The 60,948-nt window shown below is 45.4% G+C and overlaps 2 protein-coding genes and 1 long non-coding RNA gene across 3 annotated transcripts in view; 1 reads left to right on the top strand and 2 right to left on the bottom strand.

Annotated features, from left to right (window-relative positions):
- Nucleotides 1–551: 551 nt before the first annotated feature.
- tmem256 (transmembrane protein 256) lies at nt 552–12,033 on the bottom strand. The gene is made up of 4 exons (XM_043683572.2): nt 11,915–12,033; nt 8,613–8,650; nt 2,781–2,861; nt 552–1,851 (listed from the first exon to the last, which is right to left on the bottom strand). The coding sequence occupies exons 1-4, from the start codon at nt 11,991–11,993 to the stop codon at nt 1,708–1,710; spliced, it is 342 nt and encodes a 113-aa protein (XP_043539507.1). The 5' UTR covers nt 11,994–12,033; the 3' UTR covers nt 552–1,707.
- Nucleotides 12,034–12,685: 652 nt separating this feature from the next.
- On the top strand, nt 12,686–38,621 carry LOC148136909 (uncharacterized). The gene is made up of 3 exons (XR_015754366.1): nt 12,686–12,766; nt 18,707–20,096; nt 35,654–38,621. It is a non-coding gene; the product is annotated as an uncharacterized LOC148136909 (long non-coding RNA).
- Nucleotides 38,622–40,276: 1,655 nt separating this feature from the next.
- LOC122544398 (uncharacterized) overlaps nt 40,277–60,948 on the bottom strand; it is a 150,101-nt gene continuing 129,429 nt past the window's right edge. Inside the window, exons 48-53 of the mRNA XM_087983038.1 lie at nt 57,416–57,615; nt 52,265–52,403; nt 45,774–45,884; nt 44,061–44,168; nt 41,424–41,514; nt 40,277–40,603 (exon numbers count right to left, since the gene is read on the bottom strand). Coding sequence (XP_087839164.1) covers nt 40,465–40,603; nt 41,424–41,514; nt 44,061–44,168; nt 45,774–45,884; nt 52,265–52,403; nt 57,416–57,615 — 788 coding nt within the window. The 3' untranslated portion in view covers nt 40,277–40,464. The remainder of the gene's footprint in view (nt 40,604–41,423; nt 41,515–44,060; nt 44,169–45,773; nt 45,885–52,264; nt 52,404–57,415; nt 57,616–60,948) is intronic.

Below are 60,948 nucleotides of genomic sequence, written 5' to 3'. Positions count from 1 at the left end.
AGTACAGGCGAAAGTGCTACTTTACCTGGGACAGGGAAGGTGCTGTGGAGTGGACCCCCGAACCTGAAATGTTAGCTGCTTTCTCTGCCAGTCCGACCAGGTTTTTCCAGCAAATGTTTATTTTTGGAATCTATTTGGAGATAGTGGGGAAAAAAGTGATCCTGACAGAACTCCCCTATCCACCCAGCCCCCAACCTTTTTCCAATAGTTGAGAACATTGTACATCCAGGTAAAGAGGTAGTGTTAATTTAGCATTTCATCTGAAAGACAGCATTTGATAGGGCAGGGCTCAACAATACTGTACTGGGAATTTCATGAAAGATGTGTTAAAGTGCAGACTATTCAGCCCCTTGAGGCTGCTTCATATTCTACCCATCCCCCAACATTCTTCAACTTCCAGAAGCCAGCTCTGCCTTAAATACTCATTGGAGATGTCTTCACTAAAGTGGAAACATGAACCAAAGACTTGACCCTTATATTTACTCTCCACTCCAAGACAGCCCTCATTTTGAAATTAAGATTTTATCTTGTTTCAAAAAACAAGTGACAAATACAAAGCAATAAGTTTATTTTACAACAACTTTTATACAAAAGTCTGTTTCAATTAAAAGTCAGTGAATTCATGTATATCACTAAACTTAGCACTGCATTACATTTTCATAGTGTCACAATTATATAAATTCTATAAATCCACTGCACCTGCTAAAGTGTCTTCTCAGACAGATCAGTACAAGCAAAGTTGATTCTGAATTTGAAAGTCAAATCAAGGTAGCAGGGGGTCTAGTAATATATTCTCCCCACTCAAAAGGGTATCAAGTCTAAAATGGGCCCATAGACAGGATCTCAATCAGTAGCAACAGGTCACAATCTCTGTCCCATCATTAGATGTTACATTCCCACCAACAACTGAATTTGATAAATATTCCAGAAGAGGATACATGTACCAGTGCCTTCAATGATTCAGCCCAATGCAGAACAGTGCCATTGTGATGCCCAACTCACTGGCACAAGGAGGTTGTGGTTTAGAGAAGTCAGATCCCAACCTCAAACAGTAACCTGAAGGAAGATAGCTGACTTCAGACAAGCACTCCCGCTACAGCCACATGAAAAACATGGCCCAACAGGAACAGCTGAACCTGTTAGGTCACTATCTCTGAATAAATTAGTAATTTGTTGGTACAAGACAGTTTACTGAAAGGAGACATATTGCTAATGGAATTTGTCTTGTACTAATCAGGACCAACTCAAGAATGCCACATTGCAAACAATCAGCCCCCTGCTTCTTCCCCAGAAAAGGAATTAGTGATCCTTTGAGATTTGGCATTCTTGTCTTTGTCTTTCATCAGGACAAATTTGAGAACATCTGTCCTTTCAGCAATACTTAATCTAATTGCATCATAGTTAAGATTCTGCTGCATGGCCAAGTTAATAAGCACACAGCAGACTTCACAGACAAGATGGAATGGGCACAAGCTGAACTGGAGGCAAGAACAGTTTAGCACAGCAAGTGATCAAATAGCCCTAGCAGGTTGGAACACTGGCTTCAGACCATTGGTATGAGTAGAGGTTGCTCACGGGTGCCTTATATGGAGGGTTTCCAAATACTACTGAATTTAAGAGGGCCCACTCCAATATGCACTCAAGCCATGTGTCAAATTCCACCTGGACTGCTCAGTGTGCGCTTCCTTGCCAGGCTTCCTGCCAGTCTCAGAGTGCCATGGCTGCCCAGCCCACTATCAGAATGGTTCCTCCAAAAGGTGCAGCTTTGGTGAACACTGGGTCTCCAGTCACTGCTTGATAGTAGAAGGCACCGCAGAACATCACCATGCCAGATGTCAGCAACGAGCCAGCCTACAATCCAACAATATTCAGTCAGCAGAATGAAACACCACCTATGTAGGCTCAATAACTAAGTTTTTCTTTGATTAGAAAGAAATACAAATCAGTGTTAAAATCTGCCAATGGGATTTAGATGCAATGGGCATTTATTGCCCATCTCTAATAGGCCTCAGATTCTAGGTGAGAAGCTACCTTCTGAACTACTGCAGTCACTGGTGTAGGAATACCCACAGTGCCATCATGGAGGAAGTTCCAGGATTTTGATCCAGTGACACTGAAGGAACAACAGTCAGGATGGTGAGTAGCTTGGAGGGGATCTCCAGTACTGTTCCCATTATCTGTCCTTCCAAATGCTAACATTTGTAGGTTTGGAAGGTACAATAAAAAGATACTTAAAGGTAAGTTTCTGCAGCATATCTGTAGATGGATCCTGCTGTGACTGAGCAGTGGGGGGTGGGGAGAGAAAGAATGCTTGTGGCTGTGATGCCTATCAAGCAATCTGCTAAGTCTTGAATGGGCAAACATCTAGAGTGTCAGCTACACACATCTGGAGTTGGGTTAAGCCATATGAACTCTGAAGGTATTCAGTTTAAACTCTGGTAATCACCTTCTTGCCATCTAACTCTTGATGAGAAAGAGGCCAGAGTGAGAACAAGCCAGACTCTGACACTAATGCACAGATTGCTATAAGGGATGTGTATAAAGGGACAATCACTACAGATGAATGCCAATGCAAGCCAGCTATCCAGGGAGGGCAAATAAGTCCAAATGCATCCCACTCAAACAATGGAAAGTTCTGAATACTAATGGGAGAGGTAGTTCATTAGGTTGTGCAGATATTGTAGGTGACTTAGCTACACAATTAGGGTACAAGGAACACTGGTAGAGCCAGTGATAGGGGAATAAAACTAGAAGGAAAGAAAACAAACAAAGTCTCATACCAGCAGAGGTTTCCTGCAGAGGGGAACTCCCAGGAGTGCCAGGCTGTGGAGGAAGTGGTACTTGTTTGCAGTTTCAAACAGCTGTAGAACAAGAATAAAGTTAGTGCTGTGGCTAAAACACTGCTTATTCAGAAGCCAATCCATCACACTTTAGTAATTAAAGTAAAAACAACCCTCTTGAGTCAGTAGTTAATGTGACTTTTGCTAGTGCAGTTCCTGAGCTTTAAAACCTTAGCAAATTTTAGTTTGTTTTTTTCTTAGAACACTACAATCTGGAACCAACCAGAGAGCATGCTATACTAGGTATGGTATAACCTCAGCAAAACTGCTCCAGGTAGTAGCAACAAGGATTGAGTTTTATATTCAATTTGGAAGGAAAGAATGGGTCCAAGACCAAAAAAAGTAAAGCATGAAAACAGCTGGCTAAAATGAATTGGTAAATTAGATTAAAGGACAGTCATTAGAAGTGCAGTGGCAGACATTTGAGGATATTAGAGAAATGCTTTAGGTGCATTTTGAGTAACAACCTTACAGACAGACTCAACATTTATGGTCAAAAAAGATAAGAATTAAACTAAAAAGAAAAGCATTAATTGTTCAAAGACTGGTGAGCAAGTTAGAAGATTACTAATTCTTTTTAATCATTACTGTAAGGGTAAAATAAGAGAAAGCTAACCAGAATAAATTTCTACAAATATTTAAGAAAATGTTAAATGAACATTGGTCCTATAGAATAAGACTGTAGGATGAATAATGGAAAGGAAGAATTGGCAAGTGAGTGGTATTTTGCGTCAGGCTTCACCACAGAAGAAAACAGCCATATTGAATCAGGAGATGAAAGGAGGGAAGAACTCAAATCAAAGTGGTACTAAATAAATTGGAGCGTGGACTGACAAGTGCCCAGGTTCTACAGCCTATGGCTGTAAAAGAAGTTTGCAAGAGGTGGCTGATGCATTGGTTTCAATTTTTCGAGATGTGGGTACGCCAGTATTGAACTGGGATGGAAAAAGTCAGAAGTCACATGACATCAGGTCTAGTCCTACAGGCCAACTCAAATCAAACTTTCAGAGTGCAACTCCATCACTTCACCTGAAGCATTCTGAAAGTGTGATTAGAAATCAGTGCTTCAGGTGAAGTAATGAAGGAGTTGCACTCTGAAAGAGTGTGATTTGATTAGATTTCTTACAGCATGGAAACAGGCCCTTCAGGCCAACAAGTCCGCACTGACCCTCCAGAGTAACCCACCCAGTTTGGTACTCAACTAATATATGAGCAGAATTGTAATACTGAAACATTACTTTTAGAAAAATTTGAAATTATTCTGTTGGACAATAGCCTGGTGCCATGTGACTTTCAATTTTTCAAACCCCTTTGATTCATGTATGGTTGAATCAGATCAGAAGAGTGGGTGTGTAACTTTAGTACAAAGAGGGTGGCAGAGCAAGAACTGTTAGCTTATCATAAGGATTATACAGCAACATTTCATCAACTGGCACTTATGGGACCAGAAGTGTAGTTGGCTGATCAAAAGGTACACATGATCAGTGCAAAAAACACTAAGTCATAGAAACAATGTGGGGGTAGGAGAAAGTGAAGACTGCAGACACTAGAGATAAAGTCTAGACTGTGGGGCTGGAAAAGCACAGCAGGCCAGGCCAGATCAGAGGAGCAGGAGAATCGACATTTCAGGTATAAGCCCTTGATCAGGAATCCAAAATGTAGGATTTTCCTGCTCCTTGATGCTGCCTGACCTGTTGTGCTTTTCAGTACCACATTTGATAATGTGAGTATACAATTAGACTTTATTTACAGCGTAATCACAAATGCAACTTTGCCATACTAAAACTTACTGGCAAAGGGTCTTCTCACTTGCACTCAACTGTCAAACATTGTAGAGATAATAACACGGTAAGTGTCCAGTATTTCAGGTGTAGTTTCTGCTGGTTCAGAAAGTGCCAGTTAATAAAGTTTGCTGTGTTATAACAAGGCTCAAGTTCAAGGTAACCAGGTAGAGTAGGCATGGTTTAGTTAAAGGGAGGTCATGTTTAACCAATTCCAGACTGAGGAAATAAAACATCCTGTGCATACAGGCACTCATGGCTGTACAGCTTTTCAATTTCCAGAAGGCTTTTGATAACAAATCTAAAGGTTACTACAGGAAACACAAGCCTACAATGTAGGATTATAATACTGACAAGGACAGAAGATGGTCTATTCAAGTTGCTAACTAGTCAAAGTCTTTTATTGGTTGGCAAAAAGCAATGAGCAGTGGATCACAGGGTCAAGTACTTAATTTATATTGTGAGATAGTGAAGGGACATGAGGTATGGTCACCATATTTGCTTATGACCAAGATAGGTAGAAAGGTGTGCTGTGAGGAGGACAGGAAGATGCTGAAAAAAAAACAAAGTATGTGGAAATCCAAACAAATTACAGTTCTGAAATGCAGAGGGATCTGGGTGTTCAGGTAGGAAATCACAAAGGGCTATGCAAGTACAGCAAGTATTTTGGAAAGCTAACTTCTATTGAGGGGAATTGAAAGCAAAGAGGCAATGATGGAAACACATCTGGAGTACTGTGTATACTACTAGCCACCCACTGTATCCAGTCACGCTCAGAAGATTTCCCAGGACATGACTGGGTATGGAAGGTTTGAGTTATAAAGAAAGACTAGACTGGGACTATTTCCATTGGAGTGTAGAGGTTGAGAGGTGATCTGACAAGTGGGGCATAGAAGCAAGTTGATTGTTGCTTTCTCCCGAGGATGGGGGATTCCAGGACTAAGGGGCATTTTTTTTTTAAAGGGCAAGGAAAGGAGAGAGAGATTTTAAAAACTGAGGGGGCATGTTTTTTAGAAAAGCAGAGGGTGGTACACATGTAGAATGAACTGCCAGGGGAAGTGGTGAATGTGGGCACAGTTACAATGTTTACAATGCAATTGGATAGGTTTGGAGTTGAAAAGGTTTGAGGGAAATGGGCCAGGAGCAGGCAGGTGAGACTAATTTAAATTTGTAATTATGTTCGGCATGAACTGTTTGAACCGAAGGGGCTGTTTCCATGCTTTACGTATGAGCATATGCAGCAGAAGCAGTTTCAGATTTATTTGAAATGATGGCTTGTCCCAGGAGGAAACATTGGACAGATTGCTGGTATTTAGAATAGTAGTGATTTGGCTGAACCATAATTCTTGACAGGGTTGATGTGGAGAGATGGCTTGCCTTTATGGAAGAATTAGGAACCAGGGGCTATTTAAAAATCAGTCATCACCCACTTAAAACAGAGGATTTTCTCCTCCTATGGTCAGAGAGTCACAGATCTTTGGAAAAGATGGAGAAAGTGGAATCCTTGAATAGTTGTTAAAGAAGCAGTGGATAGGTTCTTGCTAATCAAGAGGACAGGAATAAAAGTCATCAGGATGACTGGGAATGCAAATTTGAGGTTAGCTGATTAGCTGTGATTTAACAGAATGGAGGAGCAGGCTCAAGGGGCTGAATGGCCTTCTCCTGTTTATGTTCTTCATGTTCGTTCACAAGCTCATACGCTTAAGGATCCAAGAACATAAATGGCTAACACCAGTGCAACGCTATTTTTAAAAACCTGATATTTTTAGAGGGCTAGAAGTGAGAAACAAAACTCATGGTAAATTTGTATTTGATCCTGTTAAATCAGACTTTGATTATCAGAATCTCTACAGTGTGGAAGCAGGTCACTTGGCTTAAGTCCACACTGACCCCCTGAAGAGCTGGGAAGGATTTTTAGAGAGGATTCAGAAAAGATTTTCCAGGACTGGAAGGCTTGAATTATAAAAAGAGGCTGGGTCTTTTTACACTGGAATGTTGAGGGGGTCTTAGAGAGATTATTAAAATACAGTAAGAATAATTTCCCTAGGGTGGGAGTGTTCAAAGCTGGGGGTATATTTAAGGAGAGGGGAGAAAGATTTTAAAAAGACATATGGGGCAATTTATTTTTATTACAGAGTAGTTAGTGTGGAATGAACTGCCAGAGAGTGGTAGATATGCATACTGTTACAATATTCAAAACATTGATAAATACATAAATAGGAAGGGTTCAAGGAATGTGGGCTGAGCACAGGCAAATAGGACTAGTTTAGTTTGGGAACATGGCCATCATGGACTAGCTGGACCAAAGGGTCTGTTTCCATGACTATGAATCTAAGTTGTTAAAATAAACCACAAGTGTCATTATGGAATCATGAAACTCTAGATGAAAAATCCTATAAAGTTCACCATTTCACTAATGCATCTAGGAATTAAATTTGCCAACCTTGCCCAATCTAGCCTCCATGCAGCTCTAGGGCAAATTCTAGATGTCCTCAGTCATGACCAGAAAGTTTTGGTCATGAAACTACCTGCAATTCATGGAGTCTCTTGCCACCCGAGTATCCAAATATGGACAATGAGAACCTGCTCCAACACAGAATAAAAGCACGTAAAGGCACTTCTTGCACAAGGAAGTCACAGGCCAGACCTTAGGCAGAACATGGAGTTATTTACCAGAATGATTCCAGGATATTGACTTTTAGTGCCAAGGTTAGATGGGGGAAGTTAGGGCTGTCTGCTTTGGAGCAATGGAATCTGCAAGGGGAGTATGCAATTTCAGGTGAACATTAGGTTTCTCTTCTCAAACTGAGTGGTGATATTAATGACTGGAGGAGCTTGCTACTGATTGTTCAAGAAACAGACTCATTTATCAAGATGCTTTAAATGTCAATGTCTCAAGGTGGAGGAGCAGCAGTTAGAAACAGATCCTGGTTTTTTTGGGGAGGGTGTCAGGAATGAGGGTTGAGAATCAGCCTGGCACAGGATGATGGATGCTGGCAACTTCAACGGACCCCCACCAACAAGATTAAAATGTATTTACATAAGGTAGGCAAAGAAAACTTGTCCCATTGGCTGATGACAAGACTAGGGGTACACATTAAAAGTTTTGAACAAGGGAGTGAGGGGAAGAACTTTTTAAAAAGGTAGCAACAATGGAACATTTAAGTTTGTGAAGGGAACTGAAATGTCAGATATAGAGATTGCTTCCCCTCAAGGGAGGCACTAGAACTAGTAGAAATAAGGGGCCTCATTCAGGAGATGAGAAGTTTCTTCAGTGTCACTGGTGTGACAGATTATATCTTACAAAGCTAGGTCATTGACTATTAAGGCCAAGCTAAGAAGATTCTGGAGTAACAAAGACAAGATGCATATAGGTAGAAGGGAATTAAGTGCCAAGATCAAAACCAGATTGGCCATCAGTTGTAGCAAATAGTGCAACAAGCTTGAGGGGCCAAATGGCATTCTGCTGGAACTTTGTCTGTGAGGATGGTGGAGGCCAAGGCGATGAACAATCTCAGAACGAGATGCCAGAGGGATAAGAGACTTTCACAGGGCTGCAGGAACTGGACTGACTAGATTGTTCCTGCATGGACTCAAAGGGCCAAATGGCCCCCTCTGCAAAGGTGCAATTGTTTTTTATTCATTCATAGTATGAGGGCATCAGTGGCTAGCAGCATTTATTATCCAACCCTAGTTGTCCAGAGGGCAGTTAAGAATCAACTACATTGCTGTGGATTTGAAGTCACATGTAGGCTGGAGATCAGCTAAGGATGGCAGTTTCCTTCCCTAAAAGACTTAGTGAACCAGATGGGTTTTTTCCCCCCCCAGACAATCCGTAATGGATTCATGGTCAGAGTCTGACTTTTTTTTATTTCAAATTCCACCATCTGCTGTGGCAACATTAGAACCCAGATCCCCAGAACATTCGGGGTTAACAGTTCAGCAATGCCACTAGGCCATCACCATCCCGATGCTCAGCTTTTTGCCTCACCTCTTTCAAATAATCATCGCGGTCACTGCGTCGAAATCCTGCAAAAGTCAACAGAAAAAGACATTAGCACGTCTCAACCTTAACTACCCCAAATAATTCTCCAGGGTTTCTGTTGTCCACTGGTATCCAGTGGCTCCTTACTGGAAAGGGTAACAGTTCCAGGGAGAAAACATGGTGGTAGCCCCTTAACCAACTGAGTGACCAGATCACCTGACTTTGTGGGAACTTGCTGTGTACATAGTGACTGTTTGCTGCATTGCAACAATGACCAGGCACTTAAGTGCCCCACTAAATGCAACATGTTGGGACAGCCAGTGATGCTATGTAAACATTTTCTTGAAAATTCACACGACATCAGGTTATAGTCCAGGTTTATTTAGAAGTGCAAACTTTGAGGACTGCTCCTTCAGCCAAGCTGATACCATGCAACAATCGCTAGACAGGGATATTCCTCCCAATCAGTCATTGAAGCCTCAACCAGGATCTCTGGTTCATGTTACACTACAGGTGACCCCACTACACTACACAAGCACACTCATATACACCCCTCAATCACCATGCATATACACACTCACATGCACATGTATTCAAGTCTATCAGGTGACTTTGCATTGTTTCTTGAACAAAATGGAATATATGTCAATCTGTAGACAGTCAATTTTTTTATAATCCATGCAACATTTTATGAATTCCTACTTTGGAAATAGAATCAGTCTGACTAGATTGGAATGTTAGACTAACCTCACCTTTAATTCGTTGCCTGAGCGGAGATGTCACTTTTTATAAAACCTGACATTCACTCAGGAATGTAACTTCAATGTAAATTCCAGAACTACTTTCAAATGGATCAAAACCTGCAACCTATTCTAAGAGATGAGACTTAATCTAAGTTTGTTGAATATATTGCAGTGTATGACACTGATATTTTGTTATAAATTCTGCGACCTATTGATCCTACTCCACCAGCTACCTGAAAGGAGTAGTGCTCCAAGAGCTTGCACTTCCAAATAAGCCTGTTGGACTATAACCTGGTGTTGAGATTTTCAAGGAACAGGAGAATCGAATCGTGAAGGGCTTATGCCCAAAACATCGATTCTCCTGTTCCCTGGATGCTGCCTGACCTGCTGCGCTTTTCCAGCAACACATTTTCAGCTGATCTCCAGCATCTGCAGTCCTCACTTTCTCCTCGTTGTGATTTTCAACCTTTGTTCAGCCCAGTCCAACACCAGCACATCCACAACATTCACTTAGATCAGCACTGGCCAAGAAACACATCCATGACCTTCAGCATTGCAACACAACTGAAATCCTTATCTGCTCACATACATACACCCACCCTGCCCACACACCAAGTTATTTTATAAACCCACAGGATCCAGGGCAAGCAGTCTAATCTGTAACATCCCAACTCAGAATAGGAGGCCCACCTTTCAGATCCTGATGGACTTGAGAATGAGGTTAAGAACAGACAGGCTTCCATTTACAAACTTTTGACTGTCAAACTGCACTGTCCCCAAGTGCTGGCTGAGCCAAATGCTCCCAGCTGTTCCAGTTTCCCTTTCAGAATTCCAGCAGCCACAGCACCTTGCATTCATATAGCCCCTTTCACATTCTTCTAAAGTGATTTAGCCAATTAAGCTAATTGTTTTAAGTCTTCTTTGCCTTACACACTGTATAAGATCATAAAATCTGGAATAAAACCCAAGTCAGGTTCAATCGATATTTTCAAAAGGGAATGGATAACTATTTAAACAAATAGACAACTATTTACCAGGCTACAATTAAAAGGCAGGGGAGCATTCATGCCTCAGAAGTCATCCAAACAGGGGGGAGGGGGGGTGCTGGTCCAATGGTAAAACACCTGGGGTTGCAGTATTTGATCCCCACCCTCCTCAAGACTAGGAAAGGCAAAACAGAATCCTAGTCAAGGCAACTCCCAACCAGCAAACCAGAGAGAGAGATGACACACTGTACTGCACACTCACCTGATGGAGTGTCACACCAAAAGCTAGTGTGCTTCCAATTAAACCTGTTGGACTATAACCAGTGTTGTGAATTTTAAACTTTGTACTGCACAGCCAACTATCCACCACGCAGCCACTCTGCAATGTCAAACCATCAGCACTGCTGCCTCACAAGGGACCCAGGTTAGACCCCCAGCCTTGAACAACTGAAGTCTGCACATTCACCCCAGTGTCTGTGCAGGCTTCCTCCCACAGTCCAAGACGTGTGCAGGTCAGGGTGAGCTGACCACACTAAATCACCCACAGCACCCAGGAACGTGTAGGTTTGGTGCATTAGTCAAGGGGGTAAAAGTGCAGAGTAATGGGTTCAGGTGGGATACTCCTCAGTCGCCATACTATAGGAAGGATGTGGAGGCACTGGAACGGGTGCAGAGGAGGTTTACCAGGATGTTGCCTGGTATGGAAGGAAGATCGTATGAGGAAAGACTGAGACACTTGGGGCTGTTTTCATTAGAGAAAAGAAGGTTTAGGGGTGACTTGATTGAGGTGTACAAGATGATTAGGGGGTTAGATAGGGTTGACAGTGTGAACCTTTTCCCGCGTATGGAGTCAGGTATTACAAGGGGGCATAGCTTTAAATTAAGGGGGGGTAGATATAGGACAGATGTTAGGGGTAGGTTCTTCACTCAGCAAGTCATAAGTTCATGGAATGCCCTGCCAGTAGCAGTGGTGGACTCTCCCTCTTTATGGGCATTTAAACAGGCATTGGATAGGCATATGGAGGATAGTGGGCTAGTGTAGATTAGGTGGGCTTGGATCGGCGCAACATCGAGGGCCAAAGGGCCTGTACTGCGCTGTATTCTTCTATGTTCTATGTTCCTCAGAGGGTCAGCATGGACTTGCTGGGCCGAATGGCCTGCTTCCACACTGTAGGGATTCTACAATTCACCTGGAAGTAGTGAGGAGCTGTAGGAGCCAGTCCAGCAAGGTGGGGTGGGGTGGGGGTGGGGGGGTTCAGGTTACCACCCCACCCCCCAAAGAGACCCTGCCAGAAGCTGTGAGGCCACCCACAGTCAAACAGCCCAGTTGGACATCACTTTGCAGACTGGCAGGCCCAAAGAGGGTGACCAGAGGCAACCCAGCTGCTGGCTGGCAGCCCGCCCAGTGGGAGTGGTTTTTGGGGGAAAAGTAAGAGAGACGTCGACGGCGGTGGGGAGTGTGAAGCCTTCCACAGTCGAACAGCGCCCTCGCTTCCGCAGCTTCGGGGGGGGGGGGGGGGAAAGGTCACCGTCCTACTCCCCACTGCGGCGGGGGAAGAGAGAGTCACCACAGACTCACCGTGCGCCCCATAAGCGCCGAGGCCCACGGCCAGAGCCCCCGACAGCCCGGCCACCCTCGTGAACACACTGACCGCCATCGTCCACCAACGGCCAACCGCCCGCCGCGCGCCGCCTGCTTTATAACCGCTCCCGCCCACCACGGCGGCTCCGACTGGCTCCCGCTGCTGCGACTGACGGGCGGGCGGACCACTCAGGATCGGGGATGGGATGGTGGGGGGGCGGGGTTATCCGCGTCATAAGGATCTCTCCAATCACTCCCCGGGGCGGCCGGATTGCACCAATAGTGAGAAGGGCATTGGTTGCGACTGACGGGCGGGCGGACCACTCAGGATCGGGGATGGTGGGGGGGGGGGCGGGGTTACCCGCGCCATCAGGATCTCTCCAATCACTCCCCGGGGCGGCCGGATTGCACCAATAGTGAGAAGGGGATTGGTTGCGACTGACGGGCGGGCGGACCACTCAGGATCGGGGATGGGATGGTGGGGGTGGGCGGGGCTACCCGCGCGATCAGGATCTCTCCAATCACTCCCCGGGGCGGCCGGATTGCACCAATAGTGAGAAGGGGATTGGTTGCGACTGACGGGCGGGCGGACCACTCAGGAACGGGGATGATGGGGGGGCGGGGTTACCCGCGCGATCAGGATCTCTCCAATCACTCCCCGGGGCGGCCGGATTGCACCAATAGTAAGAAGGGGATTGGTTGCGATTGACGGGGGGGGGGCTTCGAACCAATCTACGACGAGGGGGAAGGCGGGGCTTGCTGGACATGCGCAGAACTGCCCGAGCGGAGTGCAAAGGATCAAGGGCTTTGGTGTATGACCCTTTATGACCCTGAGGCCCTTTCAATCAGGTAACCCCTTGACCTTCATATTGCTCGTTGAAATGGATTTTTGTCCCCCTCCCCATAACAAACCTTCTTTTCGAATTCCTCAGTTAGTGTTCCATAAGGTGGTCCAATGTTAGGATCACCACAGCAACAACAATTGAATTTATATAGCAACTTCATGACAGTGAGAGGCCATCCAGGCACTTTGTGGTCAGTGCAAAATCTGACGTTGTGAGGATTTAGGGCACAACAAAATGTTTTGAGTGAAGTGGTAGGTTTTCAGGAGTGTCTTTTTAAAAGGAAATAGAGGAGTGGAGAGGTTTAGAATTGGAATCTCTTAGACTTTATAGAACAAAGAAGATAGAACATTTCAGCGCAGTACAGGGCCTTTGGCCCTCAATGTTGCACCTACCTGAAGGGGCCTGTGCCCGAAACGTCGAATCTCCTGTTCCCTGGATGCTGCCTGACCTGCTGTGCTGTTCCAGCAATAAAGTTTCAACTTTGATCTCCAGCATCTGCAGACCTTACTTTCTCCTACCTGTGGAACCAATCCACATCCAAACGGACCCCACCGCCAAGGATATATTTCCCTCCCCTCCCCTCCCCTATCAGTGTTCTGAAAAGACCACTCCCTCCTTGACTCCCTTGTCAGATTCACACCCCTCACCAACCCAACCTCCACTCCCGGCACCTTCCCCTGCAACCGCAAGAAATGCAAAACTTGCGCCCACACCTCCCCCCTTATTCCCTCCAAGGCCCCAAGGGATCCTTCCATATCCACCACAAATTCACCTGCACCTCCACACACATCATCTATTGCATCCGCTGCACCTGATGTGGTCTCCTCTATATTGGGGAGACAGGCTGTCTACTTGCGGAACGTTTCAGAGAACACCTCTGGGACACCCGGACCAACCAACCCAACCACCCCGTGGCTCAACACTTCAACTCCCCCTCCCACTCCACCAAGGACAAGCAGGTCCTTGGACTCCTCCATCGCCAGACCATAGCAACACGACAGCTGGAGGAACAGCGACTCATCTTCCGCCTAGGAACCCTCCAACCACAAGGGATGAACTCAGATTTCTCCAGTTTCTTCATTTCTCCTCCCCCCACCTTGTCTCAGTCCCAACCCTCGAACTCAGCACCACCTTCCTAACCTGCAATCTTCTTCCTGACCTCTCCGCCCCCCATCCCCACTCCGGCTTATCACCCTCACCTTAACCTCCTTCCACCTATCACATTCCCAATGCCCCTCCCCCAAGTCCCTCCTCCCTACCTTTTATCTTAGCCTGCTTGGCACACCTTCCTCATTCCTGAAGAAGGGCTCATGCCCGAAACATCAATTCTCCTGCTCCTTGGATGCTGCCTGACCTGCTGCACTTTTCCAGCAACACATTTTCAGAACCAATCTGAAGCCCATCTAACCGACACTATTCCATTTTCATCCATATATCTATTCAATGCCCATTTAAATGCCATTAAAGTTGGCAAGTCTACTACTGTTGTAGGCAGGCCATTTAACACCTCTACTATGTTTCGTCCCCTGTCTAGGTCACATCCTCAGTGCTTGGGAGCCTCCTGTGAAGCGCTTCTGTGATGTTTCCTCCGGCATTTATAGTGGTTTGTCTCTGCTGCTTCCGGTTGTCAGTTCCAGCTGTCCGCTGCAGTGGTCGGTATATTGAGTCCAGGTCTATGTGTTTGTTGATAGAATCTGTGGATGAATGCCATGCCTCTAGGAATTCCCTGGCTGTTCTCTGTTTGGCTTGTCCTATAATAGTAGTGTTGTCCCAGTCGAACTCATGTTGCTTGTCACCTGCGTGTGTGGCTACTAAGGATAGCTGGTCGTGTTGCTTCGTGGCTAGTTGGTGTTCATGGATACGGATTGTTAGCTGTCTTCCTGTTTGTCCTATGTAGTGTTTTGTGCAGTCCTTGCATGAGATTTTGTACACATCGACCCGGACCCAATATACCGACCACTGCAGCGGACAGCTGGAACTGACAACTGGAAGCGGCAGATTCACACCACTACAACTGGTGGAGGAAACATTCCAGAAGCGCTTCACAAGAGGCTCCCAAGCACTGAGGATGTCACCTAGACAGGGGACGAAATGTCTGCAACACAAATTCCCAGCTCGGCGAACAGAACCACAACAACGAGCACCCGAGCTACAAATCTTCTCACAAACTTTGAACCCCTACTACTCTCTGAGTAAACAAACTACCTCTGCCATCTGTCCTATATCTATCACCCATCAATTTAAAGCTATGTCCCCTCCTGCTAACCATGATCATCCGAGGAAAAAAGTTCTCACTGTCCACCTTATGGCCCAGGCTGCTGAGGGCATAACTGATAGCAGCGGAGTGGTTGAAATTTGGGGGTGAGCAAGAAGATAGAGTTGGAGGAGAAAAGAGCAGTGACATCGAAAGGCTGGAGGAGGTTACAGAGGCAGAAAAGGGATGTTGAGGCCAAGGAATGATTTGGAAACAGAGTTAACTATTTTAAAATCTGAGGTGTGGCCAGGACTGAAGAAGGGTTATACCTGAAATGTTGACTTTTCCACCTGCTAATGCTGCCTGGCTTGCTGTGTTCTTCCAGCCTCCTACCTCTACACGTGACTTCTGGGAGCCATCTTATAAATTGATAGATTACTAGTCTAGTGACATTACCACTATGCCACACTACTTGTTAATCGGTAAACCACTGAGCAGCACATTTTCTTTGCAAAAGTATACTTCATGCATAAAATTTGTAGAAGCATTACGAAACATTTTGACTTCCGAATTCCAGAAGTTGTAACAAAATTCAAGTTATCTCTGTGCAACATGTCCCATTCTTTGTTGTCTCAGTGTAACTGTAATATTTACATCCTATGTTAGATAGACAGCCTAAGGGAAGAATTTCACAAATTCAGAATCACCACACATGCAGTAGTGTTAAAGGAGAGATTTGGCTCAGTCCAGGGAAACCCTTGTGGCTCTATGACTCAGACCTGTAAAGCCTCTCTCCAGGTTTGTTCCAGAGATCGTAATCTTTGGAAGTCTGGAATAAAAACCTCTTACAGACAGATTAGTTTAATTTTAGTCATCCCCTTTATTCACTAATAGCATCAGTGTTACAACATGCTACTGATACCTATAAGCTAAACTAGCTAGATTCTAATAACCTAGGAGAGTAGGGTACCAGCCCTTCAAGTGCCCCAGCAGGCTACTCCAATGTACTGATACAAAGTGGCTTCCTTTATACAAAAGTTTTTAAAAATTGCATGTTCTTAAGTAGACAGATTACAGTGAAAGACAATAATTCATAAGGAAGAAAAGTTCATTGACAGTTCTGTGTACGCTTGACTAATCACTGTTACAGGCCCTAAGCCATTCATCAAGTGGGACAAACATGCCCAGCTGAGTTAGGTGCCTGCTAGCGAGATAAACTCCTCTCATAAAGAGGTACCAATCTAAGCTAATTGGAGAGTTCATATGGTAACCTTGCGCGCAGCTCACATGTCAGATACAATTGTTTTACAAAATGGCTTCTTAGCAACGAGGGCAAACTTTTGATCATAAAATGACTTCCTGACACATTATATCAGAATCTCTTTAATGTTAGGCTTAGAATAACTTTTTTTAAAGCTAGGAGCAGACTCCTGCTTTTTAAGCATTGAATCATTCAGTACCTAAGGCTGAGATCTTACCATAAGTTGCATTTAAACTGATTCATTAGTCTTTGAATAGTGCCATATCTTTTCAGGGTTGTGATTCAAATTCAAATAAGACATAAGATCTGATTAGCTAGAATTGGCAGTGGGGCAGCATAGGTAAAAACAATGACTGCAGATGCTGGAAACCAGATTCTGGATCAGTGGTGCTGGAAGAGCACAGCAGTTCAGGCAGCATCCAAGGAGCAGCGAAATCGACATTTCAGGCAAAAGCCCTTCATCAGGAATAAAGGTAGTGAGCCTGAAGCGTGGAGAGATAAGCGAGAGGAGGGTGGGGGTGGGGGGAAAGTAGCATATAGTACAATGGGTGAGTGGGGGAGGGGATGAAGGTGATAGGTCAGGGAGGAGAGGGTGGAGTGGATAGGTGGAAAAGGAGATAGACAGGTAGGACAAGTCCGGACAAGTCATGGGGCTAGTGCTGAGCTGGAAGTTTGGTACTAGGGTGAGGTGGGGGAAGGGGAAATAAGGAAGCTGTTGAAGTCCACATTGATGCCCTGGGGTTGAAGTGTTCCGAGGCGGAAGATGAGGCGTTCTTCCTCTAGGCTTCTGGTGGTGAGGGAGCGGCGGTGAAGACCTCCATGTCCTTAGCAGAGTGGGAGGGGGAGTTGAAATGTTGGGCCACGGGGCGGTGTGGTTGATTGGTGCAGGTGTCCCGGAGATGTTCCCTAAAGCGCTCTGTAAGGTCTGTAGAGTGGTCTGCAACAACAGCAAGTTAAAGCTTCATTAATGTTACCTTTCACAGAGTTTGTATTTAATTACCCGTAATGGCTACTCAATATCATCATAGAGTTCCAAAATGCAATTAAATTCAATCCATAGCAGATACACACTAAGAGTTAATTTTCTACTGGCTCCAACAGCCTCAGCACTAAAATGGTCTCTCTCTAGTGTCCTTTTGACAAGGTCTTGTAACAGCAAAGATGTTTTTCTCTCTCTGACTGCTCCGCTTGCAAGGGGTGATAAGAATCCATTATAATTGACAAGCATTTGACTGTTAATTACAAAGCTTTTGATAGCACTGAGTTTCATTTCAGGGTCAGAATCAAACAGTCATTAATTTCACAGGGGAACAGCTGTGAATGTTATCATTTGGTGTCCAGTTCACACAGATTCACCGATGCTAAGGCAAATGTTCTTAATTGCCTTACAGCACCCTGTTGTCACCCCGATGTCCCTACCTTCTGCATTCCTTGAGTTCCCCCCTTTTTCTGAGCCTTCCTGCCTCTATTTTCTAGTGCAGTAAATGTGTTCTATAATTCAGCATCACATTTTTGTCTAAATGTTTAAAGACAAGTTTTAAGGCTATAGACGTTCTCAGTAGAATTAAACTTTTCTTCTGCATCATGTTCTACTGTGCCATATCCCACAACAGTTTCATTACTCTTGATGTTCACAGTGCATTTCCTTGCCAGGTACTCCGACTGAGAGACTTTATACTATGTTCAGCCTCTGGGTGTGTAAAGACTGATAGGCGTAGACAGTGATCTTTTTCCATTACTTCTGTTTCGGCTTCTCAGAGCTTTAGAGTATCCCTTAGCAGTTTGGAGTACTGTGTCCAGTTCTGGTCTCCGAGTTATAGGAAGGATATTATTAAGCTGGAGAGAGTCCAGAAGAGATTTACCAAGTTGTTGCTGGGTATGGAAGGTTTCAGTATATAGAAAAATTGGATAGGCTGGGACTTTTTTCACTGGAACATTGGAGGTTGAGACCTTATAGAAGTTCGTAAAATAATGAAGGATATGGATAGAGCTAATGGTAGTTGTCTTTTCCTGAGATGGGGGATTTCAAGACTAGGGGACACATCTTTAAGGTGAGCAGAGAGAGATTTAAAAAGACACAAAGGGTGATTTTTTTTAACGTATGTGGAATGAAATTCCTGAGGAAGTGGTGGGTGTGGGTACAATTACAACGTTTAAAAGACATTTTGGATAAGTCCATGAATAGGAAAGGTTTGGAGGGATATGGGCCAGGAGCAGGCAGATGGGACTAGTTATTTGGGATTATGGACTGGTTGAACCGAAGGGTCTGTTTCTGTGCTATATGACACTGTGTAGTTCTAGATCTTGATAATTGGTTGACCAGAACTTTTTATTGTCGAAAAGTTTGTAAAAATACATGTCAGATTATTTTGACTTGAATCGTACAGAATTTGCAGTAAAATTCAACTTGCCTCCATACTGTGTGTTCTAACCAATACTGTTGTGATAGAATTAACTTTCAGAAATTCTGTTTTATATTGGGATTACAGGGCAAGGGCAAATTGAAAATTACAGAAAGTCCACAAGATGTAAAGTTGCCATAATCGCAGAGGACTGCTGTCTTATTGGGAGTGCGTTTAACCTGAGGGTCACCAACCTCAGGCAAGGGATGAGGCTGGGAAGGTAGGAATTTCATGGTAACCTCAGCCTTTGCAGGAATTGAACCTCTGCTATCGCCACTGTTCTACATCACACACCTGCCTCCCATCCAACTGAGCTAACTTTACCAAGTGATCTAAATTATTTCTCCATACACCACTTGCCACATTGAAGTACTCTTACTTTACAATGTACATTCTCTATAATGCGCACAGCCTGAGGGGTTCTACAGCTCCCAGCCCCTCTTTGAGCTGTGGCTGAATGGCCTTAGACAGTGACCTTTCCACATTCTCTAAGCCTTAGAGAGTTCCTAACCCATTGAACAGAACATTGTGGGCTCATAAGGAGAGTTGACGTTTTCTGTGCTGACTTCTAGAGGTCGTGCAGCATCAGTGGAGAGTTTTCCCAGCATTTTCCCAGCCTTTAAGCTTGATGGGTAATATAAATGGTAACAACCGCTCTTTCAATGTTGGCAAGACAAAAGAACTAATCAATGACTTGAGAAAGAGAGGATGAGAACACATCCCATCTACATCAATGGAGGGGAGGTTGAGAGTGTCAAGTTCCTAGGAGTGACGATAACCAACAATCTGTCCTGGACCTTCTTGCAGTCAAGAAGGCACAATGTGTCGTCTTTCTCAGGCGGCTTAGGAAATTCAACAGGTCCATAAGGACCCTCGCCAACATTTACAGACGCACCATAGCACCAAATCCAGGTGTGTAATAGCCTAGTAAGGCAACCGCTCTGCCCAGGACTGTGAGAAACAACGGGAGGTTGTTCCATCATGGAAGCCAACCTTCCATCCATGGACTCCATTTACACTTCTCGTTGCCACGGAAAGGCTGCCAACATCATCAAAGACCCCTCCCACCCTAGTAATGTTCTCCTACAATCTCTTCCGTCAGGCAGAAGATGCAAAATCTTGGAACAAATGGACCAACAGGTTCAAGAACATAGTCTTCCTTGCTAATGAATGGACTTCTCTAATTTCCAATAATGTTTAATCTTGTTAATGTTGATCTTGCTTCGTGCCCCTCCTGTGCAGTATAACCTGTATGCCTCGCTCTGTCTAAGCACACTGTAATCTGTACGTCCTTGCTTACCATGATCTTCCTGGACTGCTTGCACACAAAGCTTTTCACTGCACTTAGGCAGGCACGACTATAATAAATTAAAGCAAAAGAAATTTTGGAAGACTCAACGGAAATAGAAAACTGAAATGCTCGGAAAAAATCCAGTTTTCAACTGTAGGTTTCAACGGCTAGATCAGAACCTTGTTGGTAAGTGGCCATTTGCATTTCATTATTAGCTAAGTGCAAGAAGATTGATGAGGGCAGAGCACTAATCATTGTCTACATGGATTTTAGTAGACCTTTGACCAGGTTCTGCATGGTAGACGGATTAGTAAGGTTAGATCACATGGGGTTCAGGGCGAGCATGTCAATGGATACAAAATTGGCTTTATGGTAGAAGACAGAGGGTGATGGTGGAGAGTTGTTTTTCAGACTGGAGACCTGTGGTGTTCTGCAGGGATTGGTGCTAGTCATTTTATATAAACAATTTGGATGAGAATTTAGCAGGAATGGTTACTAAATTTGCAAAATTGGTGATATAGTGAACAGTGAAGAAGGTTATCTAAGACTACAAAGGGATCTTGATCAATTGGGCCAATGAGCTGAGGAGTGGCAGAGGAAGGTTGGATAAACACAAACTAGTGCACTTTGGTAAAGCGAACGAGGGCAGGACTTGTACAGTTAATGGTACAGTTGTCGAAGAGAGATTCAAGGGTCAGGTATGTAGTTCTTTGGAAGCTGTGTCACAAGTAGATAAGTATGATTAAGATAACATTTAATAAACTTGCCTTCATTGCTCAATCCATTGAGTATAGGAGTTGGGATGTCATGTTGAGGTTGTACAGGAAATTGGTGAGGCCACCTTTTGGAGCACTGTGTACAGTTCTGGTCGGTCTGCTATAAGAAAGATATTATTAAATTGGAGAGGGTGAGGGTTCAGAAAAGATTTATCAGGATGCTGATGGGACTAGAGGGTTTGAGGATGAGTAGAGGCTGGATAGGCTGGGACTTTTTTCACTGGACCGTAGGAGGTTGAGGGGTGGCTGTTTAAAAGCATGAGGGGCAAAGATAAGGTGAATAGCACTAGGGTGGAGGAGTTCAAAATCAGAGGGCATAATGTTTGAGAGGAGAAAGATCTAAACGGGACCTGAAGGGCAGTGATTTCACACAGAGTGGTTCGTTTGTGGAATGAATTGCCAGAGAAAGTGGCAGATACAGGTTAGTTTGGGAAACTTGGTCAGCATGGACAACTTGGAATTGAATTTTTGTGCTGTAAGACTCTATGACTCCATTTTCTACAAGCCTGTTTTAACCGTTCTTTGGAAGTCTGGCTTGTTGACTTTGGACCCTATCCTGCTCCAATTTTTTTTAATGCAATGAGACCATTTAATAAGAAATATGAAGTAAGTTTATAATGGCAATAAAACTCAGTACAGAGAATCCAGTCAAAGGTACAAAGTGAGAGGGGTGGTTGGACACAGTTGATATTTCTTAACTAGTTTTGCTGAAATGGTGTAGGATTGCAAAGGTCGAATGTGGCTTCCTTATCTGCCAGCCTATTCCTACAGCCCAGACACAGCCCTCCCAGGTTACTGATAACAAGCTCCAACTGAAGCAAGTTTCTCAGCGAATGAAGCACCTCAGGCTCGGGGCAATGTTGCATACCATTGACCGGCCCATTCGGCCCAACTGCTGCGTGCTCCACACAAGCCCCCATCCACATTCCTCTCTCCACTTCACTCTGTCAAGATTACAGCGGTGCCTGGAAAAGCACAGCAGGTCAGGCATCATACGAGGAGCAGGAAAATTGACATTTCGGGCAAAAGATTTTCCTGCTGCTCGGATGCTGCCTGTCCCGCTGTGTGTTTTCAGCACCACTCTTATCTTGACTCTAATACCCAGCAACTGCAGTACCCACTTCCGTCTACTTCACCCTGTCAGCACGTGGAGTCACACAATCAGTATGGCACAGACGGAGGCCATTTGGCTCATTTGAATCTGTGCTAGCTCTCTGTACACCCGTGCAGTCAATCCCATTTTCCCCTGTTCCATCTTCGTGTCCCTGAAAGTTTATGACCCTCAAGTGCTCATCTGATTTCCTCTGGAAATTGCTCCTTCTATTCCTTTCCTCCGTTGTGTTTATCCAGCTTCCCCTTAACTGTCTCCACACTAATCACCTCAGCCCTGTGGCAGTACCCGCCACAGGAGGAGCAGGTCGCACAGTGGCAATTTCACTGAACTAGAGATCCAAATTAGTGTTTTAGTGGACCAGGTTCAAATCCCATCACAGCAACTGGGGGAATGTAAATTCAGTTAATAAATCTGGAATTACAAGCTCGACTCAGTGAAGGTGACCATGACACATAACATAAGTTGTAAGAAATAGGAGCAGGAGTAGGTCATCTGGCCTGTGAAGTCGGCTCTGCTGTTCAATAAGATCAGAGTTGATCTTTTCGTGGACTTGACTCCACTTACCTCCCCCACCCCCACCCCAGCTCACCATGTCCCTTCATTCCTTTACTGTTCAAAAATCTAAGTACCTTTGCCATAAAACATTCAACGCAGTAGCCTCAGATTCCACAGATTCACAACCCTTTGGGTGAAGGAAGTTCCTCCTCAACTCCGTCCTAAATGAATCTAAATCTGCTCCCCTTTATTTTGAGGCTATGCCCCCTAGTTCTAGTTTCACCATCCATTTGCATTCAGTTCTGGTCTCCCTCCAATCGCAAGGATGTTGTGAAACTTGAAAAGGTTTGGAAAAGTTTACAAGCATGTTGCCTGGGTTGGCGGGATTGAGCTACAGGGAGAGGCTAAATAGGCTGGGGATATCTTTTCTGGAGCGTCGGAGGCTGAGGGGTGACCTTATAGAAATTTATAAAACCCATGAAGGACATGGATAGGGTGAATAGTCAAGGTCTTTTCCCTGGGTAGGGGGAGTCCAGAACTAGAGGGCATAGGTTTAAGGTGAGAGGGGAATGATTTAAAAGGGACCCAAGGGGCAACATTTTCATGGAGAGGATGGTGCGTGTATCGAATGAGCTGCCAGAGGAAGTGATGGAGGCTGGTACAATTACAGCATTTAAAAGGCATCTGGATGGGTACATGAATAAGAAAGAGTTAGGGGAATATGGGATTAGATTAATTTAAAATATCTGGTTGGCATGAATGAGTTGAACTGAAAGGTATGTTTCTGTGCTGTGTAGCTCTATGACTCTATCTCTGTTACAAAGACCATTGTTTACTTTAGCTACTCTCTTCCTTTTTATATATCTACAAAAGCTCTCACACTCTATTTTTATACTGGTTGTCTATTTTACTCACAATTTCTAAAATTTTTTTTCCTTTTGATCAACTTGTTGGTCGGTCATGTTGGGACAAATGGTGTTTTGGTTCACTGGTCCCTCTCAGCCCCAGCACCAATAATAAATCATGAAATTGAAAGCAGATCTCGTGCTGGTGCCTTGAAATGACCATTGATTCTTGTAAAAGCCGTTTGGGGAGGAGAATGTGCAACCTTTAATCGGTCTGGCCTGCATGTGACTCCAAAACCACAGAAATGTGGTTAACTCTTTACTGCCCTCTGAAATGGTTGGGCAAGCCACTCAGTTCAAGGTCATGTAGGGGTAGGCACCAAATGCTGGTCTGGCTAGTGACACCTACAAAATAATAAACAAAACATTCCACCACCCTCTAAGGAGGAGAGGTTTCTCCTGAATTTACTTGGGTTTTATCGAGAATGTTGCATATTGATAGCCCATATTCTAATCTTGGCCACAATTCACAGAATCATAAAATTCCTATAGTGCTGGAAGAGGACATTTGGCCCATTTGAGTCTGCACTGATCCTCTGTTTAGCATCCCACGAAGATCCTGCCCGTACCTGGGAAAACCCTGCTTTTACCATGGCTAACCAATGCATCCCTGGAGACTACAGGGCAATTTCCCATGACCAATCCACCTGACCTGCACATCTATGGACTGTGGGAGGAAACCGGAGCACCCGGAGGAAACCCACACAGACACAGGGAAAATGTGCAAACTCCACATGGACAGTTGCCTGAGGGTGGAATCAAACCTGGGTCCCTTCTATTGTGAGGCAGCAGAGCTAACCACTGAACCACTATGCTGCCCACATGGGATTGTAAACATCTTTTCTACGTCTAACCTATTGTATAATTTTAAAGATCTTTATCAGGTCATCCCTCAATGTCCCCTTTCCCAATGTAAAGTGTTTCAGCCTGATCAATCTTTTCAGCTATGTATAACCTCTCAGTCTGCTATTGTTCCAGTAAACTATACTGACAGTATTTAAATTTCCTGTAGTGCCTCCAAAATAATACATGGTGTAAGGAAGAAAGTTTTGTAGACAATACAAAGTGCAGTGTATATCGAGTTTTGAGAAGATTTGTAGCTCACGTTGAGCTTCTGGATGTAAATTTGCTCACTGATCTGGAAGGTTCATTTTCAGATATTTTGTCACCATACTAGGTAACATCATTAGTGAGCCTCCGGTGAAGCATTGGTGATATGGCCCGCCTTTTATTTTTGTGTTTAGGTTTCCTTTGGTTGGTGATGTCATTTCCTGTGGTGATGTCAAACTGAGACACACGCGAGAATTCCTAGAAGCATGGCACTCCAACCGGAACTCTATCAACAAACACATTGACTTGGATCCCATTTACCACCCACCCTGAGAGAAAGAACAGGAAATGACATCACCACATGAAATGACATCACCAATCCGAGGAAACCTATACACATAAATAAAAAGTGGGCCATACCACCAGTGCTTCACCAGAGGCTCACTGATGACGTTACCTAGTATGGTGACGAAACGTCTGAAAATGAACCTTCCAGCTCAGCGAGCAAACCTACATCCAGTTTAGAGTATATAAATTGACCTTGGAGGGAGTTCAGCTCAGACTCAATGTTATAGAGGTTTAGAAGATTAAATTATAAAGGCAGGTTATATAGGAACATAGGAGCAGGAGTGGAACCTTCGATATTGTTCCACCATTTGATGGTATCATAGCCAATCTCACTGTGATCTTCACTCCATTTTATCAGTTCACTCCCTCCCCTGCCTCCACACCCCATAAATGCTCTTTATTATTAGTTGACTACAACAGCATGTTAAACCTTTGTGAGTGCAAGACTGTAATAGCTTCATGAAAAATTATTCTATTTTTCCTGTAAGAGGAATAACCTCTTAGTTCTCCATATTACAGATTCATGCAGCACAGAAAAGGCCCTTCAGCCCATCGGTTCTGCGCCGACAATAATTACCACGAAATGTGCACCAAATCCGTTTCCCTGCACTCGTCCCATATCCTTGAATATATGATACTTCAAGTGCTCATCCAAATATTTTTTAAAGATTGTAAGGTTTCTGGTCTCCAATATTTCCCGGTTAGTGCTGTCCAGATTCCCATTATCCGAGTGAAAATGTTCTTTCCCAAATCCCCTCTGAATCTCCAGCACCTTACCCTAAAATTATGCCCCTTCGTGTTTGAACAAAGAGGAACAGCTGCCGTCTGTCCACCCTGTCCATATCCCTCATCATCTTATACACCTCCTTCATGTTCCCCCTCAGTCTTCTCTGCTTTAAAGAAAACAATCCAAGCCCATCTTGTCTCTCCTTGTAGCTCAATTGCTTCAACCCAGGCAACATTCTGGTCAACTCTCCTAGTGCTATCACCGCCTTATTGTCGTGAGGTGACCAGAACTGCACACAGTACTCCAGCTGTGGCCTGAGCAGTGCTCTGTGCTGCTCCAACATTACTTCCTTGTGGTTATACTCTATACCATAACTGTTGAAAGTGAGTGCCCCATACATCTTGTGGGCGGCACGGTGGCACAGTGGTTAGCGCTGCTGCCTCACAGCGCCAGAGACCCGGGTTCAATTCCCGCCTCGGGCGACTGACTGTGTGGAGTTTGCACGTTCTCCCCGTGTCTGCGTGGGTTTCCTCCGGGTGCTCCGGTTTCCTCCCACAGTCCAAAGATGTGCAGGTCAGGTGAATTGGCCATGCTAAATTGTCCGTAGTGTTAGGTAAGGGGTAAATGTAGGGGTATGGGTGGGTTGCGCTTCGGCAGGGCGGTGTGGACTTGTTGGGCCGAAGGGCCTGTTTCCACACTGTAAGTAATCTAATCTAATCTAATCTTTCTAACTATCCTATTCACGTGCTCTGCTGACCTTTGGGATCTGTGAATAATTGCCCCAAGATTGCTCTGTTCCTCTAAGCTACCCAGTGTTCTTCCATTTATTAAATACTTCGGATTAGCAGTGAATGGATGTTGGTCTAATTTCTGGGAAAGAATTATCCAGGTCAGTCTCTTCGGAACCATGATTTTGAGGCTGTGGGTGTTGGAAATCATTTGGCCAAAGGTCTCTTGGAGGCTTAATGGACATTTGTTTATTAGTCATAGAGTCATACAGCATGGAAAAAGACCCTTCGGTCAAACCAGTCCATGCCGAACAGAATCCCAACCTAAACTAGTCCCCCCTGCTTGCTCCTGGCCCGTATCCCTCCAAATCCTTCTTATTCATGTATCCATCCAAAATATCTTTTAAACATTGCAATTGTACCAGCATCCACCACTTCCTCAGGAAGTTCATTCCACATGTGAACCACCCTCTGTGTAAAAAAAAATTATAATTGGAAAAGTACAAGTTTTAAGGCTTTAGCTTAGCAGAAACCAGGATGAGCAAGGCTTTTTAATTAATATATTTCGATGCATTTGAGTTCAGTTTAGAGAAAACCTGTGTGAAGGTAGACGTAAAAACAATTCCTCCTCGAGAAAGGGGTTTGGTTAGAGCAGTTTAGGGAATAAGCTATATCAGGGTAAGGGTTTTAATTGGTGAAACTTCCAGACCAGAGGTGTTTGGTTAAAAATCTGTATTGGTTATCTCACTTCTGTGAGTCAAAGAAAAAGCCTCAAGTTTACAGGACCAGAACCAAGAAAAAGTAGTTAAAGCAACCTACATACCTGAAAGGGAAGGACATTTCTCTGGATTTTGATCAATTACACTTGAGATTGTTGGGATTTTGTTTTGCTGGTTGTTTTAACTAATTTAAACTATATTAAATGTAGATCACTTGACTTGTTTTATTTTGTTTCTTTAGCGTAATAAACTTCTGTTTTATTGTTTAACTCAAACCTATAGCCTTGTGTTGTGTGAAAGACTCCCACATTAAATTAAAAAAAAACCTATCAAGCTATATTTAATTTTGGGATCTGACTTGTCTGGGATCATCAGAGAAAAAGAGATTGGAACTATACTTGGAATGTACAAACTATATTTTAGTGGCTCGATTTTGAGCAGAAAAGGGATTGAGAACAACTTGGACTGATAACAGCAAGAATACTGAAAGTACTTCATTCCCTTAATCTCACCCTTGGTTATAAATGCACAAATATCTCTGTTAAGAACCCCACAATTTCTTCATTAACTTCCCACAATGACTTGGGATACACTTGATCAGGTCCCATGGCCTTCAGCACCTCCTGTTCTGTAGTGTGAGCCTGTTTTCAAAACATCAATATTTAGTTCACAGAGTCCCCCAGCCTCCATGTCTTCCTCCACAGTAAAAACTGATGCAAAATATTCATTTAGTATCTCTTCCCTCTCCCGAGGTTCAACGCACAGACAACCTCGTTGATCTTAAAGGGGCTGTATTTTCTCCCTAGTTGCTCTTTTGCTCTTAACGTACTTGTAGACAAGGTTAAGGATAATCCAATCTCATATCCCCTCCTTAGACCTCCTGATTTCTCTCTTAAGAATACCCTTTATACTGATCAAGAGGTTCATTTGATCCCAGTTGTCTATATCTACTATATGACTCCTTCTTATTCTTGAGCAGAACCTCAATATCTTTATTAATCCATTGTTCCCTATTCTTACCAACTGCACCGTTCACTCTAACTGGAACATAATGCCTTTGGACTCTCGTTATCACACTTTCAAAAGCCTCCAACTTGTCAATTCTTCTTTTACCTGTGAATAGTCTTCTCCAATTAGCTTCTGAAAAGATCTGCCACCCTGTCTAACCATAGTGGGACCACACAGAACACAGGAAAACTTGGCCAAACTATACCAGAAACACCCACAACGCCTCAGCGGTGATCCAACAGGCTGACAAGTGAAGCCAGACAGCACTCGCAGACAAGGGAATACACTTCTCAAAACACACTAACAATACCCGGTCAACACAGCTATCCCAAAGCCCCGAGGGCAGTCTCATAACACAGGAATACCAAAGTCACACAAAGAACAGGTCAGCCAGAGAGGCACCACCAAGGACATCGCTCCCAGGACAGGACAGTGGAAGTACCTTACTGTTTCAGAGACATTCTCCCCTACCTGCAAAGAGAACTGGAATCACCCGATCCCATGGGTAGAGTCATAGAGGTGTACAGCACGGAAACAGACCCTTTGGTCCAACCCGTCCACGCCGACCAGATATCCCAACCCAATCTAGACCCACCTACCAGCACCCGGCCCATATCCCTCCAAACCCTTCCTATTCATATACCCACCCAAATGCCTCTTAAATGTTACAATTGTGCCAACCTCCACCACATCCTCTGGCAGCTCATTCTATACACCTACCAGCCTCTGCGTGAAAACGTTGCCCCTTAGGTCTCTTTTATATCTTTCCCTTCTCACCCTAAACCTATGCCCTCTAGTTCTGGACTCTCCATTCCCAGGGAAATGACTTTGTCTATTTACCCTATCCATGCACCTCATAATTTTGTAAACCTCTATAAGGTCACCCCTCAGCCTCCGACGCTCCAGGGAAAACAGCCCCAGCCTGTTCAGCCTCTCCCTGTAGCTCAAATCCTGCAACCCTGGCAACATCCTTGTAAATCTTTTCTGAACCCTTTCAAGTTTCACAACATCTTTCCGATAGGAAGGAGACCAGAATTGCACGCAATATTCCATCAGTGGCCTAACCAATGTCCTGTACAGACGCAACATGACCTCCCAATTCCTGTACTCAATACTCTGACCAATAAAGGAAAGCATACCAAACATCTTCTTCACTATCCTATCTACCTGCAACTCCACTTTCAAGGAGCCAAGAACCTGCACTCCAAGGTGTCTTTGTTCAGCAACACTCTCTAGGACCTTACCATTAAGTGTATAAGTCCTGCTAAGATTTGCTTTCCCAAAATGCAGCACCTCGCATTTACTTGAATTAAACTTCATCTGCCACTTCTCAGCCCATTGGCCCATCTGGTCCAGATCCTGTGGTAACCCTCTTCGCTGTCCACTACACCTCCAATTTTGGTGTCATCTGCAAACTTGCTAACTGTACCTCTTATGCTGGCATCCAAATCATTTATGTGAATGACAAAAAGTAGAGGACCCAGCATTGATCCTTGTGGCACTCCACTGGTCACAGGCCTCCAGCCTAAAAAACAACCCTCCACCACCACCCTCTGTCTTCTAACTTTGAGCCAGTTCTGTATCCAAATGGCTAGTTCTCCCTTTATTCCATGAGATCTAACCTTGCTAATCAGTCTCCCATGGGGAACCTTGTCAAACGCCTTACTGAAGTCCATATAGATCACATCTACTGCTCTGCCCTCATCAATCCTCTTTGTTACTTCATCAAAAAACTCAATCAAGTTTGTGAGACATGATTTCCCACACACAAAGCCATGTTGACTATCCCTAATCAGTCCTTGCCTTTCCAAATACATGCACATCGTGTCCCTCAGGATTCCCTCCAACTACTTGCCCACCACTGAGGTCAGGCTCACCGGTCTATAGTTCCCTGGCTTGTCTTTACCGCCCTTCTTAAACAGTGGCACCATATTTGCCAACCTCCAGTCTTCCGGCACCTCGCCCGTGACTATCGATGATACAAATATCTCAGCAAGAGGCCCAGCAATCACTTCTCTAGCTTCCCACAGAGTTCTCGGTTACACCTGATCAGGTTCTGGGGATTTATCCACCTTTAACCGTTTCAAGGCATCCAGCACTTCCTCCTCTGTAATCTGGACATTTTTCAAGATGTCACCATCTATTTCCCTACAGTCTATATCTTCCATATCCTTTTCCGCAGTAAATACTGATGCAAAGTATTTATTTAGTATCTCCGCCCATTTTCTGTGGCTCCACAGAAAGGCCGCCTTGCTGATCTTTGAGGGGCCCTATTCTCTCCCTAGTTACCCTTTTGTCCTTAATATATTTGTAAAAACCCTTTGGATTCTCCTTAATTCTATTTGCCAAAACTATCTCATGTCCCCTTTTTGCCCTCCTGATTTTCCTCTTAAGTATACTCCTACTTCCTTTATACTCTTCTAAGGATTCATTCGATCTATCCTGTCTATACCTGACATATGCTTCCTTCTTTTTCTTAACCAAACCCTCAATTTCTTTAGTCATCCAGCATTCCCTGTACCTACCAGCCTTCCCTTTCACCCTGACAGGAATATACTTTCTCTGGATTCTTGTTATCTCATTTCTGAAGGCTTCCCATTTTCCAGCCGTCCCTTTACCTGCGAACATCTGCCTCCAATCAGCTTTCGAAAGTTCTTGCCTAATACCGTCAAAATTGGCCTTTCTCCAGTTTAGAACTTCAGCTTTTAGATCTGGTCGATCCTTTTCCATCACTATTTTAAAAAGAATAGAATTATGGTCGCTGGCCCCAAAGTGTTCCCCCACTGACACCTCAGTCACCTGCCCTGCCTTATTTCCCAAGAGTAAGTCAAGTTTTGCACCTTCTCTAGTAGGTACATCCACATACTGAATCAGAAAATTGTCTTGTACACACTTAAGAAATTCCTCTCCATCTAAACCTTTAACACTATGGCAGTCCCAGTCGATGTTTGGAAAGTTAAAATCCCCTACCATAACTACCCTATTATTCTTACAGATAACTGAGATCTCGTTACAAGTTTGTTTCTCAATTTCCCGCTGACTATTGGGGGGTCTATAATACAATCCCAATAAGGTGATCATCCCTTTCTTATTTCTCAGTTCCACCCAAATAACTTCCCTGGCTGTATTTCCGGGAATATCCTCCCTCAGCACAGCTGTAATGCTATACCTTATCAAAAATGCCACCCCCCCCCCCCCCCCCTCCTCTCTTGCCTTCCTTTCTATCCTTCAGGATGTTGCATTGTATTGGGATTCGGGACATTCTTCCGATAGCTGTTTTTCAATTATCATTATTGTAACTGGATTACTCCATTTCCAAACACATTGTATCTTTCCCCATTTCTAATTAACCTTATTGTACAAGACTCCTATAAAACCTGGCTTCACCCTCAGCTGGAAGAAGAGAACTCTTGATCTACCTGTGCAGACTGTCAGTTCTGGGTCAGTCTAGTCAATTTCTCTTCCAGCCATATAGCTTGTAATGAACAGCTTGTCAATTTCAAGCTCTGGTTTGTGTGGTCTCTGCATTGTTGGGCTAATTTCTCCGACACTGACTTATAGCATTAACATTTGCCTTACTCAAGTTAAGAACTTTAACTTTTATGGAAGATGTGTCACTGGACTCGAAACATTAACTCTGCTTTCTCTCCAGAGATGCTGCCAGACCTGCTGAGTTTCTCCAGTAATTTCTGTTTCTGTTTTTGGAAATCTGGCATCCGCAGTTCTTTGTTTCATTTTGTTAAATTTTTGTTGGGTGTCCAGGGAAGTGCTTTGAAATGATTGGTAGAAGGATTAGTGGGGAGATGAGGAATAATCTTTTCACCCATAGTGTGGTCGGGGTCTGGAATTCACTGCCAGAAGGGGGTGCGGGAGGGGGGGGGGGGAGGTGGGCTGATCATCAAAGCAGTAACTCTCAACTCATTTAGATATGTATCTCAAGTGCCGTAACCTAGAAAGCTCCCAAGGCCAAGAGATTACCATAATTGTTAAATATCATTAGAAATAGCTCAGAACCTCGGGCTGTCCTAGGAGTGTCCCCATCATTAATGAGGTGTTTTACAAGTTTGGTCCCACAAAAGGGAAGGGGAGAGTACAGTAACCACGTGTATATTCATTGTAACACAAAATATATAAAAATACTTTTTTTATTGTAAAATCTGAATGTGTCAGTGATCTCTCTTCTGATCCTAGCTGAAGATTAAGAAAACAATTGTGTTTTCATGTCGAAGCCAGATTCAGGAAAGATCCTTTGGCCCTCTCCCTGCACCCGCCTTTGCTTGAATCAAAGTCCACTACTTGCTTGAATCCTGTTTGCCTCCTTAGTCTTTGTCCCTGTTGGGGGGAATCACACCTCTACAGATATGTACCCAAGTGTTGCAACATACAGGCCTACGGTCAATACATTGAAAAGTGCTGGGTGACTTGTTTCTTGGCCGTGCAGACATGATGTCTGTGGCGTCTTGCCATGCCACGAACTTTCAATGATTGTATTGTGGACCAAAGGGTGTAAGAGTGAGTTGGGACTGCAGATCCAATTAAATGCTGGAATAGGCTCGAGGGATCGAATGGCCACTTTCCTATTCGTCTCTTCCTCTTCAACAGGGACAAAGACTAAGGAGGCACACTGATACACCTGAACACACGCCTCATCAGACCAGTTGCTCTGCACAACCTGGGTACCTCACTCAGTCCCCTGGATTGAGCCACAGCCCAGGGCTAACCCTCAGCACTGTTAAAACGAGAGCCACAGTTTGCTACACTCTTGGACAAGCAGCTCCAGAGTCATCGTGGGACGCGAGTTAGCAGGAGAGCTTGGGACTTTTTTCCTTGAAGCACAGGAGGTTGACAGGTCACCTTGTAGAGGATTATAAAATCATGAGGGGTATAGTTTCACTTAATCGTAGGTGCCTTTTCCCTAGGGTGGGGGATTTCAAGACAAGGGGGTGTACTTTTAAGGTGAGAAGAGAGCGGTATAAAAAAGACAATGAAGGCAACTGTTTCACATAGAGAGTGGATCGTGTGTGGAATGAACTCCCTGAGGAAGTGGTGGATGCGGGTACAGTTACAACGTTTGAAAGACATTTGTTTAAGTGCATGAATAGGAAAGCTTTGAAAGGGTATGGGCCAGGAGCAGGTAGTTGGGTTGAGATTATGGTGGGCGTGGAGTGGTTGGACCGAAGGATCTGTTTCTGTGCTGTTCAACTCTTTGACTCTTTGTCATTGGATGATGCAACCTCCAATGGCCCAATGAGAAAAGTCCCAGCCCATCCAGCCTCTCCTTATAATTCAAGCCCTTCATTCCCGGCAACATCCTGATAAATCTTTCCTGAGCCCTCTCCGGCTTAATAATATCTTCACTATAACAGGGCAACCAGGACTGGACACAGAAGAGGCTTCATCAACCTGTATAACCTTAACATGATGTCCCAGCTCCTGTACTCAAAAGTCTGAGTAATGGAGGCTGGCCTGCTAAATGTCTTCTTAACCAGCCTGTCTACCTGTGACGCAAATTTCAAAGAATTACGCACCTCGGTCTCTCTGTTCTACAGTGCTACCCAAAGCCCTACTTTTAATTGTATGAGTTGACTCAAGTGCCCAACACAAACTCTGAAACTCTATTTACCGTATATACTCGAGTGTGTCGATCTCCTGTAAACGTCGACCACCTATTTTTGACCAAAGAAATTGCAATATATCTCATGTAAAAGTCGATCCTAGTTCTTCACGGATAACAGATCAACATTTGTGAGTCAGTGTCAGCTCTGGCATTCCAATCTGCGGGTCATCCCACTCTGCTCTGGGTCCTCAGAATTGGGGTGGCACGGTGGCACAGTGGTTAGCACTGCTGCCTCACAGCGCCAGAGACCCGGGTTCAATTCCCGCCTCAGGCGACTGACTGTGTGGAGTATTGCACATTCTCCCCGTGGCTGCGTGTGTTTCCTCCCACACTCTGAAAATGTGCAGGTTAGGTGAATTGGCCATGCTAAATTGCCCGTAGTGTTAGGTGTAGGGGAATGGGTCTGGGTGGGTTGCGCGTCGGTATGGACTTGTTGGGCCGAAGGGCCTGTTTCCACACTAAGTAATCTAATTACCGTAATTGTTTTTTTATTATTCTTTTGTTCCATTAGAGATCAGTTGAATTTCTGCTAATGATACGGTATGAATTTTGACACACATGAATTTCAGCCACTCAAAAGTAGTATCCAAGCAATAGTTGGCCCCATAAATTTCACCTTAAAAAAAAGCAAAAGAAAAATTTGACTAATACTCGAGTATATATGAGTATGTGTTCAATAATGCAGATGGAATTTTACTTGAGCAAATAGGGAAAAATGCATTTACTGAAACTATTTGAGGGTGATTGAGTTTGGAGTTTCACACTTGTATATAAATATGACTGAGTAAAGATTAGCTCAGGGCAGCACAGTGGCTCAGTGGTTAGCACTGCTGCCTCACAGCACCAGCGTCCCAGGTTCGATTCCAGCCTCTGTGTCTGCATGGATTTGCTCCAGTTTCCCCCCACAGTCCAAAGGTGTGCAGCTCAGGTGGATTGGCCATGCTAAATTGCCCAGAGCGTTAGGTGCATTAGTCAGAGCGAAATGGGTCTGGGTGGGTTACTGTTTGGAAGGTCGGTGTGGGTGTGGACTAGTTGGGCCCAAGGGCCTGTTTCCACACTAATCTAATCTAAAATTATCCTGCAACAATACGCTGGGCAACCATTGGAGGGGAAACATATTGGCCCATTATCCTTATTCCTCTAGCCACTGTGTATTCAATCCCAGTGGAGGTACTGACAAACTAAAGTAGATTTCAATTGTTTCAGGTTTTAGAAAAAGGAGGGGAGATCTAACTGAAGTATGTAAGATGCTACTGGGGATTGACAAAGTAAATGTCGAGAGGATGTTTGCTGCGGGGCATTCTAGAATGGGGGGTCATAGTTTTAGGATAAGATTTCAAATGAGGTGAGGAGGAATTACTTCTCTCAAAGGGTCATGCATCTATGGAATTCACTCCCCCAGAGTGTGGTGGATGTTGGGATAGTGAGTAAATTTGAGGAGGAAGAGGACAGATTTGTAATTCTTACTGGTCTGAAAGGTGAGGGAGGACAGGCAGGAGAGTGAAATTGGAGCTGTGATGAGATCACCCGTGATTGTGTTGCTTGGTGGAGCAGGCTCGAAGGACTGAACTGCCTATTCCCGCTCCTAGCTTTTAGTTTTTCCTTTATGTTACGTTTAGTTACAGAATGGAACGTTGCATGTGCACGCCTACTACATATCACTCCCAGTGTGGGCGACACAGCAGCACAGTAGCACTGCTGCCTCACAACGCCAGGGACCCAGGTTCGATTCCACTCTTGGGTGTTTGTGTGGAGTTTGCACGTTCTCCCCATGACTACGTGGGTTTCCTCCAGGTGTTCCGGTTTCCCTCCCACAATCCAAAGATGTGCAGGTTAGGGTGGATCGGCCAGGCTAAATTGCCCCATAGTGTCCTGGGGATGCGCAGGCTAGGTGGGTTACCCATGGAAAATGCAGGGCTGCGGGAATGGGGTTGGGTCTGGGTGGGATGTTCTTCGGAGAGTTGGCATGGACTCGATGGGTCGAATGGCCTGTTTCCATACTGTCAGGATTCCATGACTGAACCAATACTTACAAACGCCCTAGGACAGTGCTCAGACATTTTTGTCCAGATGTAAACCCATGTTAAAGCCTCATCTGACCTGGGGGTGGGGCTGAACAGGGTTTGGCTGGGGGGAGGGGGTGAAATGGTGGGTGTTCGAGTTTCTGAGCGGGAGGTTTGGGAGGGTCGGGAAGGGATTCAGTGCAGTGGGAATTGTTTAAACATTGTTTTTTTTTACAAATGTACCATATCACAGGGTTTCGTTTTGCAACAGCAATCAGGCCTCAAAAGATCTGGTCATCAGGCCAAGCATGGCAGTCTGAGCTCGATGGCGTCCATTGCTGCCAAAATCTTGACCCACGACCTGACAGGAGGGACAACTGCGTACCTTAACACCATAGCACCTTAAATAAGACACTGCTCCATTCAAACAAGTCCAATCGAGAGCCTGCTTATGATGCTGGATGATTGCCAGTGTGTATTGCCTTTTGTCTTGGGGGAGTCTTCTGGTGCACTGGGTGACATGAGGCTCCAGCTTTGAGTTCCCGCTCCAGGAACTTAGGAATAACCAGCTACCAATCGCTCCAACACCTCGCTGCAACTCTCCGAAGAAGGGAAGAGAAAGGAAGTGTGTAAGAAACAGTGAACATGGCTTTGTGCGTGGAAAATCATGTCTCACGAACTTGATTGAGTTTGGTGAAGAAGTAACAAAGTGGATTGATGAGGGCAGAGCAGTAGATGTGATCCATATGGACTTCAGAAAGGCGTTCAACAAGGTTCCCCATGGGAGACTGATTAGCAAGGTTAGATCTCATGGGATACAGGGAGAACTAACCATTTGGATACAGAACTGGCTCAAAGGTAGAAGACAGAGGGTGGTGGTGGAGGGTTGTTTTTCAGACTGGAGGCCTGTGACCAGTGGAGTGCCACCAGATCAGTGCTGGGTCCTCTACTTTTCATCATTTCTATAAATGATTTGGATGTGAACATAAGAGGTACAGTTAGTAAGTTTGCAGATGACACCAAAATTAGAGGTGTAGTGGAGAGTGAAGAAGGTTACCTCGGAGTACAATGAGATCTTGATCAGATGCGCCAATGGGCTGAGGAGTGGCAGATGGACTTTGATTTAGATAAATGCGAGGTGCTGCATTTTGGAAAAGCAAATCAGAGCAGGACTTGTACATTTAATGGTAAGGTCCTGGGGAGTGTTGCTGAACAATGAGACCTTGGAGTGCAGGTTCATAGCTCCTTGAAAGTAGAGTTGCAGGTAGATAGGGTAGTGAAGATGTTGTTTGGTATGCTTTCCTTTATTGGTCAGAGTATTGTTGATAGGAGTATGGGAGGTCATGTTGAGGCTGTACAGGGCATTGGTTAGGCCACTTTTGGAATATTGCGTGCAATTCTGACTTCCTATCGGAAGGATGTTGTGAAACTTGAAAGGGTTTAGAAAAGATTTACAAGGATGTTGCCAAGTTTGGAGGATTTGAGTTATAAGAAGAGGCGGAATAGGCTGGGGCTGTTTTCCCTGGAGCGTCATAGGCTGAGGTGTGACCTTATGGAGGTTTATTTAATCATGAGGGGCATGGATAGGATAAGTAGACAAGGTCTTTTCCCAAGGTTGGGGTTTCCAGAACTAGAGGGTGTAGGTTTAGGGTGAGGGGGTAAGATATAAAAGGGATCTAAGGGGCAACATTTTCACGCAGAGGGTGGTGTGTGTATGGAATGAACTATCAGAGGATGTGGTGGAGGCTGGTACAGTTACATCATTTAAAAGCCATCTGGATGGATATGTGAATAGGAAGGGGTTAGAGGGATATGGGACAAGTGCTGGCAAATGGGGCAAGATTGGGTTGGGATATCTGGTTGGCATGGATGAGTTGAACGGAATGATCCGTTTCTGTGCTGTACATCTCTATGACTCTATAAGAGAGCAGATGAAGTCCACGGCTTAATGTTCCATCTGCCCAGCACAGTCATTATCACACACCCCGCACCCCCCCCCAGTCCACACCATTTCCTGATGTGACCCCATTTTAATGCCTCTGGCGGAGCTGGGTCCACTGTTGTCTGTCAGTTATGTAAATGATTTGGATGAGAATTGAAGAGGAATGGTTAATAACTTTGCAGATGACACCAAAAGTGGTGGTATAGTCGACAGTGAAGAAAGTTATTTAAGATTACAAAGAAATCTTGATCAGTGGAGCCAATGGTCTGAGGAGTGGCAAATGGAGTTTAATTTGGATAAATGCAAGGTATTGCATTTTGGTAAAGCGAACAAAGGCAGGATTTGTACAATAAATGGTGGGGCCCTGGGTAGTGTTGTCCAACAGAGAGACCTAGGGGTTTAGGTACATAGTTCTTTGAATGTTGCATCACAGGTTGGCGTGGTTGAGTTGGGCGGAAGGATCCGTTTCCATGCTGTGGTTAAGTAGGCATTTAGCACATTTGTCTTTCTTACTCAGACCATTGCCCAGAGGAGTTGGGATGTCATGTTGAGATTGTACAGAATGTTGGTGAAGCTACATTTGGATAGCTGTTTCCAGTTCTGGTCGGTCTATGACAGGAGGGATACTATTAAATTGGAGAGGGATCAGAAAAGATTTACCAGGATGTTGCTAGAACTGCAGGGCTTGAGTTATAAGGAGAGGCTGGATGGGCTGGGACTTTTTTCACTGGATGATAGAAGGTTGAGGGGTGACCTTATAGGGATTTATAAAATCATGAGGGACATAGATAAGGTGAACCACAAAGGTATTTTTCCATCTAAGGGGGTAGAGTTCAAGACAAGAGGGTATATTTTTAAGGTGAGAGGAGGAAGATTTCACAAGGACACGCGGGGCAACTTTTTTTATACCGGGTGGTTTGTGTGTGGAATGAACTGCCAGAGGAAGTGGTGGATGCGGGTATAGTTACAACTTAAACGTCATTTGGACAAGTATGTGAATAATAAAGGTTTGGAGGGATAAAGGCCAAACACAGGCACGTGAGACTAGTTTAGTTGGGAATGATAAAAAGTGGATGAAGGGATCTGACCTGAAACATTGACATTCCTGCTGCTCCGATGCTGCCTGACCTGCTGTGCCTTTCCAGTTCCACATTTTATCTGACTTCCAGCATCTGCAGTCCTCACCATCTCCTAGTTTAGTTTGGGAACATGGACAATGGACCGAAGGATCTGTTTCCGTGCTGCGTGACTCTATGACTTCAAGTGACCCCAGAGTGAAACTTTGGGAAGAGGGATTGGGGGGGGGGGAGGTGCGGGGGGAGTGGCATCGCTGGTACAGAGTTGGGGGTGGTAGGAGGAAAGGCTTTGAGTTACCGTGTTGGACAGGTTGATGAAAAAAACTGGATTTCTACCAAAGAACAATTGACCTTCTCACAGCTTTTGTTGTCAGGCCTAATAGGCACAAACCTAATGGAGTGCTTTATCGGTCGGGGCACGAATGGAGATTTTAAAGAGCTACTTGGCTCCTAGAGATCATGGTGGCCATTGCTTTACCCGCAGCCTACGATTCCAGGATCCTGTCTTGCGAGCCCGAGTGGGGTCATGACCCACGAATTGGGAAACGTATCTCTGACCGGGCAGTACTCCCTCAGCACTGGCACCTCAACCATCACCCTGGGCTACGTGCTCCAATCTCAGGGAATAGGACTCACAGAGGAAGGGAGGAGCTGTTTGTGTGCCCAGTTCTGATGTTTTGATGATGTGCCCCAACACAACGTGGAACAATTCTTCTGTCTTTCAGCAATTCTGGAGAGCCAGCTAAGCGGAGGACTCATCAAAGACTGTTGAACTTTGAACTTTATTTTTCTAGTTTATATTGAGAAGGACTTTAATGTTAACTATTATTGTATTTCTTTATTTTTCTACTTATTCTATGAAGATAAAGCTTAACTTTTAAAACTTTGTTTTTTTTACTACTAAGGGTTTTCGTATCAGAGTACCTTTGTACCTAAAATGGTGCCAAGTATTGGCGACATTATACACATTTCACTGTGCTCCTGTACTTGAGTACATGTGACAGTAAAATCTAAAACCTAAACCTGAAAGTTCCACTTCAGTTGCGCCACTGACTGAATTGAAAGAAGACACAGGCTGAAATGCAAAGATTGCATTGATTCAGCATCAACAGAACAGGCAGTGAGTACAGTCAAGATTAGAGTGGCGCTGGGAAAGCACAGCAGGTCAGTCAGCATCAAAGGAGCAGGAAAATTAACGTTTCGGGCAGGAGCCCTTCACCAGGAGCTAGTTACACTTGGGTCCAAAGATGCAAACAAACAAACCAGAGAATTCAACTGGATTTATTTGTGCATTTGTCGACAGTGGGATGATCTGTTAGAGACGTCACATAGAGTCCATTCAGTTCCTGCAGCCAGATCCACCATTCAGTGAGATCATGGTTGACTTGCAACCTAACTCCAAATTCATCCCAGATCCCTGTATATGTTCATGGAAATGCAATCCCAGTTTCACTCTCGAGGAAGTTGTGCCTCTGATCTTTAGACTGCACCCACTGCGATGGTGGGGGGTGGTAAGGAAGGGCAGTTTGGATGTGCACAGGAACTCACACAAAATGCCATCATTAGTCAGGGATCCCTGAGCTCTCTCAGGTTGGCATACCTTGGCAAAAGTATGATATGAATCTGAGTTAATAGTAGTTTGCCAAGTGCTTGCTACTTTGGTGAAATGGAGGTTTTAAAGGTCTTCAGAGCTAGTTTTCAAATGGCGACAATCACTTTATAAATCGCTAATATCAAGTATCTGGTCAGCATGGGCGAGTTGGACAGAAGGGTCTGTTCCCATGCTGTACATCTCTGACTGCCTAAGTGCCATCTGCACCTTAGCATCAACCTAGAACACACATTCAGACTCACACACTGCTGCTTAGCATTTTATAATTTAAATTAAGAGAAACTTATGATGTTGTTCTAATCGCAACAACCTGTATGATATATCCCAGGTAAGGAAACGATAACAAACAACATTTTCAATAATTCACACCGGACACAACTTAACGTGCTTAAAATGTACAATTTCGAATGAATTTGCAGTTCAGTCCCGGTGGGTTAGTAACTGAAACGTGGATTTGATATTCCACCGTGACGTTGATCATCTTCGATTTGCCGGATTATTTCTTTCAAATCGATGTCGCTGCTGAGGGAGCTAATGTCACTCGTTGTATCACTTCTCTTTGATCCTCTATTCCTGTTTGGAAAATAAACACACCCACAGGGTTACGCTGAAGCAGATTAGAAACATTGCTACCTTTTGGGACCATTCTACATTGGAGGTACTCCACAGATGATCTCTTTCTTGATCTGGGAAAGACAGATCGTGCAGAGGCTAAACTATGTCTTAAGAATGGGTGAAGTAGAGGAGTTAGTTGAGAATAACTCCATCCTCCAATAAACCCTTTTTAACAAAATTTGTGGCAGATTATTAACAGTCCAGACAACGATACCGGTCCAAGGATCTGTTCATTGAAAACTGGTTCTTCAGTTTGTGTACAGGAGACTGTAAGAAACTATATATTTGCAAAATTATGTAGAAGTTACTGATGAATGGGAGGCGCAGGTTGAAAATCTTTGGCAAACGAAGCAATTGGACACATGAGGAGAAACCTCTTTATCTAGTGAGTGGTTGGGATCTGGAATGCACTTCCTGAGGGTGCGGTAGAGGCAGACTCTATCAAGGCTTTCAACTGATTATTTAAAAAGACAGAATGTATAGGGTTACAGGGAGAAGACAAGAAGAATGGCATTAAATGCGTTGCTAGTTCAGGGAGCCAGTGATAGCCCCTGAAGGGCCAAATGGTCTCCTTGTGGGCTGTAACCGCTTGGTAATCCTGGGATGTAACTGAGGGTAACCCATAGACTGGGCTGAATCCATTGCTGAGGTACTGTTGAGGGCCTCTCAACATTAAAGCTGCAAGCGTTCAACTCTTCAGAACAAACGTCTCAGGACTGAATAAGGATGTCAGACTGGATCATTTTATTCTGGGGTCAGTAAGGTTGTGACTACGTACCTGCAGCAGCAGAAGTAAATCAGCACTGCCCCGGCAATGAGGAGGACCACAGCAACCACCACTACCGCAACAATGATGACCTTGGTAACATCTAAGAAGAGACAAAATAAAATCTGTCAGCACTGAGTAGCACTGAATGTTTACGGAGCCTGGAATTTCAGGTTCATAATACCGCAATGGAATACTGAGAACAGTCACGGTGCAAATCTGTGGCAACCACGAGAGTTAAAAGGGTCCCTGTTGTCAATCAGCGAGCTGTCCTTGCTTGTAGCTGCTGTCCTTGTGTCCCTGAGCTGCAAGGACTGATAGGTTCTGTTTCCACCACGTGTCGCAGCTCCCTACTGAATAACGTTAGCCAGATGACACAGATAAATTATTAAGTCCTATAAATAAATCCATTGGAGCTCAGTGCAAACCCAAAGTCTCCTCCACCACTGTGGCCAGCTGCTCTACAAAGATTTCATAGGATGGATTCGTTAATTGTATTGCCTTTTGTGCAAAGAACATTTTGGACGGCAGAGGTTGCAAAGTACCTGTAGGTCATTCGTACCATGCTGAGCCTCTTACCATCTTTTCTCTACCATCTTAATTAACTCTCTTTCCTTCTTCAGATTGGCTTGTCCAGCTTCCCATTAAAAGCAAATATACTACTGAATTCAACCCAGTGGTCCCCACCATTCACATTCTGACATTCGGGTGCCTAGAGTCATACAGCATGGAAACAGACCATTTGGCCCGACTTGTCCATACCGACCAAATATCCAAAATTAATCTAGTCCCATTTGCCAGCATTTGGCCCAAATCCCTCCAAACCCTTCCTATGCATGCACCCATCCAGATGCCTTTGAAATGCTGCAATTGTACCAGCCTCCACCACCTCCTCTGGCAGCTCATTCCATACACGTACCACCCTCTGCGTGAAAAAAGTTGCCCGATTAGGTCCCCTTTTAAATCTTTCCCATCTCACGTTAAACCTATGCCCTCTAGCTTTGGATTCCCCTACGCTGGGGAAAAGACCTTGTCTATTCACCCTATCCATGACCCTCATGATTTTATAGATGTGTATAAGGTCAGCCCTCAGTCTCCGGCACTCCAGGGAAAGTAGCCTCCTGCACCACTCTCATCTCGACTCTGATCTCCAGCATCTGCAGTCCTCACTTTCGCCTCTTGGGCTTCTTACACCTTTCTACATTTTTAGGTAGATCTGACAGCAGCTCTCTGGGTAGGGAGATTTTCCCTGAATTCCTGATGGTTTTCCTGTGAACTCTCCCATACTGACAATTCTGCTCTTCCCAACATTCTCTCTATTTGTACATGAGTAAAACTCATCATCACTTTTAAAGATTTCTATTAGGTCACCCCTTGGTCGTTTTACAAGAGAATAGAATCCCTCCCTCTCGAAATCTCAATTAATTTGGTTCAGATTGCCTTTTCCCAAAACCATTATCGAATCCCTGCAGTGTAGGGAGCAGGCCATTCAGCCCATTAAGTCTGCACCGACCTTGTAAAGAGCAGCCCATCCCATCCACATAACCCTGCACTTCCCATGGCTAATACACCAAGCCCACACATCCTGGACATTGCAGGCAACATAGCAAGGCCAATCCACCCTAACCTGCCCATCTTTGGACTGTGGGAGGAAACCCGCACAGGGGAGATTTGCAGACTCCACACAGACAGTTGCCTGAAGGTGGGATCAAACCCGGGTCCCTGGCGCTGTGAGGCAGCAGTGGGGAACCACTGTGCCACCACCCCTCCCCACAGCGCCACCACCCCTCCCCACAGCGCCACCACCCCTCCCCACAGCCTGTATCTCTAGCCTAAGGTGTATTCAGTCAGTAGGACTGAGCACAAGTGGACACTCACTGGGGGTGCTCAGGAGACGAGAGTCAGAAGGGTATGGAGCAGTAAGGCTGGAGGAGGCTACTGAGACAGATATGGGGCAGGAACAAGATAGGGAGGGATATCAAAGCACGGACAAGGATTTCAAATATGACATGTTCCTGGACTGGAACTGAACTGGGTCAGCGAGCATGGGGCCTGGGAAAGGTACTGGTGCCCTTGGGTTAGGGAACACTTGAGGTTTTGGTGAGTTGGCATTTACAGAGGGTAAGAAACAAGCTTGATCATCTTGAGGTACGAGTGGCACAGTGGTTAGCACTGCTGCCTCACAGCACCAGGGGCCTGGGTTCGATTCCAGCCTCAGGTGATCGTCTGTGTGGAGTTTACACGTTCTCCCTTTGTCTGTGTGGGTTTCCACCCACAATCCAAAAATGTGCAGGTTAGGGTGAATTGGCCATGCTAAATTGCCCTTACAGTGTTCAGGGGTGTGTAGGGTAGGGGAAATGGAATGGTCAGGGTGGGATACTCCTTGGAGGGTCAGTGTGGACTTGTTGGGCCAAATGGCCTGTTTTCACAGCATAGGGAATCTATGAGGTGATTGGGTGATCTGTAAGAAAACCAAGTCTAGCATGTCTAGAATTTTGTATCTAACCCATCCATGCTGACATGATCCTTTGTTCTGATCTGGTCACTCAATCACTGAGACTTAATCGTGAGGTGGAGTTAATCCTTTTATAGTATTCTCGATTCTGTGAAGATACTCAATGTTTTAAAAACGGCACACCAAACCCTTACCTTCACATAAGTCACCGTCATACAAAGCAGGACATAAGCACTCGTATTTGTCTTCATTCTGGATGCAAGTGCCTCCGTTCTTACAGGGGCTTGATGCACATGTACCATCTGAGGAGGGAATGGGACAGTTAGCTTAGAAACCAACACTCCAGTCTCTGTGACGAAGGAGCATGTGGGGTCCACCAGCACGGTACAGGCCCTCTGTGATATAGGAGGGCTCCTCAGGTACTGGTGATACCAACGTCACACCCAGAAATGAATTTTAAGTTTACTGCAGCCTTATGATTTTTCAGGTTCACAACCCATACCAGGCATTATCTAAACCAGGGGTTGGGGAACCTACGGCCTTGTAGGCCATTGCGTGTGGCCTTTTGACTGAATCCAAATTTTGCACAACAAATCTTTTATTAATATGTTTTTTTGTCCTTTATTATTTTTATTTTAATCTTAAAATGAATGTATTTAAAATGCCAGAGAGTAAAAGAAAATTCAACAAAGTAATCCTCACAGACTGACCGCCACAATTAAAAAAATGTGAATTTTGAAGAATATATAATTGAAGTTTCTTGGATGCGGCCTTATTAGATTACGACTAACATAATGTGGCCTTCCAACATGAAAAGGTTCCCCACCTCTGCTCTATACCATTGACTTTAAGAAGAGTGGAGACAAACCAAGCGCACATTTCACTCATGCAGGTCAGACACGGTGAATTAACCAGGGACGATGTGATTAACTCAGAAAGATGACTGCGTGTTATCATACTGTAAGCTGACTAGACAGTATTTCCAACACGTCACAAGATGGCGTTTCCGCAGATTTGCCCTGAGGCCATTTGTCTCCTCATGTCGGACTGCTGGCTCTTTATCCCATTGTTCCCATTACCCATTATAGGAGCACCACCACCTTCAGGTTCCCCTCTAAGCCACTCACCTGGAAATATATTGACCATTCTTTCACTGTTGCTAGGTCAAAATCCTGGAACTTCTTCCCTAAGGGCATTGTGGGTCAACCCACAGCAGGTGACTGCAGTGGTTCAAGAATGCAGCTCACCAGCAAGGGGCAATTAGGGACAGGGCAATAAATCCTGGTCAGCCAGCGACGCACAAATGAATTTTAAAAAAAATTCCCACTTCTGTCTGTTCTTTCTCTGAGGCCATGCAAATTTTTCTCCCCTTCTATCTCACCACTCTGTTGAATCTTTCTATTGAATTTGACTCACTCACACTTTCAAGCAGCACACGCCTTTGTTGTTTCACCATTTGTTGCCCCCCCCTCTCAATTGCCCTTGAAGCTGAGTAATTTGCTTCGCCATTTCAGAGGGCAGTTAATGGTCAGCCACATCACAGCTGTCTAGAGTCATATGTAGGCCAGACAGTGGATTTCCCTCCCCAAAGGGCATTGATGAACCAGATGAGTTTTTACAGGTCCTCATTCCTGTGACTAACTTTCAAATCCTGGAATGTTTTTGAATTGAATTTAAATTCCGTGCTGGGATTTGAACCCACAAGCGTTAATCTGGGCCTCTGGGTTATTGTCCAGTGGCACTATCCCCATCATAAAACAAACTCACTGTGTTACAAAATTCTGCCTCTTTTGTTCATTATCTTAAGTCATCTTTTCTATAATGCGCCCTGCCATGGGGAACCAATTTCCCCAGATCTAGCTTGGTCAGAATCTGAAGAGACAGCAAATAAAAGTAAAACAACGTACACTCGCAGTATATTCCTGTGAAGGATGGAGAACACACACACACAGGTCCATTTATTGTCGCCAGACATGTGCCACCATTTTCACAGAAATCTGCCGAACAGTTAAGCCCAACTGTGGAAATAAAAATGGACAATAACAATAATTAATCAATAAAACATGTTAAACATTCACCTCTCCATACCCCATCAAAAAAAAAAGATATGTACGTGATCGTTTGAGCTGATGACATTTCAATTTGAAAATGTTTCAATGGGATCATGTTGCATGTTCTAATTGACCCTTAACCTCTATTGTCACGCTGACTTCCATTTTCCAGAATAAAATGGTGTGACGAGATTAGACAAGTTAATACCAAGTTGGTACCAAGGCTACAGTAAAAGCATTTATCTCTACCAAAATGTGTGTGGTTTGACAGATCGGGCTTGTTTTCCTTGGAGCGGAGGTGAGATAATTGAGGTGGATAAAGTCGTGAGGGGCAACATAGGGTAGGGAGGGCAGGAACTTCTTCCCTTTGAGGGAGGGATCAATGACAAGGAGGCAAGGATTAAGATAAGGGGCAGGAGGTTTGGAGGAAATGTGAGGAAACTTTCTTTTTCACCCAGAGTATGGTGGAATCTGGAACTCACTGCCTGTAAAGGTTACACAGGCAGAAACCCTCATTATAGAGTTGTACAGCACGGAAGCAAACCTTTTGGTCCAACTTGTCCATACCGGCCAGATATCCTAAATTAATCTTGCCGTGTTTGCCAGCACTTGGCCCGTATCTCTTTCAACCCTTCCTATTCATGCACTCATCCAAATGCCTTTTACATGTTGCAATTGTACCAGCCTCCGCCACTTCCTCTGGCAGCTCATGCCATACACATACCACCCTCTGTGTGAAAAGGTTGCCCCATAGGTCCCTGTTATATCTTTCCTCTCAACTTAAACATACGCCCTGTAGTGTTGCATTCCCCACACTCCAAGGAAAAGACCTTGCCTATTTACTCTACCATCCCATTTAGGAGGTATTTAGGTATGCACTTGAGATGCCAAGGGTTGGAAAATGGGATCAGAATAGTTAGCTGATTGCTTCTGACCGGCAAGACACAATAGGCTTTTTCTGTGCTGTAGAGGATTACATATGGGGGATTTAGACGTGTACCTGTGACAGTTTAAGATTCTGAGGGGAATTTTCCCGTCCTGGGCAAGTCAAGAATCAGAGGTCAAGATTAGAGAGAACTGGATTCAAAATAAAGGGAAGGGGATCTAGTTTAGTTTGGGATTATGGTTGGCACGGACTGGTTGGACTGTAGGGTCTGTTTCTGTGCCGTGTGACTCTATGTTTCACCCTGGACAGGTAGTGTCTAGAACTTAGAAGCATTGCCAATTCCTCCACCTCCGCCGCATCTGCTCCCAGGAGGACCAGTTCCACCACAGAACGCACCAGATGGCCTCCTTCTTTAAAGACCACAATTTCCCTTCCCACTTAGTTGATGATGCCCTTCAGTGCATCTCATCCATGTCCCTCGAACCCCACCCCTCCAACCGCAACAAGGACAGAACCCCCTGGTCCTCATCTTCCACCCCATCAATCTCCATATACATCCCATCATTTCTGCCACATACAAACAGACCCCACCACCAGAGATATATTTCCCTCCCCACCCCATCCATTTTCCGTAAAGACTGCTCCCTTCGTGACTACCTGGTCAGGTCCACGTCCTTTAACAGCCCACCCTCTCCTCCCGGCACCTTCCTCTGCCACCGCAGGAATTGCAAAACCTCCGCCCACACCTCCTCCCTCACCTCCATCCAAGGCCCTAAAGGAGCCCTCCACATCCAAAGTTTCACCTGCACTTCCACACATGTCATTTACTGTGTCCGTTGCTCCTGATGTGGTCTCCTCTACATTGGGGAGACAGGACTCCTACGCACGGAACGCTTCAGGGAACATCTCTGAGACACCCGCACCAATCAACCCCACCGCCCCACGGCCAAACATTTTAACTTCCCCTCCCACTCTGCTTGGAACATGCAGGTCCTGGGCCTCCTTCATCGCCACTCCCTCACCACCCGATGCCTGGAGGAAGAGCGCCTCATCTTTCGCCTTGGGACTTCCAATTTTATGGCATCAATGTGGACTTCACCAGTTTCCTCATTTCCCTTCTCCCCCACCTTACCTCAGTTCCAACCTTCCAGCTCAGCACCATCCTCATGACCTGTCCCATCTGTCCATCTTCCTTCCCACCTATCCTCCTCTTTGACCTATCACCTTTACCCCCACCTCCATCCACTTATTGCACTCTCAGCTACCTTCCCCCCCAGCCCCAACCCCCTCCCATTCATCTCTCCACCCCAGAGGCTCCCGTCCTCCTTCCTGATGAAGGGCTTTTGCCCGAAACGTTGATTTTCCTGCTTCTCGGGTGCTGCCTGACCATTTGTGCTTTTCCAGCACCACAATTTTGACTCAGAATACAGGGCAGGCCATTTTAGAGTTACATGAGATGAACTTCATCACGCTGAGGGTGGTGAACCTTTGGATGTTTCCATCCCAGAGGGCTGTGGAGACTCAGTCGTTAAGCATATTCAAGACAGAGGTCGATAGATTTCCACATCTTAAAAACACTGAGGGTCACTGAGGTAGTGCAGGTATGTGGCGTTGAGGTCGGAGATCAGCCCCAGAGTCATACAGCATGGAAGCATACACTTCGGTCCGACCAGTCCAGACCAAACATAATTCCAAACTAAAATACCCCCACAGAACAGGCTCAAATGACTTCTTCCTACTCAGATTTCTTATGTTCTTACATTCTTATTTAAGGAAGACAACTATACAAAAAAACAACTGGGAGCGTTTAAGATCCAGAACACAGAATGTGGTGGTGAAGGATTAATAATGGCTTTCCTTTAGGGAATTGGTTAAACACAGCTGGGAAAGGACAGGGAGTAGCTGCATAATACATACAGAGAGCTGGCATACACATTATGGGCTGAACGGCCTCCTTCTGGGCTGTAGCCATTCTAACATTCTGTGTTTGAAGACCACGAGTAGAGGTCATGTTTGCAAGCTGTTAATGGTTCTCATACCTACTGTCAAACTACATTAACTTTCCACATTAAAATGGCACGAGGAGGATAGCAATAACTACAAGTGAGATACAAAGGAGAAGACATAAAACAGATTGACTCGGATGGTACCTAAGCTTAGAGGTTTATTACTAAAGGTTGAACAGGCCAAGTCACTTTTTGCAAGAAAAGAGAGGGGTGACTTGACGAAGAGCTCTAAAACGATAAAGGGATTTCAAGAGGCTAGTGGATGTGAGATCAAAGTGGATGTGAGATCAAAGCGAGGGGCCATCAAAACAAGATTGTTGATGGTGAACCCAGTGGGGGATTCAGGAGAAATGTCTTTACCCAGTGGTTAGTGAGAGTGCGGAATGGGCTACCACAGGAAATAATTGCAGTGAATCATAGAATCCCCACAGTGTGAAAGCAGGCCATTCAGCCCGTCGAGTCTACACCGACCCTCTGAAGAGGTTCCCACCCTCTTACCCTATCCCTGTATCCCATTTCCCATGGTTAACCCGCCTAGCCTGCACATAACTAGACACTATGGGCAAGTAAGCAACCTAAGCTGCACATAGAGTCATAGAGATGTACAGCACAGAAACAGACCCTTCGGTCCAACTCGTCCATGCCGACCAGATATCCCAACCCAATCTCGTCCCAATTGCCAGCACTTGGCCCATATCCTTCTAAACCCTTCCTATTCATATACCCATCCAGATGCCTTTTAAATGCTGTAACGGTACCAGTCTCCACCACTTCCTCTGGCAGTTCATTCTATACACGCACCACCCTCTATGTAAAAAGGTTGCCCCTTAGGTCCCTTTTAAATCTTTTCCCTCTCACCCAAAACCTATGCCCTCTAGTTCTGGACTCCCCGACCCGGGAAAAGACCTTGTCTATTTATCCTATCCATGTCCCTCATGATTTTATAAACCTCTATAAGGTCACCCCTCAGCCTCCAATGCTCCAGGGGAAACAGCCACAGCCTGTTCAGCCTCCCCCTATCGTTCAAACCCTCCAACCCTGGCAACATCCTTGTAAATCTTTTCTGTACCCTTTCAAGTTTCACAACATCTTTCCGATAGGAAGGAGACCAGAATTGCACACAATATTCCAACATTCCTGTACAGCCGCAACATGACCTCCCAACTCCTGTACTCAATACTCTGACCAATAAAGGAAAGCATACCAAACTCATCCTTCACTATCCTATCTACCTGCGACTCCACTTTCAAGGAGCTATGAACCAGCACTCCAAGGTCTCTGTGTTCAGCAACACTCCCTAGAATCTTACCATTAAGTGTATAAATCCTGCACTGATTTGTGCAGCACCTCACGTTTATCTAAGTTAAACTCCATTTGCCACTCCTCAGCCCATTGGCCCATCTGATCAAGATCCTGTTGTAATCTGAGGTAACCTTCTTCACTGTCCACTACACCTCCAATTTTGGCATAATCTGAAAACTTACTAACTATACCTCCTATGTCCACATCCAAATCCATGTGGGAGGAAACCGGATCACCTGGAGGAAACCCACACAGACACAGGGAACATGTGCAAACTCTGCACGGACAGTTGCCTGAAAGCGGAATCGAACCCGGGTCCCTTGGGCAGCAGTGTTAATCAAAACATCACCGTGCCGCCCATGAAGGGTGCAGGTATATTGAAGGCAAAGTGGATAAATGCATGAGGGAGTAAGGAGTAGACGAATACGATGTGGGGGTGACAAAATTTTGGGTGGGGCATCAGATCAGCATAGACATCGACCAGTGGGACAAACTATCTGTTGCTGTGTTGCATACTCTCTGTACGTAGCACAGCAGGGTCATGTCAAACATTCTTCCTTTTGATCTGAGGGTTAGCAGTGTGACCATCAGGCTGAACGAGTCTTTGACCTTCCAGAGCTGGGGCTCAGTGTTCTGACTGTGCTGTGTGATGACTTAGAGTCACTCGGGAGCACAGAAATTGGGTATTGCTGAAAAAAGACATACTTTGTCACAGCTTTTCAACTTCAGGACAATTCACAAGAAGTACCAACTACAAAGAAGGGCAACATCTATGATGCATGAGACAAGATTATTGATTGGTTGGTGAGAGAGTATGTATATTAACGATTTTTGAGAAGACTTGTAGCTCAGATTGATGATAAGTATGTAAGTTAGCTCGCTGAGCTGGAAGGTTTGTTTTCAGATGTTTCGTCACCATAACTAGGTGACATCATCAGTGAGTGTCGCCGGTGAAGCGCTGGTGGTATGTCCCATCTCTCTCTATTTATAGGGCTTGGTTTCTTAAGGTGGGTGATGTCATTTCCGGTTCGTTCTTTCAAGGGAAGGTAGATAGGATCTAAGTTGATGTCTTTACTGATGGAGTTCTGGTTAGAATGCCATGCCTCTAAGAGTTCTCACGCATGTCTTTGTTTCGCCTGTCCTAGGGTGACATCGCCCACCTTAAGAAACCAAGGCCTACAAATAAAGAGGTGGGACATACCACGATCATTTCACTGGAGACTCTCACTGATTATGTTACCTAGTCATGGTGACGAAACGTCTGAAGACAAACCTTCCAGCTAACTTACATACTTAGAATATGTACATGTCAAGTTTCCCCCTTTAAATCTGTATTCTTGCAAAATGTTCTGATGAGTGCAAGATGATAAGCTTGAATTAAATGTGTCTTTTCTTCAGCGTCGTGAGAGACATAGATAAGGTAGGAGAGAGACAAAAAGATGTGCAGATGCTGGAATCTAAGGTAGACAAGCAGGAGGCTGGGAGAACACAGCAAGCCAGGCAGCACCAGGAGGTGGAGAAGTCAACGGTTCGGGTGTAACCTGAAAGAGGGTTACACCGAAATATCGGCTCCTCCACCTCCTGATGTTGCATGGCTTGATGGATAGCCAACAGCTTTTCCCCATCAAAGGGGAGTCTAAAACTAGGGGTTGTAGGCTTAAAGTGAGAGGGGAGAGATACATAAGGGTCCCGAGTGGCAATCTTTTCACACAGAGGTGATGAGTGTCTCAAACGGGCTCCAGAGGTAGTGGTGGAGGTGAGTATAATTTTGTCATTTAAGAAACATTTGGACAGGTACAGGGATGGGATAGGAATGGAGGGATATGGACCAATGCAGAAAAATGATTAATTGTGAAAACTGGGCAGCATTGTCATGTTGGGCTGAAGGGCCTGTTTCCATGCTGTGGACCTCTATGGCTTGTCTTTCTTAGGCTGATGAAACACATGGGCTTCTAGCTGACACCCGCGGAGTGAATCCTAAACCATAAGTGTCCAGCCCACTAAGGTGAGATACTTATCCATTTTGCAATTGATGTTGTAAGTTGGAGTCCACCTTACTAGTATCCATTCAGCCAAAAAAAACCGTTGTTCCCCTGTCATTGATTCTCGGATGAAAGGCTGATCCTTCGAGATGAACAGCCATCCTTCCTTACCTAAGACGCAGGCCCTGTTGCCGTTGATGACACTACACGTTCTGTTCTCTGGGCATCTCATGCTGAAGCACCCAACAGTTTCTGTCATGTTACACGTGCAGTCTTCAGAGCAATCGTCTGTGACAAACCTTTCACCAACCTGTAATTCAATTAAAACAGAAATGATTTGGATGCGGAGGCTTTCGGAGAGGGATTCAGATCAGGATTACCAGGAAGTTTGGAGGGTATTAGCCGTGAGGAGAGATTGGACAAACTTTGAACAACAGAGGCTGAGGGGTGATTAGGTAGAAGTTGACAACATTGTCGATAGAATGGATAGTTGGCGTCTTTTTCCCAGGGTAGAAACATCAAATACTAGGGGGACATAGGTTTAAAGTAAAAAGGGGAAAGTTTAAAGCAGATGTGAAAGGTAGGTGCTTGGAATACACTGCCAGAGGAGGTGGTAGATGCAGATACAACAGCAACGTTATTGGTCAGAGTATTGAGTACAGGAGTTGGGAGGGCCTGTAGAAGGGCCTGTGCCTGAAACGTCGAATCTCCTGTTCCCTGGATGCTGCCTGACCTGCTGTGCTGTTCCAGCAATAAAGTTTCAACTACAGGAGTTGGGAGGTCATGTTGTGGCTGTACAGGACATTGGTTAGGCCACTGTTGGAATATTGCGTGCAATTCCGGTCTCCATCCTATCGGAAGGATGTTGTGAAACTTGAAAGGGTTCAGAAAAGATTTACAAGGGTGTTGCCAGGGTTGGAGGGTTTGAGCTACGGGGAGAGGCTGAACAGGCTGGGGCTGTTTTCCCTGGAGCGTCAGAGGTTGAGGGGTGACCTCATAGAGGTTTATAAAATCATGAGGGACATGGATAGGATAAATAGACAAGGTCTTTACCCTGGGGTGAGGGGAGTCCAGAACTAGAGGGGCATAGGTTTAGGGGGAAGATATGAAAGAGACCTAAGGGGCAACTTTTCACGCAAAAGGTGGTACGTGTATGCAAGGAGTTGCCAGAGGAAGTGGTGGAGACTAGTATGATTGCAACATTTAAAAGGCATCTGGATGGGTGTACGAATAGGAAGGGTTTGGAGGGATATGGTCCGGGTGCTGGCAGGTGGGACTAGATTGGGTTGGGATATCTGGTCGGCATGGACAGGTTGGACCGAAGGGTCTGTTTCCACGCTGTACATCTCAATGACTGTGTGACTCTATGAGGTATCTTGCTAAATACATGAATAGGCAGGGAATAGAGAGATATGGACCACTTCGAGGCTAAAAGGCTTTTAGTTTAGAAAGGCGTCATTTGTCAGCATGGGCTTGGTGGACCGAAGGGCCTGGTCCTGTGCTATCCTGGTCCTCCGCTTGAGAAAAGCCAGCGGAGGAGCCATGCAGGTTGGAGCTAACTTTGACTTCATCATCCATTACAGATGGACAATAAGGAACTGTTAGGCTGTGGCGCTGAGATCGAAAGGTTATTATCTTCCTTGAACTGGCCTGAGTTGGCATTTGGGGTGATACAGTTGGGTTGACTGCGTCTGGGATAGATGTAGGGATATTTGTCTAGTCAATCATCCTTGGCAGCTTTCCAGTGATCTCTGCCAGGATGGTCTCGATGGACGGACTCTGGCTCAGCCTGCATGGCTCCTTGTGATCACTGGGCTATCAGCAATTACTAAGACAAAATAAAAATACTGTGGACGGTGGAGATCTGAAACAATTGTTCGGATGGGGGGAAAGGGTAGGAGTAAACGGTATTGAGTGCATTTCCAAACGTTCCAAACGCACATGGAACTTGGTACGTGCGCTTTCTCTCTAGCTTTCAGTCGAGGGCAGATGGCTGAGGGGAGAAAAGGGCTGCGTCGCTTAAGTAGTGAGTCCCAGTCACCGAGCATCAGGCAGTGAGTTGTTGTCCAGGTCCACTGTTACTGCATTGGTGTCATCACGATGTCTCTTGGCTGCCTTTTAGACTTTGGCGTTGGGGAGAGTCGTGGGGGTGAGACACTCGCAGGATTCCCAACCTCTGAGGGTGGCACATTGGCTCAGTGGTTAGCGCTGCTGCCTCACGGCCCCAGGGATCTGGGTTCGATTCCAGTGTTGGGGCGACTATCTGTGTGAAGTTTGCACATTCTCCCTGCATTGGATTTCCTCTGGGTGCTCCGGTTTCCTCCCACAGTCTGGAGACATGCAGGTTAGGGTGGATTGGCCACGCTAAGTTGGCTATAGCATTCAGGGATGTGTAGGTTAGGTGCATTCATCATGGGAAATGTACAGTAGGAGGGGAATGGGTCTGGGTGGGTTTCTCTTTGAAGGGATGTTGGGCCAAATAGCCTGTTTCCACACTGTAGGGATTCTATGCTCTTGTAGCCACTGGACTCAGTGGGGAGAAAGTAGTTAATGTTTCAGGTTTGGTAGCTCTTAATCAGAACTGACAGCAGTTAGGAAAAAGTAGCATTTATGCTGAAGATGAGATGGGTTGGGAATGGGGGTTGGAGGAGTGGTGAGGGATAGGTGGACATGGAGCCCAAACATGAAGGGATACTAGGGGTAGACAGACGATAGTAAGCCAGGACAGAAGAGAAGCTGAATAAATGATAGTGAAAGTGGAGAGTCGGAGAGAATGGATAGACTGCTGAAAGCAATCATTGTAATAACAGGACTAAGTTTAAGGTGAGAGGGGAAAGATTTAAAAGGGACCTAAAGGGCAACTTTTTTCACGCAGAGGGTGGTAATGAGTTGCCAGAGGAAGTGGTGGAGGCTGGTACAAATACATTTAAAAGGCATCTGGATGGGTACATGACTAGGAAGGGTTTAAAGAGATATGGATCAAATACTGGGAAATGGGATTAGATTAATTTAGTACATTCGGTCGGGATGGATAAGTTGGACCAAAGGATGTGTTTCTGTGCTGTACAGCTCAATGGCTCTATGACTAAGAAGGATGAGAATGGGTTAGCTGGAAACATTCCTGAAGAAAGGCTCTTGCCCGAAACGTCGATTCTCCTGCTCCTTGGATGCTGCCTGACCTGCTGCGCTTTTCCAGCAACACATTTTCAGCTCTTGCTGGAAACAATCCTTGTCATGACAGAACCAGGGTGTGGAGATTGGTAAAAAGAGGGATGAAATCATGCTCTAAAGTTATTGAACTCGCTGTGGAGTCCTGGATGCTGAAGGGTCCCCAAGTGGAAAATGAGATGGTGTTCTTCAAGCTTATAATAATTAGATTCCCTAAAGTGTGGAAACAGGCCCTTTGACTCAATTAATCCACACCAACCCACCCAGACCTATTTCGCCTAGCTAATGCACCTAACTCTACAGGCAATTTAGCATAACCAATTTACCTAGCCTGCACATCTTTGGACTGTGGGAGGAAACCAGAGCAAACCCACACGGAGAACATGCAAACTCCACACGGACAGTCGCCCAAGGCAGGAATCGAACCTGCGTCCCTGGCGTTGTGAGGCAGCAATGCTAACCACTGAGCCACCGTGTCACCTCAGCTTGCACTGAGGATTGCTGCAGCACTGAAGCAGACCTGCTGATGTGGGAAGGCGGTGAGGTGTTGAACTGGCAGGTAATTGGATTCTCGTTGTCATGCAAAGCGTATTCTGCAAAGTGGTCTGTGTTTCTCCAGTGTGGAGTAGCGAGAACGGCAGACTAGATTGAATAAAGTGCAGGTAAAGTGCTGCTTCACCTGGGAGGTGTGTCTGGGGCCTTGGATAGTGAGGAGCGAGTTGGCAAACAGACAGGTGTTACAGCTCCTGCGAATGTGTGAGAAGGTGCGGTGGATGGGGGAGGGGGGCTTGGCGAGGTGTTGGGAATGGAGGAGGAGTGGACCAGGGTATCCAGGAGGGAACAATCCCTGAGGAATGCTGACAAAGGTGAGGAGGGGAATATGCGTTTGGTACTGGCATCTCACAGAATTTGACTGAAATGGCGGCTTATACTTCTTTGGGTCCGGAGGCTGGCAGGGTGGTAAGTGAGGACTGTAGGAAGGAAGAGAAGGGACAAGGGCAGATGTACAGGAGATGGATTGGACATGATAAGGACCCTGTCAACCATATAGGAAAATGGCGGACATTTCTGAGGCCTTCCCTGTGGAAGGTAACGTCATCAGAACAGATGGGTGGCACGATGGTTAGCACTGTTGCCTCACAGCGCTAGAGACCTGGGTTCAATTCCCGCCTCAGGCGACTGACTGTGTGGAGTTTGCACATTCTCCCCGTGTCTGTGTGGGTTTCCTCCAAGTGCTCTGGTTTCCTCCCACAGTCCAAAAATGTGCAGGTGAGTTGGCCGTGCTAAATTGCCCGTAGTGTTAGGTGAAGGGGTAAATGTAGGGGAATGGGTCTGGGTGGGTTGTACTTCAGCGGGTCGGTGTGGACTTGTTGGGCCAAAGGGCCTGTTTCCACACTGTAAGTAATCTAATCTAAAAAAAAGATGCGACAGAGAGAGAAACTGAGAGAATAGAATGAAGTCCTTACAGGGTGTGAGGATGTATAGTCCAGGTAACTGGGGAGACGGTGGGTTTGTTATGAATATTGGTGGCCAGCCTATCCCCAGAAACGGAAATAGAGATGTTGAGGAAGGGTAGGCAGGAGTCAGAGATGGACCAGGTGAAGGTGAGAGAGGGGTGGAAATTGGAAATTGATACGTTTTTCCAATTCTGGACGAGAGAGGGGAGCAATTATATCATCGAAGTATCAGAAGAAAGAGTTGTGAGTGAGGGCCCAAACAGGACTGGAACAAGGGACGTGCCATGTACCCCCCAGGAATCACCACTGCTGCTGCTTAGAGACACATCTTAAAGTCCACCCCCTTAGCAGTGAAGAACGTGACCATTGTTGAAAAAAGAGAGACATGTTTCCGAAGAATTTTGTCTTGCTTCACCAGGAATGCAAAAAATTTCAAACAGTCAATTTATACTTCAAGGTAGAAGTGTGCTGTTTGGTTGGAAGGTCAAATCTGATTGGCTGAGATGTTGCCATGCAGAAAGTAGTAGGATACTTTTCTTCTGCAGTACAAATTATTGTGGTCCTTTGAACATAGGCATTCCTGACGAGGGAAAGCTGAAAGTTTTCAGTGGCGTGACACTCTTCCCAGTGATGTCTGTTTGCCAATTGCTGCCCGCTGTAGGATAAAGGAATCACATAAATTTTGTTTACGACCTACCTGGTAATACTTGTTGCGATAGGTGCAGCCGCACTGGCTGTAAGGCACACAGTTGAAACTGCTGTAGACAAAGCCCCGGTCACACTCGCAGCCTTCCATGCATGGAGCGTCGCATTCTGAAGGGGCAGCCAGGTTGGCACAGGTGGGAGGACAGGCAGCCATGCACGACTTGTACGTACTGTGCGGAGGGCAGGCCATAGCTGCAAAACAGAAATCCACAGTTGGACGTAAGGATTGTGATGCTTCCAGCCAGATTCGGTTACTCTCCATCCCAGGGTAGTGAGACCTTTACCTCCTGTCTTGTTTGCAACCCCAAATGAAGGTCAGGCGTCACACAATGCCAGGTTTTGGTCCAACAGGTTTACTTGAAGTCATAAGTTCATCAGATTTAGGAGCAGAATTAGGTCCATCAAGTCCACTCCGCCATTCGATCATGCTCCTCACTCCCATCTTCCTGCCCTCTCCCCGTAACCCTTCAACCCATTACCAATTACAAACCTGTCTAACTCCTCCTTAAATTTACTCACTGTCCCAGTATCCACTGCACTTTGGGGTAGCGAATTCCTCAGACTCACAACCCTTTAGGGGACGTAATTTCTCCTCATCTCTGTTTTAAGTTTGCTGCCCCTTATCCTAAGCCTATGATCTCTCGTCCCAGAATGCCCCATAAGAGGAAGCATCCGCTCCACGTCTACTTTATCCACACCTTTTATCATTCTTGAACACCTCAATTTGATCTCCCCTTGTTCTTCTAAATTCCAGACAGTATAGGCCGAAACTATTCATTCTCTCTCCATACGCCAAGCCCCTCATCTCCGGGATCAATCCAGTGAACCGAGTCTGAACTGCTGCTAATGCCACTACACCTTTCCTCAAATAAAGGGCCCAAAACTGTGCACAATACTGCAGGTGTGGTCTCCCCAATACTTTGTAAGGTAATACTTCCTTACCTTTATATTCCTTTCCTTAAACTATAAAAGCCAACCTTCCATTTGCTTTCTTTATTACCTGCTGTACCTGTGTGCCAGTTTTCTGTGATTCATGGACAAAGACACCCAGATCCCTCTGCACCTGAACACCCCGAAGTCTCTCCCTATTTAGGTAACAGGTCGCGTTCCTATTTTCCGACCAAAATGCATGAGACCAAAATGCTCAGACGGTGTTAGTAAAGTGGTTACAGCTGAATAGCAAGTGAAAGGCAGAGTCAAAGTCAGAGAGGTGTACAGCATGGAAACAGACCCTTCGGTCCAACCCGTCCATGCCAACCAGATATCCCAACCCAATCTAGTCCCACCTGCCAGCACCCGGCCCATATCCCTCCAAACCCTTCCTATTCATATGCCTTTTAAATGTTGCAATTGTACTGGCCTATAATCTGATTAATTGAGACAGAGGTACCATTTGACACTTCTGATCACCTGCAGAGAGTCCACTCACACCATTTGTATGATCTTTTGATCTCTCCGACTGTAATTTCTGCACCTGTGTGCTTCTCTTCACTTCACCTGATGACGGAGCAGTGCCCCGAAAGCTTGTGATTTCAAGTAAACCTGTTGGACTATAACCTGGTGTCGTGTAACTTCTGACCTTGTCCACCCCAGTCCAACACCGGCATCTCCACATCATGACAATCAAGTGAAGCACTATTATCAAAGTCATCCTGATTGCACCAAACTTACAAACACTGGCTCGATTTGATAAACTTGCATCTGGAACTCTCTGCCTCAAAAGGTGGCAGAGGTCAAGTCACTTAAGACCTATGGACGGGTGGCATGGTGGCTCAGTGGTTAGAACTGCTGCTTTACAGTGCCCAGGGGTCTGGGTTCTGTCTGTGCGGGGTTTGCATGTTCTCCCTGTGGATTTCCGCCAGGAGCACCTAGCAGAAACCCACGCAGACATCGTGCAAATTCCACGCAGACAGTTGCCCCAGGCTGGAATGGAACCCGGTTCCCTGGCACTGTGAGGCAGCAGCGCTAACCACCGTGCTGCCAATTTTGTACACCTTCCCTAAATCATCTCTTAGCATCCTCGCTTCCAGTCGACTGTGTGACCCAAAAGTGCTGTATTCCCGGTGGCTCAGTGGTTAGCACTGCTGCCTCACAGCACCAGGGTCCCAGGTTCGATTCCAGCCTCGGGTGACTGTCTGTGTGGAGTTTGCACATTCTCCCCGAGTCTGCTTGGGTTTCCTCTGGGTGCTCTGGTTTCCTCCCACAATCCAAAGATGTGCAGGTCAGGTGAATTGGCCAAGCTAAATTGCCCCACAGTGTACAGGGATGTGTAGGTTAGGGCGGATTGGCCGTGCTAAATTACCCATAGTGTACAGGGATGTATAGGTTAGGGTGGATTGGCCGTGCTAAATTACCCATAGTGTACAGGGATGTGTAGGTTAGGGTGGATTGGCCGTGCTAAATTGCCCCACAATGTACAGGGATGTGCAGGTTAGGGTGGATTGGCCATGCTAAATTACCCATAGTGTACAGGGGTGTATAGGTTAGGGTGGATTGGCCGTGCTAAATTACCCACACTGTACAGGGATGTGTAGGTTAGGGTAGATTGGCCATGCTAAATTACCCACAGTGTCCAGGGATGTGCAGGTTAGGGCGGATTGGCCGTGCTAAATTACCCATAGTGTACAGCGATATGTAGGTTAGGGTGGATTGGCCGTGCTAAATTACCCACACTGTACAGGGATGTATAGGTTAGGGTGGATTGGCTGTGCTAAATTACCCATAGTGTCCAGGGATGTGCAGGTTAGGGTGGATTGGCCGTGCTAAATTACCCACACTGTACAGGGATGTGTAAGTTAGGGTGGATTGGCCGTGCTAAATTACCCATAGTGTACAGGGATGTGTAGGTTAGGTGGGTTAGCCATGGGAATTGTAGGGTTACAGGGATAGGATGGGTGTGGGGTGGGTCAGTGTGGGACTGGTGGGATGCTGTTCGAGGGTCTGTGTGGACTCGATGGACTGAACGGCCATACATAGAGATTTTATAAAAAGGACATGAGTGAAGCAGATGAGATTTTTCATTTAAATCATTATTAAGAGTGTAGCTTTGAGTTCCAGATTTATTAACTGAACTTAAAATCCACTGGTGGATTTGAACACATGTCCTCAGAGTACAGGTGCACAATCCTTTATCTGAAATCCCGAAATCTGAAAAGCTCCGATATCCAAAGTTTTTCTCGTGAAGTTTTTTTTCTGCATAACAAGGTTGCCTGGCGTGCAAACAGTTAACCCATCTGCACACCCACTTAACCCCTGTCACTCAGAGGTAGGGTGGGGGCATGGCCCAGCACTGGCAGACATCAATTCCGTCTCAGGGCTTGTAGTACTCACAGGTACCTCTGCTGTTTGGGAAATCTCAACACTAAACTGTCACTTATTCGGAAATCTAAAAAATTCCGAAAACCAGCTGGTCCCGAGGGTTGCGGATAAAGGATTGTGTACTGTATTTGACTGGGCTGCTGGGTTCTAAGTCCAGCGATGTTATCCCATACACCATCATCTCCACTAGCCCTGTGACTCCCTCCT

This window comes from Chiloscyllium plagiosum, unplaced genomic scaffold, assembly GCF_037043375.1.
Source record: "Chiloscyllium plagiosum isolate Xiang-an unplaced genomic scaffold, Cpla_swu_hap1 HiC_scaffold_44, whole genome shotgun sequence".
NCBI lineage: Eukaryota > Metazoa > Chordata > Chondrichthyes > Orectolobiformes > Hemiscylliidae > Chiloscyllium > Chiloscyllium plagiosum.
Note: the sequence above shows the minus strand (reverse complement) of the source record. Positions and strands in the feature narration are given on the sequence as shown.

Excerpts from the sequence above, each read along its gene's own strand:
- tmem256 (XM_043683572.2), bottom strand. The coding sequence starts at position 11,993 with ATGGCGGTCAGTGTGTTCACGAGGGTGGCCGGGCTGTCGGGGGCTCTG. Across the intron at positions 8,651-11,914 it reads CGGCGCTTATGGGGCGCACG|GATTTCGACGCAGTGACCGC; the intron begins GTGAGTCTGTGG and ends TGACTTTTGCAG. Across the intron at positions 2,862-8,612 it reads GCGATGATTATTTGAAAGAG|CTGTTTGAAACTGCAAACAA; the intron begins GTGAGGCAAAAA and ends CTTGTTCTACAG.